General features: G+C 41.8%; 5 protein-coding genes across 8 annotated transcripts; 3 read left to right on the forward strand and 2 right to left on the reverse strand.

Moving 5' to 3' along the window:
- Positions 1 to 209: 209 nt before the first annotated feature.
- On the forward strand, positions 210 to 16838 carry LOC134062426 (TSC22 domain family protein 2-like). 3 transcript variants are annotated; one of them, XM_062518432.1, is made up of 4 exons: positions 210 to 2637; positions 6437 to 6508; positions 14925 to 14976; positions 15094 to 16838. In XM_062518432.1, the coding sequence occupies exons 1-4, from the start codon at positions 836 to 838 to the stop codon at positions 15403 to 15405; spliced, it is 2238 nt and encodes a 745-aa protein (XP_062374416.1). In that variant the 5' UTR covers positions 210 to 835; the 3' UTR covers positions 15406 to 16838. The 3 variants fall into 3 exon arrangements, with proteins under 3 accessions (XP_062374416.1, XP_062374408.1, XP_062374426.1); XM_062518424.1 differs by lacking the exon at positions 6437 to 6508 and adding an exon at positions 10302 to 10376; XM_062518442.1 differs by lacking the exon at positions 6437 to 6508 and having other exon boundaries at positions 212 to 2637.
- A 280-nt stretch (positions 16839 to 17118) lies between these two features.
- On the reverse strand, positions 17119 to 20848 carry LOC134062442 (UAP56-interacting factor-like). Its single transcript, XM_062518454.1, has 9 exons — positions 20682 to 20848; positions 20035 to 20169; positions 19656 to 19807; positions 19116 to 19249; positions 18719 to 18791; positions 18533 to 18588; positions 18336 to 18410; positions 17829 to 17967; positions 17119 to 17746 (listed from the first exon to the last, which is right to left on the reverse strand). The coding sequence occupies exons 1-9, from the start codon at positions 20743 to 20745 to the stop codon at positions 17645 to 17647; spliced, it is 930 nt and encodes a 309-aa protein (XP_062374438.1). The 5' UTR covers positions 20746 to 20848; the 3' UTR covers positions 17119 to 17644.
- Positions 20849 to 20989: 141 nt separating this feature from the next.
- Positions 20990 to 27278, forward strand: cpdp (CPD photolyase). Its single transcript, XM_062518464.1, has 10 exons — positions 20990 to 21142; positions 22014 to 22372; positions 22485 to 22630; positions 22778 to 22960; positions 23081 to 23239; positions 23383 to 23581; positions 24434 to 24586; positions 24797 to 24918; positions 26481 to 26640; positions 26874 to 27278. The coding sequence occupies exons 1-10, from the start codon at positions 21138 to 21140 to the stop codon at positions 27032 to 27034; spliced, it is 1647 nt and encodes a 548-aa protein (XP_062374448.1). The 5' UTR covers positions 20990 to 21137; the 3' UTR covers positions 27035 to 27278.
- A 7503-nt stretch (positions 27279 to 34781) lies between these two features.
- On the reverse strand, positions 34782 to 36966 carry nmur1b (neuromedin U receptor 1b). Its single transcript, XM_062530843.1, has 2 exons — positions 36030 to 36966; positions 34782 to 35056 (listed from the first exon to the last, which is right to left on the reverse strand). The coding sequence occupies exons 1-2, from the start codon at positions 36964 to 36966 to the stop codon at positions 34782 to 34784; spliced, it is 1212 nt and encodes a 403-aa protein (XP_062386827.1).
- A 5478-nt stretch (positions 36967 to 42444) lies between these two features.
- On the forward strand, positions 42445 to 55472 carry vps4b (vacuolar protein sorting 4 homolog B). Of its 2 annotated transcripts, XM_062518476.1 has the most exons (13): positions 42445 to 42582; positions 43995 to 44106; positions 44307 to 44407; positions 46938 to 47049; positions 47252 to 47399; positions 47737 to 47798; positions 48347 to 48466; positions 50124 to 50280; positions 50772 to 50920; positions 51118 to 51199; positions 52752 to 52971; positions 53157 to 53297; positions 53633 to 55472. In XM_062518476.1, exons 1-13 carry the CDS (start codon positions 42562 to 42564, stop codon positions 53732 to 53734), a joined length of 1527 nt encoding a protein of 508 aa, XP_062374460.1. In that variant the 5' UTR covers positions 42445 to 42561; the 3' UTR covers positions 53735 to 55472. The 2 variants fall into 2 exon arrangements, with proteins under 2 accessions (XP_062374460.1, XP_062374466.1); XM_062518482.1 differs by lacking the exons at positions 42445 to 42582; positions 43995 to 44106; positions 44307 to 44407 and adding an exon at positions 45646 to 45871 and having other exon boundaries at positions 53633 to 55471.
- Positions 55473 to 70427: the final 14955 nt, after the last annotated feature.

Raw genomic sequence — 70427 nt, forward strand, 5'->3', positions numbered from 1 at the left:
GCGCAGCTACCACCTCTGGACTTGATCTATGCAGTTTTGCCACAAATTGGTGAATTAGAGGAATAGAGGAATAACCTATTTGTTTAACCTCAAATCAGTCTGCCGAGCGAAATATAGACTAAACGCTATTTGTTTATTTTCCTAAAGGGGACGCTATCTAGTGTGCTTTGGCGAGCCGTAGAGCCTGTTGCGCTAACTTCCCGGCATGCAATGCGAACTTGCATAGCCATCTTGTAGGGGAGGCGATTTTTTGAGAAATTCAGACCCCGATTTTCGGAGGATAGTGAGTACCCTTGTCTACAACGGTGAATACCCCTTGTTTCAAATTGAGAAATACCTGTATGGTCGGGAATTGAAGTCGAAGACGAGAACAAGAATGAACGAGCTTTGTGGGAAAGTAGATTTTATGTATTTTTAAGTACTGAAGCTAGCTAGCTAAATGAGAGACACAGTGAACGGGCCCGCCTCAGTCTAAAGTAGCTGCTGCAGCTGCGCAGGTACATCTGCGACAGCGGCCCTCTGGCAACTACGGAGACGGGAAATTATTTTACGTAGCAGGCCGGTTCTGTTAGGCCAACGCTTTGGACTCTGTTTGGACGAATAATTTGAACATCCTATTGATCTGGAGGACCGTGTGATCTACCGTCGAACCTTATAACGGTAGCCGTAATGCAACAGGAGGAGAAAGGCAGAAAGATGACGCAGAATCTGGCTAACAGATAGAAACCGTTGCTTTGCTGCTGCTCTCACTATCGGGAATATACAAAAGACGCAAACTTATTTGTTTGATTTCCCTTTAGTGGTCGTGAGAGGGGGTGAAAAGTAAGTCTTCAAAATGTCTAAAATGCCTGCAAAAAAGAAGAGTTGTTTTCAGATCACAAGTGTGACACAAGCTCAGGTGGCAGCCAACAGCGTAGCGGACGACACCGAAAGCTTGGATGACCCAGACGAATCACGAACCGAGGATGTGACTTCTGAAATATTCGATGTGTCCCGAACTGATTTCGAACCTGAGGTATGTGACCGTAGCTCTTCGGAAGAAACACTGAACAATGTTGGAGAGACAGACGCTGCGAACACGCATGCAGCCAGACAGCTACCTTCAACCACGGGGACATTTAACAGTCCTTCTTTTCGAAATATAAAACCGAATTGTGTCACCAATGTAAGTCACCAGTCTCCTCTAACAGGTGTGTCGACGGTGCAAAATTCTGTATCCACTAGCGGGGTCGTGCACCAGCTAGCGCCTCTCCCCTGTGTTGGGGCGGGTAACGTGTCGGGAAGCACGTCTCAGTTGGCCTCGACTAGCTCGGTGAGTGCCTCTACAACGACTACTACCACCACCACCTGCAGTTCACGTTTTCGGGTCATTAAATTAGATCATGGTACTGGTGAACCTTTCAGGAGAGGCAGATGGACTTGTACAGAGTTTTATGAGAAGGATTCCGAGGGATCTGTTATAAGTAGAAATGTAGACACAATACGGCATAACAGCACATTGGACCCTGGAACTGATCGAGACAGTGGTCTTGGAGCCACCGGGGGATCCAGTGTGGCACCATCTGGTCTCTCTGGACAAGGTCCTGATTCCAGTGTGGAAACCGCTCTGTCTGCGGCCTCACATGTGATTCATTCAGATTTGCAGCAGCAACAAAACTATGGTGTAGGCCAGCACCATGTAATTTCAGGTTCTGTGACTCATGAGGTGCAGCAGATGCAGGGCTCTCCACATCCTGTCCAGCAGCAGAATCTCCTTATGACTGGCCTGAATGGCTCCCAACAGACGATGCACATACAGAAATCGCCTGGCGTGCCTCATGGCCCACAGGCCCAGCCGGTCATCTATCAGACCCAGCCACTGCAGCAGCCAGTCCCACCGCAGCAGCTGCAGTTGGGGCACCAGCTTGCGGCTCAGCCCTCTTTGCTACCTGGATCTCAGCTTGAGTACAGCCAGCAGCACCTGGCTGTCACTACTGTTCAGTCCAATTCAACAGCAAACCTCTCCATAGGACGGGCCATTAACCAGGGGCCCTCACCAGTGCCCACCCCAGCCAGTGGAGTTCAAGCTTTGGGGACGTCTGGGGAGATGCCTGGGGTTCTTGGAGGTGTGCCCATCAGCCAGCCAGCGCCTCAGTCCACATCTGCACATCTTCCGCAGCCTACAGGTGGGCCCATGATGGCAACAGGCTCTCTTCAACAGCAGCAGCAACCACAAATAGGACAGTACCTGACTTCGGGGGTGCCTCATGGGCTCCCCAATGCCCAGAATGTGCCTACGGCGCCAACCTCGGTTTCAATCTCCAGTGCGCCAGCCTCCAGTATCCCCACTTCTGTGCCTGTGGCTTCCAGCATGGTGACTCAGAACACAGCCCTCCCCTCTGCCGCCGGGCAGCAGCAGCAGCCTCAGATGCCCCGCAATGGCACAGCGGGGGTTATGGGAACATCAAATCACCCCACCGCTAGCTTGGGACAGACGGACGAGAATAGGAGGAAGTCGGATGTTATATCTCAGTTTCCTGCTGTCTCTGGGAAAGATCTTCCCATGAAGCCTTTGATTCCTGAGAGCCTGCAGCTGGCCCACCCTGCAGTCAACAGCCTGTTCGGAATACCCATCCAGATAGACGGGGATGAGGATAGGTAAGGAATGTCAAGACCAACAGATGGTGATGATAAATGATTACTTAGGTACACTTAATGTCCATGGCCAAATGTTCAAATAGAAGCCTTAAATGGCACACTTAGAGAAAGAACACAGATGAATGTATTGAGTGTAACCGGTGTGTGTTGTTTCTTCATAATGCAAAACTCAAGTTTTCCAATATGAAGGTAGTGTTAGTTATTATTCTAAAAGTATTTAATTTAAAATGAATGTTTGCCTCTGGCAAAAGAGAGAAAACATTTTCTCCTGTCTTTTTAAATGTAGTGTGCAGTTACATAGTTAAATTGTGTACTACAGTAACCCAAAAGGAGCACAGGAAGGAAATATAATGTTTGGTGCTTCTCATTAGGGGCCCAGCCAGCCTGGTGTTAAGTCCCAGTGGAGGAAAACAACTTCTAAACTGGCTGAAATAATGTCCTTTTGTATTCTCAATAGTTATACACAATGACTGTAACCTGAAATTTTCTCGTTAACCAGTTATTTCTCATTAGTTGATTTTTGATGGTAGTCTGTTTGCTCAGTCATAGACAGCTTAGTAGTTTTCATCACCAACCCAGTAACACCAGGTAATGGAAAAACAATTAAACATTATGAAATCACTCATAATAAAGCGCCACTATTCGATAAACTTTAGAATGCAGAAATGTACAAATGACTTACTTTAACAATATACTGTGTCTATATTTGTCTTCAGTCTTACTGGTGAAAGTCAACAGAGTGAGATTGCAACCTCTGTGTCGTCATCTATACAAACACCTCCACGTTGTTCTTGTTAGGTTTAGTATCGAGATTTAGTTCAATGTGGTGTGGATCCTCTGCATGAACTGTAACCCTAGTTATTGCAATATTAGTCTGTCAGCCCCTTGCAGTGAAGAAGAGTCGATTTATGTTTTGCCTGCATGCAGTCTTATTTGTACCAGCAATAGTCTTTCTGTTTTAGGGTATTATGCAGTCTTGTTTGCATAATTTATTTAGACCTCGTCTGTATAACTATATCATTAAGAAGTTCTCACAGTCATGCTAGAGATTGTTTAAAAATAGTTATGCTTAGAAGATCAACAGTTAATTATCACCATCGTCACAGTTTTGGTTGAAAGTGTTTCTCTTATTGCTCAGAAATGTTCAGCTTTCAGTTCCTGCATTGCAAGTTGCTTGCAGTATGTAAACTGGCTGGCAAGTGTGAAAGGAAATGGTAAACTGTCAGGTGCCTCAAATGGCTCTGTGGCTTCTCCGTGATGTATGACAAAGTGTAGTTCATAGCTAAGCTGTGGTCAGGCAGGCAGGCACACAGGCTTCTGTGCAGTGCTGCTTTTGCATAGCTCCGGCCTTTTGTGGTCCACGCTTGCCTTGGTTTCTCAAGTCACACTGTCAGTTTATTTTCCAAACTTGGGCCATACTGCCTTATACCATGATGTGTGAAAAGGATCGTCTCATCGCCTCTGACTGGTATGTGCACAGCAACCCCCAACCCCCCCGCCCCCCCCCCCCCTGACTGACATACATAACACCTTCCTTTGCTGATAGGGGAGCCTCTCTGATAAAAGGGTCCTATCGGATGCAGAACAGTAGTCATTCCACAGAACTCCATGTTAAGTGATAAGGCGAGTGTATACGCGTAGCACTCACGCACTGAAGATGCTGCTCTCCCATGCTGTAGGTTCAGTGTTTTTTGGTGTTGGAGGGAAATTGAGGTAGTTGTGGGCTTTTGGGCCTCTTTCAGCTCAAGCTTAGTGAAACTTTTGAAATGAGCCTCTGTACATTCTGTCCCTCTTTGTTTCAAAGGAACAAGCTTATGTGTCGAGTGTTACTGGACAAAAACTTTGCCTCACAGTTGTTCATGTAAGATAAAGTGTTGACTGATCTGCCTGAGACGGCATTCCTGTGCAGCAGCAATAACTGAAATATTTCCTGAATCCTTGGGACACCCAGACCCAGAGTCCTGTGTCCTTAAACGCTCAGCACAGGCATCTGAGAAATTCACTCTCTTTGGCAGCAGGAGGTCTGCCATGACACCATGGAAATATTTATGATGTATTTCACAACCCAAATTAGATTATGTCAGCATTTCATTTCAGGAGAATGACCTTGTTGTGTACATGTAGCAGTCATTAACGTGACATACATTTATGTGGTATTGTTTAGTCCAGTTCCCCATACCAAAGACTGTGCTTCCTCTGCTGTAGTGTTTAACTGTAGCAATCCTCTGCTCTGCCCCTCCCCTCTGTGTGTGCGTTGGCTTTAACCTAAACATGTGGCGAGGGTAGGGCATGAAGCAGGTTCAGTGCAGTGGAGATAACATTGCTCAACCCCTGGAAATGTTCCTGATTATGTTGCAAACATGTTCATGAGCTTTGTGTACATAGCAAACCATTTAGCCACCGGGCAATTCCTCTTGTCATTTCTGGAGCTTAGCATCCTGTTGTAGCATTGTAAACAGGAAGTATGCTCATCCTTAAGAAGAACAGCAAATTTATTATTCTCTCTAATAGGCCTGGAGGAGACGCACACAAACACACACGGCAGTGAAATAGCCTCACCCTCTCATTTTTGTGTTTTCCCTGATCTGTTGTGGGGGAAAGCCCCCACAATTGAATAGAGATGTTCATCTTGAAATGAGCAATGTGGCAGTGATGTGATTGTATCATGGCTGTATGGTGAGGTCCTGTGAGAAAGCAGGCAGCCTGTGCCCCATCTGGTGGTGTGAATGTTCAGCCAGTCATGCAGCTGGGTGACTGTAAGCACTGATAGGGGCTGGGCCACTTGTATGCCGTTAAAATTAGGTCAAAGGTCATACACAAAACTTGTTGGCTAATTTGCGAGTTCCCATGTGTAATATTTTAGTGATTACACACAATTTAAAAAAAGAGCAATTTGAAGTAATTTTGTACAGCTGCACTGTCATATTTGGATAATTTAAAATGAACCAGCGTAGCATTTAGACTGTAGAAATGGATAAAAAGCCCCAATCCAGCTGAAACAAAATATTAAGGGAGGTTTTCAGTTGGTATGAACTATCTGCTGGAGTAGAGAGTCAGTGTTGTAGGCTGCTTTTCAAGTGGCTTTAATTGCAATACCTTACTTTAGACAGGCACGTCCTTCAAGAGTCGTTCTCTGTGGCTGAACTGATGTTGTTTAGCTGTCTTATTCAGCTTGAGTTGTGCTTCAGACTCATTCAGCACTCCTTTGTCTGGGTAGGCTTTCTGTCTCACCTAGCTGTGAGATGTTTTTTCCTAAATTATTTGTACCACTGTACTGTTATTTGTACCATCCTCTGGTGGCATTTGACAAGCTTGTCTACTGTAACTTGCCACATGAGAACACAATTGTAATGCTGGCGTAATGTGTTATTTGTCATAGGATGAAGTTGGTTGGAATATGGTAAACCATGTCGAACTGCATTGTTGTAGTTTTTCATCTCCAACCTGAGTATCTGCTAAACAAAAAACACAAAATCTGTGTTTTTGCCCAGTTGAACTAGTTTCCTCTGCAGTCAGTCTATGCCCCACAGCACGATTCCAAAGGATCGGATGATGTGGAGCCGGTTCCCAATTGCAATAGTCATACTGGTGTCTCACATTCCTTGTCGTGAACCACAATAGGACAACAAACTATATGTGTTTATGATGAAAGTCTCTGTTTTACTTTATTTGTTTCTGCATGCATATTCAAGAAGGGTTCTTTGTTTGAGTTGAATTCGGCAAATTCTCTCCCTTCAGAAATCTCTCTCTCAGCACCTCTACCCAGGTCTGAACTGAAGGCAGCTTTTTGTTTCCACAGAAAGACGAACATCAAGCCTCTGTGGATGTCAAACCTGTTGGGAAAGATTAGACTTCAGTCTTGCACATCTTAGTAAGACTTCTTTCTGTTTTTTTTTATGGGTTGATGTAGGGAATTATGTTGTCAGCAAAACAAGTGTAAACAAATCAAAATGTGTTGCATTTTAGATTCTTCAAAGTGGTTGCATTTTGCATTATCTGCACCCACTTTTGCCATCCTGTTAATCAGGTTGAGGACGACACCTAGAATGGGTTTCCAACAGTTTTGGAGGAGTTTCCATACATGTTGTGCTCTTGCTGGCTTTTCTTTCCCTCATATTTGTTGAAAAGCAATCGAGGTGATTTTTATGAAGCTGGTTGTGATAATGGCATAACAAGTCATAATTTTGTGTAGAAAATTGTAAACATGAAAACAAACATATGAATGACTTGACATGCCCAAACGTTTGACTGGTACCTTACATTGAGGGCCAGATGTACTAACGTTTTGCGCCCATTTCAGGCGTAACGTGCGCGTATAAACATGGGGATGGTATGTACAAACACGCCGCAATGAGAGAAACGCGCAAACTGCCTGCCATGGGAGCTGAGAATGGCTATTAGCGCTTTTCCGTGTCATGCATATTAATTCCTGGGCGGATCAGCTGAAAATGGGTGTAACGCGCAAGTACAGGGGAGGAGAGGTGCTGATAGCGATTGATTAAGTATTCCGCCTTATGTATGAAAACAGCGCACGTCTACTTTGCGTTGAAAAACGTCCGCCTTCTGAAAGCAGGTGTAATCCAAATTGCGGTTAAATGCGTCTATTAGAAAAACGTTTAGAGTCAGCTGAATCAATATTCAGAGCATCAGTTTTCTTCATTACACTATGTCAAAAGCAACCTTAACTTTTGTTTGACTCTCTAAAATCGTATTTTCTCTTTCACGACATAGCCTACACTTCCCAATCTGTTAGACAGGCATTACTGTAAGTCATATCCGTATAGTCTACCTGCATTAAATAGTTCACAAGTATTTTTTTAAGTGGATTAGTAGAACTTCTAGGCCTACTCTGTCTGTCGCTGCTCATTGACATCTCTTTGTATCATGTATGATCGCTAAACTTGGATTCTTTTTAGTATTGCAATATTCAACTGCGCTTGTGGTTCACGCAACTAGCGCTGTAGAGGGGGCGGGAACGGGCGGGGATGACCGCAGTTAACGTAATGAAGTGACAGCTTAGTAAATTCCACGCAATATAGCCAAGCACAGCGTTCGCATTCTGCGTTTACAAAAACTCGCTGTTAGCGCTGTGTTAGTACATCTGGCCCTGAGTGTACTAAGTCTGAGTAACATTTTTGAAGTAAGGATCTTACAGATGTAATTCTGAGATGGTCATGCAAGAGACTCCATCAAGACTACAGTCCTAATTACTCATACACTGAACTTTTTCTCCGACGCTACCCCAGAAAGGCAAAGGCCTGGCATACCTAGAGCATTAGCATTCCCTAGCCGTAACATTGGTTTGATAGGTGTGTGTGTGTGTGTGTGTGTGTGTGTGTGTGTGTGTGTGTGTGTGTGTGTGTGTGTGTGTGTCCATGCATGTGTTGACTGCATGAATGCACTTTGTAGTCATTTAGGTGCCTGCTTTGTAGTGAAAGGACGTATGACATGCAGACCAGCCCTGCGCAATGCAATGCAAGGCACCCCTTCTGCGCCTGGTCCAGCGCAATGATTTATGTGGATATGTTTTGCCTGCTCCTTCCACAATCTGTTTCCACTCGCTGGGTGAGCAAATAGTACTTTCCAAAGCAAACAGCTTTGACTCCTCATTTGGAAATGTGGGAAACTTTAAGTCTTGAAAGCCATATTTTTTTACTAGAGGTGGGGGTTAGATAAGGCAAACCTTTTCCAGATCCATGTGTATTCACAATCCACACATAAAACTGACATATCTGCACATTGCATTTGCATGTCATGAAATATGTCAGCAGACAAAACATGAAATATGTCAGCAGACAAAACACACAGCATAAATATTTCCGTGCAAGCTAGCAGTAAGGGTTTGAGTGTGCTGAACCATTATTATTAGTCACTCTTTTGCATTTTTTTTGCATTGCATTTACAATTTAGTCCATTGAGACTTGAGACCTTTTTCTCCTTGGGCCTGGTGTGTTTTAGCCTGCGTGTCCTTGTGTAGTTTCAGTGAGCCCCACAGGTTCCTGAAACTGAGAGTTACTGTGGGAAGGGGCCTAGTTAAGGTGGTGTCTGTGGTCTGTTCTTTAGAAGCTTCTTGGCAGTCTGGGACATACAGGCATTGCAGGGTTTACTGGTGATTCAGTGGTCCATTACATTACTTAGGCACAGCTATAAGCATTCAGAACACCTTATACCTTATCTATGTTACATTTACAATTAAACTAGTCTTACACTGGTTAGATTGTTACTTTGATTTTGACAGACGTCTCAGACATAGCGTACCGCTCTAGAGTTGGATTGGAACAGGCCGAGACCTCTAGGTGTTCTCGGTCCGTTTGTTTTGGTCTGTGTGTGATTGCTGTTCATATACAATCTTTGGGGGACAACTTCCACATTTCAGTTCAAAAGCACCCTTATCACCATATATTAACTGTCTTTGGTTTGAAAGCAGTATAAAAATGGCAGTCTAGCTCCTGCGACCATTTTGCATATTTCACATCAGTATCCTGGCCTTTGGTCCAGGGCTGATTACTTTGACTGCTTAATCAGTTGTCCCTTTGTCCGCTATATTGCATATTTGTATTGTTGTATATTGTCACGGGTTGTCATCTTGAGGGGGTGACGTACACTCATTGAAACCATCAAACATCTCTGAAGATGACCTTTCTTGTGCTGGCCCCAAGCTGTGAAATGAAACAAAGTTTTTATTTATGGCACAGGTTCCTGTTCGGCCCCCGAGTTTCCCTTCAGGCCACAGAAGCTGACGAAGAACGTGAGATTGTGCAATCGTCCGAAATCATTTCAAAGGACTTCCTTTCTCCTCGCTACCCAGTCTTGATTAGGGCTCAACCCGATGGCGTTTGGTGTTGGTGTTGGTAGTGTTGATGTTATGTGATGTCGGTTGTGATGTCGGTTGTGGTGGTGGTGGTGGTGGTGATGGTGGTGGTTGTAGTTGTCGGGGGCAATGTGCGTTCCCCCATCCCTCCATCTGGGTCAGAAGGACCTGGAGGAATGGAGCAGGACTGGAAATTCGTGACCGTGCAGGGTGAGGTAATGCCGCGCTGCTGGTGATGTAACAAATGTTTTGTACACTGAATTCTGGGAAAAACCAGCGCCCTCCAAGTGGAGATGTTCGCACACATGCTGGTCCCTCCTCCTCAACCCCCCTGCTCAGCGCACAGACAAAGCTGTAATGGATATGAGTGGGTGGGGGTGCAGAGGAAGAGCAGGGAGGGGGTCCGGGGGTCTGCGCACGAGGCTGGCCACTGATATAGTACACACTGTTCTTGGCCTGAAAGTCCCTATAGACTGAGGGCATAGAAGGTAACGTTGCCTTATGTGCTCCCATAAAACTTTGTCCAGAATTTATGGATAGTTTGCAGTAAAAGAATGTAAATCATCTGGTTCATTCAGGGTTGTGGGACTGCTAAAAGCCCTCCCCCTTTAGTTTTCCCCTACTGATTTGTGAACTTTGGTAAGTATTCAGAGCTCTAACATGATATGTAGCTTATGTGAAATATCATGTCCAGTGATCATTTTCCTATGTCAGGGAGTCTCTTTTGTTAATGTCTGCTAACACTACCAGATGTTTGTCTTTGCCAGTTGTCCCTTGCACTGCCCTGTTTCCACATACGACGCATTCACTTCCTCTCCTTCTTTTTTACTGCACTGTGTGGTCGGTGGTGCAGGAACCCATCCACGGCTTTCTATCAAGCCTTCCAGCCTGGCGGCAAGCTGCGGAACTGGAAGGCGCTCAGCGATAGGTACAGTAACCATGCTGGGTCTGGTGTGAGCCTACTGTAGCCGCAATGAGCTTTTCAAACGTGCATGTTGGCACAGCATTGCTAATAATATGCATGAGCCAGGAGAAGTAGTCACTTTTGCTTGGCCTCCAGTAATGGGTCAGAGCTTTGGCATGCCAAAGTAAAGAGAAGGTGTAGATTAGAAGGATCAGCTCTATTTGCCATGGTACTGACCAAGGTGAATGTGATTGATTGTCAAGAGGTTGAGGTCTTGCTTATTGCTCTACTGGCGGTGTTTCGTGGCAGTGATACTTTAAGAAAGGCTTATGACTTGAGGATCCTGCATCAAGATAAACAAGACTTGGCAACCTCTCTGTTTTCACTGATAGATTCAGTGCTCACAAGCTGCAGTCTTGTATTCAAGATGGGCCTATACTCATACATCATGTCAGTGATTTTAATCCTGTAAATATGAGTAATTAACAAAGTTACTAACAAAGCCAATGGCATGATTCGCATGTCTTGTAATTGTACAGCTATATCTTGAGAATGTCTGGTGTGGTTACCTGAAGTATTTTTTTGGTGATTTATCTAAACTCAATTTGTTAAGATTTTTTTGTGCTGTATGTCTGTGGAAAATCTGTCAGCCAGCAGTATATCAACATAATAAGCAATTACGGAAGGTGTAGAGATTAAGATGGTTCTTCTGAAGAAGTTACTAAGACTGCTGACAGTGACCATTGCTCTTACTCATTGAGTTTTACTACAGAATGTTACTGCTTTCTCTTTTGTTTCCTAGATATTGCCAGTAATCATCCAGTTTTAGTTCTTCTGTTATCCTGACAATCCACCCAAAGAAATCAGGATATTTCGTAACTTGTATATGTTCTGGTTTGTCATCCGTCATCTAGACAGAACTAGATTCTAATTTGCCTTTCTGGAGTTTAATGACTTTTTAGGGATTTGTAGACATGTCTTAAAGGTGCTCAGTAAATCAATTTCAAAGACTAAACAATAAAACTACAGACGTGTCCATCTCTGCTCTGGTTTACCCAGTTCAGCTCAGCCTGTGCACAATAAACAGTGGAAATTCACTGCGGCCCATGTGTCCATGGCTTCAACTAGGGATGTTAACCGGTGACTGTTTGACCGATGGTTGACCGTATCCACGTTAGCCGATCAAAGTTGTCGCTAGTCGGTTAAAAAAAAAAAAAAAAACCGATCTCTAAATTAGGCTATTATTATAGACAGTGGACTAAACGCTACTACAGCTAGCCATCTCATTCCAAGGTCTTTTTTGCGTGAAGTTAACAAATTATCCCTCACACTCAATTTGTAATAACTCGCCTGCGTGTAGGCTACTTAATAAACCAATAAAAACATTCGCACGCATGCCTTGGCCGGTGCGTCTTTTGCAATTTGGAGGTGCCCGTTTTATCCATTGTTTTTTTTATCGTGTTGCAGCAACTTTCCGCATAAGATGGGCTTAGATTTGGAAACACATTACATCTACATTTCAGGAAGGGTCAGGAAGGGTCAGCAATGATAACAGATAAGGTAATGATGATCATCTTTCTTTATTATTGTTAGTAGGCCTACTTCCTCAAACTATAGCGGCGTCTCCTCGGAGCTGTCATTTTCTTAAGTGAGCCGCGGCAATTTCAGTTTCAAATGAGCTTCTAACGCTAGACAAACGCCTTTATTTGCAACGCGATCACCTTGTACCCAAACCATTTCGAAACGAAGGAGCCATTTGTCCTCCACTTATTTACAAGCTCCTTGGTTTGCGGGACTCATGTTTCGCGCTCTAGGGGATTTTAAAAACAGTGACGTGAGTGAAAGTGCGGCGCCGCCGCCGGGGCTGTGTGTGTGAGCGGGGGACAGAGAGATGCGACAGAGTTGCAAAACTGCGTGGCTGTTATTTCAAATAGCGTAGAATATTTTAAACGAATCGGTTAACCGGTTTCAACCGGCTAATGAGGCTCGGTGGTCGGTCAAGAAAATTAGTAGTTTTCGCCATCCCTAGCTTCAACGCATTATGAAGAACCCTAATCATTCTTAGCGTCCAGGGGGAAAAACATGACACAGGGCTTGCCTTGCATACAGGTTGGTGTCTGCTTGTGCCTTTGAGTAATCCCTTGAGCAACGTCCCAGATGATTTAGGTTCAGGTGAAGGTACCTCTTATCTCTCAGGAACATTTGGACAGCACTCACCTGTCATCTTGTTGTACATGATGTACGAGCAGCTCACTGCTGAAACAGGCTATGTGCTGTTTATGATGTTCCTGAGGCTGGTGATGCAGCAACAGTTGTACCCTAGAGGGCAGAGATGAGAAGTATTCAGTAATTTGGTGGCTTCCCTTGTTTGACTTATCATTTCAGTCTTTCCCCCCCCTCACCCCTCCTTATTTCTCTGCTCCTCGTTACTGTTGACAGTAACGTTCAACACCAACTCGACATGTACTTCTTTAGTCCCTGGAAGTCTATATTATCATTTCACAGACATTAGCCAAAAATGTCAATGTTCCTGTCATATCCTGTAGGTTAAGGGTCAAAGAAGTCCTTTGAACCATGTTTGCATCTGCTCATGGTGAGACCACTTCTGTTCCAGGGGACAGGCCTCTTTTGAGCTGCCTTGCTTTATAAGTTCCGACATAGATGTATCCTGGCATTGAAATAGGCTGGTTGTGATAAGACAGCCATCACTTGGACTTGTTTTTTCAGTTGGTATGTGGTTCCCTAATTATCAATGTGTGTATCTCCCAGTGTCCCTGTCTTCCAGATAATTATGTACATCTGTCTACTGAAGGATGTACTAATCTAGCAGTTTTCCAGTGATGTGCAGGGGGCAGTCAAGCAGTGTATGGTTTAGGGATCTGTGATGTGATTACATCTGTACGGATGCCTCTCTTATGCAAGTTGATTTGTTTCATTATTGTAGCCTGTGTATGAAATGAGTTATACATGCCTCTCCCTCTCTAGTAAATGATAGCGGTCTGGCTTCTCCTTCCAATATTTTCTCCCCCTTCAATTCAGGACAAGTTCTGACTTTAGCTAGTCCTACATGGACTCAAGACAGAATTCATATGACTGCACTGTACATCTTAAATCTCCTGCTAGTAAAAAGAGATTTGGGCAAGCTCTTCTCTGTTAAGGGCAAAAGCCAAGGGTAAATAACTGAGTTTGGCTTTGATTATATATTTTCTAAGCCACCCCCACCCCCACTTGTTTGCCTAAGAATGCCCAGGAGGCTCTTTTCGTCATTCTTAGTGCGTGTGTTCCTATTGTACTTTCAACATATCTACATGGGGCCTGTGTTGTAACCCCAAAGGCTATTCATGGGTTTCATCAGGTCCCTTTCCACAGGTGAATAAAATCAAGCACCTTGATTATCAATGCAGACTGCATGGTGCTTGATTAATACACCTGTGGAAAGGGACCTGATGAAACCCATGAATAGGCGTGTGGACGATGTACCTTTAGGTTTTTGCGCCACAAGTTCAAAGAGATGAAAGACAACAGGTCGGGTGTCGTGTCACTATGAACGCATTCCAGTTGTAAGAAGACCATTATTCTCGATGCTTATCTCCGTTTTCTTGCTCTCTTATTGTACACGTAAACTGACTGGTGAGATCGGAATGTACCGTCAGTGAGGTTCGAGATGATCTAGGTGCGAAAGGATGGTGGCCTACAGTGACTCTGGCGTGCAGTCAGGTCGGAGAATATGTAGGCTAATACATGACTTCATAAGCCCCTAACGTTGAAGCTGGCTTAATACAGGCAGCAAATATTGTCAATGTCAGTGGCAATCTATTTGTATAGTAAAAAACAACAACAGTTGACCAAAGTGCTGTAAAACTGACTTTATTAATATTATGTATTTTAGCCAGCTTGGTTAACTTTTCACAGAGAATGTAAAAGGGCTCTACTTTTCAGTATTCCGAATACGAGGCACGCGACATGAAGTACATCAGCCATATTGATAAATCATAGGTTGTAAAGCTTTCATAATTTACTGAAAATAATTTGACAAAAACCTGACTACACTGTTTCACTGGTCAGGCTGGTGCCAGTTCCTCTTGCGTGGTAATCATGGAAAGCGGAGGTACCGCCCACTTGTTTTTTCATACCCAGTGCTCGGGAAAATTCCGTTCAAAAGAGCACGGAGGAGTCTGAAAGCTGCAGTTCATTATCCGTCCGACAAGACTCCGTGGCAAGGGGTATCTAGCTGAACCAAAGATCCTTGATTATTGACGGCTTCAACCCTCTCTGGCCGAAGTCGTTTGGTGTTATGCGGAAGACGTTATCCACTAGGTCAGCTCGCGCGTTGCGCTGTGCAGCTGTGCTTTTTATGCGCCACAACAGGTAATTCAGTGAACAAACAGGCTTACTTTAGCAAAGACTCATCAACCGTCTCTGGCAGCAGCAGTGTCCTGGGATGCGTTTCGCGATACTTGGTTTGAAACGCATTTATTCTGTTTGCAGTGAAATTAAGACGTGCAGTTACCTGGTAAGTAAAATTCACGTTAAATTCATGTATTAATGGTGTGATTCTTCTCTTTGTTTCAGTGCCTCTGGTGCCAGTGTTGTTGCCATTGACAACAAAATAGAGCAAGCAATGGTAAGAGTTTGTCTATTTATGCACAGTGGCCAAATTCAACATTTTTTATGCAAAGTCATTGAGAAAATGATATGCGTATTTGAACAGTTTATAATTCAGTACTTTTTATTGTCAAAGGACTTGGTCAAGAGCCATTTGATGTATGCCGTGCGTGAGGAGGTAGAAGTGCTTAAAGAACAGATCAAGGAGCTGTATGAGAGGAACTCTGTTCTGGAGCGGGAGAATGCCGTGCTCAAGTCCCTTGCCAACAGTGACCAGCTCTCCCAGCTGTCCGTCCAGCCGGCCACGGCCACCTCGAACAGCACTCCACCACAGCTGACCGGAGGTCAGGCCCCAGGGACAAAGATCCTCTCCCAGCCGGCTCATCCCCTGGAGGTCAGCAAACCCATCGCCACGCCTCCACTCCAGCCCAACGTCACATCTGCCTGAAAAATGCATCCTTCTCTTCTGTACTGGGGAGAGGAGCTGGACTAATATGCTTAAACAGATACGTCCTTAAGTTATTGAGAGAAAAAAAGAAAAAAAAAAAGTCTTGTCCCTCCATCGGCTTGTGATCAGCAAATGAGCAGTGCTTCAATGTTTGTGCTGTCTGCCTTCCCAGTGTTTTAGACAAAGGCGGTCTTGGATTGGGATATGGCTTTCTTGCTAGGCACTGTGTGGACAGGCCTGAGGACGAACACCACGAGGGGGACAGGTGAGCACCTGGCTCTGGACCAGGGGGCGGGCCGGGTCCCCAGAGGGAGTGGCCAAAGAGTATTGACAGAGCTATTTTTTTAAAGAGAATCCAGCCAGGAATAAAGGGGGTTTATTTTGTAGCTTTTGCTGTGTCATGCCATAAGAAGCAAGAGTCTATTTTTCAGAGCCACCATACTTCACACCATACATCAGCACAGTTGTCCAGTTATGTTATTTATTGTAGGGCTGCTAATTTTTTTTTTTTATTACCATTTGTATTTGTTTTAAAGCAAGAACAGTATCTGCCATCTGATTCCGTTCTGTAAGATGAGGGCCTTTGGAAACTTGATTGGTTTGAATTGATTTGGCAATTGCAGCAAGGTTCAGTCCTTTACCAGAAGTATATTCAAACACTTTGCAGACAAAACATGGAGGACTAGCTCAAACACTAAAGTCAGTTTAACTTGTGGATTGTATCTTTATAATGGTCATGACTCAGTATGAATGTACATTTGTATAGAGTGTAAAGTATTAAGTGCATAGAAAGTTTGTACAGGTTCTTGGGATGAGATCTTAACAGAATCTAAAGTACTTGTTTATGAAGAAACGTCAGTTCTCTTGGTAGTTTGTTTTAAGTCGATTGCCATACTCTCTTCCCTAACCTCAGAGTCTCACGCATAAGGTTTGGGGGCAAGGGAGAAAAGAAGCTGTGAAATTGTTCAACCTCCTTTGTAACCAAAGATGCAAAGCTGTGTCATCTTTATTTCTTTTTTTTGTTTGTTTGTTTTGCTCTTATAATTTGCTTTCTGTACTATTGTCATTACTTTCTCCACCACACTTTCCTCTATCTTCACCCTTTCCACTCTATTGTTTCTTTTTTTTTTTTTTTTTTTTTTTTTTGCTGTTTAGCATGTTCTGCATGATTTGTACTTGTCAAACCACTTTCTTACCTCATATTTGTATTCAGCACTCTTATTGTAAGATAGTAGTCTGTGAACATTGTAAATTTGGGGGAGGACAGAGCGAATAACTCATGTCGATGGAGGAGCGGAAGCTAGTGTTACACTAGTCTCAGACAATGAAGTGAGCCATGTTTTGTTCATTGAAATGTTTGGATTACATATGCCAATAGTTTTGTTACATTGCAAATTTTAATGTATTTAAATAAATGCAATATTCAGATCCAATTTGGATTAATGGCCTTTGATTTAAGGAAAAGTTCTCACCTTACACAATGATTACCATTTTCTGCATTCAATGCCTGGAACTGTAACTTCAAACAGACTGAATTAATACCACTTGCATCTTCTGGGCTGTTGAGCCTACCCCAAAGTCTGCTCCATATATTGGAACAAGTTATTGGAAATCGAGGACAGTAATCATGAATAACTACACCACTGTCAAATACGTTGTTGCCATGGTATTTCTAGTAAATTTGCTATTGAGGCCACATTCACATACCAAAGAAACATTTAACAAAAGTTTATTTGAAATATAAAACAAACTGCTCATTAAAAAAACATGTTTCAAACAAACATCTGACTATTCCACTGCATTCCACTGCATCATGTTTTTTTTCACAAAGGGAAAGTTAAAATGTTGGGCTATGATTTCACAGTTAACCCTCAGCTGCTAACATGATCTGAAATCAAACGATCAATGCATTGAAACAAACTGAACTCCTCTCAAACATAGACACTGCAAGAACAATGGCAGTTTCAAATAAAATTTAAAAAAGGAACTTGCAATCATATTCCCGAAAATCAAGTCTTCTTGGGCTGACGGAATAGCACACAGTACCATCAGCCATCATTGTTTTCTCCAAGTGACCACGTCTGTAAATCATGATAAATTCATGACTGCCCCCGGTTCCATGAGTGCATGTTCCCCTCTCTCATGTACAGTGAGTGTGGGTCAGAAGGCTGGTCTGTGATAGGGGCAGGAAACCATGTAACCTAGGATAAGCTTCACCGATTGGCTCCAGAAGGTGTCACTAGCCTACAGTGACATATCGGCTCCCCTTGGTGCTTTGGGCTGCTGCTGTTGTACGCCGCTCCTTCAGAATGCGGAACCGCTCGTTGAGAGTCATGGCAGTCTGCAGGAAGAGAGGTATAGTGAGCTCCTAATAAGTAAGTAAGTAAGCCATTACTTGATCAGTAGAAAACAAGAGGAATCACCTGTTTCCCAACGCTGTTGATATCGAACTGCAGAGAAACTCCTTTGGGGGGCTTTCTCTCCGGCTCCTTCTCCTTCTCCTTCTCCACCTTCACAGGAGCAGGCGAGGACTGAGGATGCAGAGACCATGCTCTGGCTGGTCTGAAGAGAGGATAGACAAATGTATTGATTAACTGCTAGTAAAAACACAGCTGAGAAAACTTTAAAACTGAGAAAACTTTATATATATATATATATATATATATATATATATATATATATATATATATATATATATATTCTCAATCCATCTTAATTTAAATTGTGCAAAATACAGCTATTTTATAATCTAGCAATGCGTAGCAATACACCTTAATCATACAAATTATTTGAAATTTGCAACGCTCTCGAACTGAGACTTCCCAGGATTAGAGATTTTTAATACAATTTTAGATTCCTAAGGAAAAGCCATTCATCCATGACAAAAGTTATTTAGTTATTATGTGTTGAAAGAGAAGCAAGACACTCACTCAGGTTGTGTCCTTGCAGAGGGATTGTCAATGCACACGGTCAAGATTCCACTGTTCGTTGTTGATGTGCGCCACCTTGTGGAAACAAAAGATATTACATCAGATAAACCCAGGATAATTATGTCTCAGAATCAACTGCAAATTCAGTAAGGTCAACATATATTCCAGAATTCTAGCAAAAATGTGATTTTACATACGGACGTGTTCTGTGCACAACAGGAGCTGCGTCACTCTTCTGAACTGAAGCTTGAACCTCAAATATCAAGGCATAAACAAGCAGATGCTAAGTATAGAACCACTTTTAGTTGTTCACTGCAATGCAATAAATCTTTTTTACAGCATCCCTTTATAACTGAATGAAAGACCCAGACAGTAGTATTCACCTTTAGACCTCTTCGGTGGAGGAATGTAGCTTGACGGGCTTCTCTCTGGGCTTGATGAATAGGCAGCGCCGTCCTGAAAGGTGGGTAATAAATAAATCACAGTCAGCTACTGAGCATATGACCGTGCCATTCCCACCATTGCTCAATCAGCTCATCAGTCCGAGTTTTCATTTTGCTTGTTCCCTTCCCCAGAGGACAGCGGCAGCATAGTATTTTTGGCATCATTTACATTTATTAAATTAGCATACACCTTTATCCAAAGTTTACTTACAAGTAAAGAGCAGTCAAGCCACTATGCAATAAGAGACAGCTACAGTTTACAATAGTATAGGGATGACCAAAGGAGAAAAGTTTAGGTGACAACAAATAAGGTACACTGTGTAAAGATAACCATCACCTGCGCTGCTGGATGGGTCTGCGTGGCAGTGTGTGTGGGGGCTTTGGGGCGTCGGTCTGCCTGTATGGCCGCCTCTGTGTGTTCATGCGCCTGCGCTGCCCTTCGTAAACAAACGGCCGGGATTTCTGAGGAAGCTAATGCATGAGGAAAATGTGGATTTATTTCTTCACAGACCAAACTCTATTACAGCAAGACATTACTTAAAACGATGTATGCCCCTTAATAGTTAAAACCCTTTAACTCTTTTTTACCATACTCAAAATGTGGCTAGCTTATATAAGAGTAGATGCACCTGGGAGGTATTCCAAGTACGTGGTTTATTGACAAACCCGGTAAGTTAACTCAGAGTAAGTAGTAAACCTCCTAATAGCACAGCGGTACGGCTTTATTCTCCTTACAAATCCATGCCATTGGGTTCTTGTAAGAGGTTTACCTACTCTGAGTTAACCAGGTTTGTCACATGGTGCTTACATGCATGGTTACATTACAAATGATCATGACAGACCATTTTACTATAACAGCAATCACATGCCAGGTTACCTGGTCTGCAGCGGCTCTGTTTAGTGGACTGATCCCCTTGAAGAGAGTGGCCGACTTCCGAGCGGCCAGGCCAGTGATCACCCCTTGACCACGCCGACGCTTTACCGGTAGTGGAACTTTATTTCCACGAATGCCGAATTTAGCCACACCCCCTAACCAGAACAGAACAAGTGTTGATATTTACCTATGTTATTACCTTTTCCCAGGAAAATAACTGACATTCTGTTTCTCTCACTTAAAAAAACATCTTTAAACAAAACAATGTTGGCAGTCGTTGTTAACCATGCATCATTGTCGTCTGTGGTTCGGTAGACACATGTCGGTATGTCGGTGGGTCGGTACTACATTCACTTTCAAAGAAAGATGATGAATCCTCAACCTCTTTGATTTGGGCCAACTGGTAATGATCCCGTCCTCCTTCCTTGTGAGAGACGACCCTTGGCTGGAACTTTGTGTTTAGTGGCCCCTTTTCTCGACGTCTGTCTTTGTTTTTTGTTCAGCCGGATAATGTCATCTGCAAAAATGAATAGATGCCTTATTGTCCACTTCATCCAAACTGACATCCTTGACCATATCACTGTGGCGGTACCGTAACGTAAGACCCAAATTAGGTTAAACTAAAAGTAAATGATTGCTAATGTCTTCAGAGTAGACTGAAAGTGTCTTAAGTAATGGTCGCAACGTCAGTCATACCGTAAAAGGTGCAAACTATGACATGTACAGTACATGCACATGTGCAGCAATATTTACATGACTTGACTGGGGCAATAAAGTTAGCTTTACATCCAGGTAGTAGTATCAAGACATAGGACGCTATGATTGCAACTGTTGTGATGTTAAGACGGGCACTGCACGAGTTTCCAAAAAAGAAAAAACTCGTACAAATAATTTAGTACTAGTCGAAGCTCGTATTTTTCTGAGCATCATGTGCATCATTGATCTACCTGACTACCTGGAGCACTACGATAGGGACTGAGTGGATTAGCTAGTTTACTGTTAGCTAGATTTTGCATCATACAGCCTTACCTAAGGACATGTCAATTTTATCAGGTTCCTCTGAAAAACCACCGGATCTAGCTTTGAAGTCCATTTTGTTGATATCTATATGAATATTTGAGCTACGATATATTTAACCGAAGACTATACGTTTGTCGGGCTGAAACCGTCTTCTCCTCCCCCACGCAGACATACAATATCAAATCCAGTGCATTGTGGGTAATATATCCTTCTTCGGGTTGATTACCCGCAGAGCAACATTTTACCGCCACCTAACGTACTGGAGGTGGTGTGGAAATTAGGGGGAGGATTCTGGGTTGCGGGCGTGAATTCAGCCAATTGCATTCGGGGATGTTCGGGTATGTTGTGCTTACAAAACCTCGTTTTCTGTTCACGTGGAATCGATCGTGCAAGAAACATATCACAAGGAACCGCTGAAAACAGTCTCTTAACATCCTTTCTTTTCTATTTCTATTCGCTTGGTGCATGCGGTAAGTTAACAACATGTAGGCTAGTCCTTTCGACATTAAGAAGCAAGATATCTGATATGAGTAAAGTAGTAGGCTATATTAATTCATTTCGTGTTTTCTTGTGAATGCAGAATAGTTGATTAATGAGCAATCCCGATAAACAGGTATCAATGTGCATTGAGCCAATTGCATTCGGGGATGTTTGGGTAGGCTATGTTGTGCTTACAAAACCTCGTTGGAATCGTGCAAGAAACACATCACAAGGAACCGCTGAAAATAGTCCCACATCCTTTCTTAACCTAGCTTTCTATTTAGTATCGCTGGGTACATGCATGCGGTAAGTTAACAAAAGGTAGGCTAGTTGTTTCGACACTAAAAAGCAAGATAGCTGATATGAGTAAATATAGGCTTAATTAATTTCGTGTTTTCGTGTGAAAGCAGAATTGTTAATTAGTGAGCAATCCCGATAAACAGGTATTTGCTTTGCTGCGTGTTTCAGGCGCAGACAGTACAGGCATTACATTAATAAGGATACAATGAAACAAGGATACAAGGAGTTTTATTTGTCACATGCATATCATTACTAAAGTAAAGAATGCAGCGAAAGTTGTCAGTTCCTTCGCCTGTTGTGCATATGGAAGGGGCGGGGGGTTGTAGAGGGCCAGGAGAAGTTCGAAAAGCATATTGGTGTGTGTGTGTGTGTGTTTGGGGGGGGGGGGGGGGTAACGAGGGATAACGAAATAAAGTTTTGCTATTCAAATAATGACGAAAGGGCCTGTGCTCTTAAGCTATCTTTCAGTTTCACCTTTTCAAATAATTACCCACAGAGACATTTGTTGTAATTTCTTGGCCTATTTAATTTTGGTAACATCTGTTTTGATTTGACATATAGGTTACTGGTCCTGTCTGCCTTTAGACACTTTGTCAAATTCAGACCTGCTGAAGCTGAGCTGCTGAGCCAGGCCTTCCCCAGACCCTGTTTAAGGATTTATTCCACATCGGACACCATCATGGCCCCCAAAAAAGCAGACCTCAAGCGCAATGCACAGTCACCGAATACAAGCAAGGCAAAACAACAGAAAGTTGACAGAGTGGAAGGATGGCTAGAAAGTGAAGTGGCTGAGCTACGAAGAGGGACTCGGGATATGAAGTTCAACAACAAGCGTCTCAGATATTTGTCTGATACCAAAACAGTTCAGCAAGGATCAGAAGGGGTGCTGTACTGGATGGGAAGGGATCAGCGAGTTCAAGGTAATGTAATTTGATTGATATCAAGAAATGGAAATGTTAGCATATTGACATTTTTGTTGAAGCTACTTAAACCAGTTTAATCTTTTTCTTTTTCTCTCTGTTGCTTGTGTAGATAATTGGGCGTTGATCTATGCCCAACAATTGGCCATCACAGAGAAACTACCCCTGCACATTTGCTTCTGCCTCATGCCAACATTTTTAGAGGCAACGTTTAGACACTATTCCTTCATGTTAAAAGGACTACAGGAGGTGGCCAAGGTATGGTCTTTTCAGTTCTGTCGCGCCATACATTCTCTGTGTGTTTGAGATGGATTGGATAGAGTATGTTTGTTAGCACTGATCAATACAAATCAAAATGGGAGAGTAAATGGTTTATAACACTTAAATAACAATGACTTTTTTTAGGAAAGCAGTGTTCTGGATATTCAATTCCATCTTCTCAGTGGCTTCCCTGGAGATACCCTTCCTGGCTTTATAAAGGAGTGGAACATGGGGGCTGTCGTAACTGATTTTTGGCCTCTCAGGGATCCAACTCAGTGGGTAGAAGATGTCAAAAAAACAATCAGCCCAGACATCCCTATCATTCAGGTAAACATGTCTTTTCACTTGATATTAACCAAAAAACGGTGAAAAGTATTTTTTTCACATCAAAGTCCCATTATTCAAAGGATCCAATTGGCTGCTTCTTGCCCTCATCACATTTTGCAGGTGGATGCTCATAATGTGGTGCCTTGCTGGGAGGCATCTGGAAAACTTGAGTATTCAGCCAGGACCATCCGTGCCAAGATTACTAAACTGCTGCCTACGTTTCTCACTGAATTTCCTGTTGTTGACAAGCATCCACACACAACCTCAAGAACCGCCAAGGTAAAACAAAATAGTTCTTTGACTTCAAAATCAAAATGCTTTTTGTTCCTTTCCACTGATGTAACGAGGCAAGGCTGATATGAGGCATTCACAAATGAGAAATAAAAGCAATCATCTTCATAGAATTTTTTTCTTCCCTTCAGGCAATAGATTGGAGTGAGACTCTGTCATCTCTGGAGGTGGATCGGTGTGTTGGTGAGGTAGACTGGGCGAAGCCTGGAACTTCAGGGGGCATGGCCACGCTGGAGTCTTTCATTGATCAGCGCTTGCGTGACTTTGCCCCTCTCCGGAACAACCCCAACGTGGCTGCCCTCAGCCAGCTGTCTCCGTGGATCCACTCTGGTCAGTGGCAACACCAGCAACTGGAGTACAATGCGGTCACATGAAAGCCCCAAATTTTCAGAATTAAAACAATCTTAATGATATATCAGTCAGCTAGGGCTGCACGAATTGGGGAAAATATTCTGCTGCGACTTTTCTGACAGATGTTGTAATTGTAATTAACAACATCATTTTTGAATGTCAGTGATTGATTTAGTTCAATATTCCAAATGCCTCTTTAAAGGGATATTCCACCATTTGGGGAATTAAGCACATTTTCCACCTCCCCTCGAGCAAAACAATTGACACCTGAAAATAGTCCCCATAGGCAACAAGCAGTAGTGCGTGATATCACTGCGCAAAATATCAACTGTTTTGCTCGAGGAGAGGTGGAAAATGAGCTTAATTCCCCAAATGGTGGAATATCCCTTTAAGCTGTGCAACTTCTAATTGGTGGGGATGCTGATGCATGATAAGTGCAGCACTCCAGATGACTGTGAAGCTCACCAATCAGAAGTGCTGTTTTTTTTCTGATGCACTAGTAGGCACGCTGCTCACCAATCTGTGGCACAGTCAAGGAGGATGATGTGAATACAAATATCACAAATGTGACAAGATTAACTGCGATTAGATATTTGGATTGGTACATATCGCGACTGTGCCCTACACTCTGCATTATGGAAGTCCCAGGAGCTGAACTGAGAAATGGTCTGCCAAATCAATAGCCATCCAGCTTGTTTTAAAGTATTGTTTTCTATATTCCATTTGCTTACATGTTGCTTACAATGTTAAAAATGGCACAGCACAGCTATGTCATATGTGATAGGATCATCTTGCATTACGCTCGTCTTAACTAACTGTACTTCCTCACAGGTAATCTCTCAGCCCAGCGCGTGGTCCGCCAGGTCCAAAAGAATGGCAAGAAATTCAGCGAATCGGTGGCCTCCTTTACAGAGGAGTTGGTGGTGCGCAGGGAACTTGCAGACAATTTCTGCTTTTACAACAAGAACTATGACAACATTGAGGGTGAGTGTTAACTATGATACTGGACTGGAGGTAAAAAAGATCAAAATGCCTAGCTCTTTGTCAGGTAGTCGGTGGAGTATTGGTTCATAAGCTGATGGAAAAATATGGATATGGTCTCTAACAAATGTTGGACTTACTTGGTTGCAAGTGTTGTGACCTGCCCCTGAGATTGTCGTTGTGTGTCATGAAGCCCACTCCCTGCTTTATTAGGTGCATATGAGTGGGCCCGGAAGACCCTGAAGGATCATGCAAAAGACGAAAGGACTCACGTCTACACTCGGGAGCAACTGGAACAAGCGAAGACCCATGACCAACTTTGGAATGCAGCCCAGGTATCAATACAGGAGCTTTTTCTGGTTAACACCAATATGTTATCATCAAACATATCAGAATCTGGCCTAAACTGGACACCCACAGTCTGAAAAAAACATTTTAACAACAATAGTGAAAGACCTGAATTATTCTGAACTAACCAGTGTCTATACCTAAATACAAAATACAGTTTAGAAAACAAGTTAATAAACATGTTACATTAAATATTCTAAAAGGATTAGATGTAAGGGCAGTGAAAACAGAATGGGTACATTTAATTAGATTTGCCATATGGTGGCTCTCCATATGGTGGAGGGATTCAAACGTCACCAGTTCAGAGATGTGTTACTTAAAGCTATATACAGTATGTAGGCTTACTTATAAACATATTATGCATTGTTAGATGTGGGACAATGTAATATGTTAACATTAATTTCAAAAGAATGGGACATTCCAAAGGAAATATGATCTAGATAAATTACGTTATTCATGTCCAAAGGGGAATTATGGTGTTTTGCAACATCCTTCTCTCAGCAACCAACTGTAGGAGCTCAAGTGTACTTCCAAGCACAAGGCCAGCTCTTTTAATTCTTGTAATCAACTTATTGTTGAGTGTTTTGGTGCCATTTGCTCTGATGCTTATGCCCGAACAGATGGCTGCGAAGAATGCAGTGACACTAGAAACAACAGACTGGTGAAAGATGGCCAACATCCTGCTGCACACATTAAAAGACCTAAAAAAAAAGCTTCCTCAAGAAGTATGGTCTGTTCCGTCCCTTGTTACAAATATAGAGTATGTGCTCATTAGCATTCCTTCATTACTTTATGGGGAGAAGCTATACAGTAATCTGCTTCAAAGCTAGACCCAGTGCTTGTGAAAATTGCTGTCACCACCAGCGGGAGCTTGCTTTGTTCTCCAGTGCTGGATGTAAATGAACATTTTGTTTTAGGGCTCCAATGTGATTCCACACAAGAACAACTCAGTTGAGTAATTAGTAGGTTGACTTCAAATGTCAACAAATAAAGTTTGGCGCTTTAGGCCCTATATAAGTCCAAGTTATCGTTATTATTATTATCATTATTATGAACAAGTTCATGCACAACGGTAACGCTTAGTTGCATTTTAGCCACTTTCCCACATGACTTCTAGAAGTCACCCGGACATACTTACCCGGGTAGAGGCACGACACGGACGGTTCCCACATGAGCCTTATGTCCGAGCGAGATACGGGTAATTGTGTTCAAACTATACCCGAGTAGGTGCTGAGAGGGGTAGGGCAATGTCAGCACTTGCAGGGGGTGGGAGATGACGCTAGATAAATGCATTGTTGTGCTGTGTTGCCTTGATGATGCAAACTTTACATCAGATCCAAAACATGTGTCATATAGATTGTGTGCAGGCTTGCCATGCACTGGTATCCTTTCATAGAGGAATAACCTGCCTCACTCAATGAATAAATATTATGGGAATTGGTTTTGTATAAGCTAGAAGATGCATGAGATGAGAGGTAATACATTATAAAAAATATTTGTGACATATTTTTTTATTTATCTAATGATCACATTTTTATTTTGAATGTAGATTCAGGTGTTGACTGAAGGGAAGATGCATGGATTCATGAGAATGTACTGGGCCAAAAAGATCCTGGAATGGACCTCCTCTCCGGAAGAAGCACTTGCTATCGCTATTTATCTTAATGACCGCTATTCTTTAGATGGATGTGACCCTAATGGATATGTTGGTAAGTCACTTTGCTTTTAGACTTAATGTAAACCTTGCACTTATTTGAAGATGATCCCAGCTCTCATAAGAGACATACCCAACAGGGTTTGAGATTGTTTATGAGATTCTTTGAGTGTGTTTTTTTCTGTTTAGGCTGCATGCGGCCCATTTATGGGATGCGAATCAGAGACGTACTCAACAGGGCTTGAGGTTGTCTGTAAGCCTACTCATGAACATGTTTTCTCTGTTTAGGCTGCATGTGGTCCATTTGTGGCATACATGACCAGGGTTGGGCTGAAAGACCTGTCTTTGGAAAAATTCGCTACATGAACTATGCTGGATGCAAACGCAAGTTTGATGTTGAGCGCTATGAGAAGATGTACAGCAAGAAGGTACCTAATTTCGAAAAATAAGCCTTGCATTATTGTTTCTGCATAACGTTCTGTGTTTCCGTTCTGCCACATTGTTGGATAGAAATGATGATTTCAGGCCAGAGGTCTTCATACTGTAGACAAGACTCAGAGCTCTGTGACTAAGAGGAGGGCTTTTTTTTTAAACTCAGGAACCTTTCTTACATGTTTTCTTGTTAACAGTTTGTTCATTTTAAAGATGTCATGGTGACATTACAAATAAAGTAAAAACGTTTTGGAAAGTAAATGATGTTTGTGACGTGTAATTAAGGTTTTCATGCATTATTAACCAAGGACCATGAACTTATGTCAGCACATTGATATTTCCATCTCCAAGTCTGTTCTTATGATATAACAGGAAGTAAAGGTAAATATTGCATGTTGTTATCATGTAGAGGATCCATCAATGCTCAGAACACAATGCTTTACCCACCACCAACCAGGGGAACTGGACAAATAGAGTTCCTGTTTTTATCATCAACCTTTTTGATGATATTGAATGATTGACGGGTTTATCTTAATTGTCTTGTGCATACCCTTAACATATGTATTTGTTCATAATTTCATAAATCATGATTACTTGGTGCATTCGTATATCGTCCCCTTATGGAACACGACTCTAGATATAATGTCCAAAAATGCATAATACAACTTCAAGAAACACCTCACCTTGCCTTATGAACAAAAATGTCAGATAGAACCATATACAGTAATTCTGAGGGGAAGAATAAATCTTTTAATTTTGTTTTCTGTGGACTGTGGACTGTGGACACCTCTGCAAGGGACATTTAGCACTGGGTCTTCATGCATGAAATACAGCAATACTTTTAAATAATGACAGGTTTAAAGTAAGGATGCAGAACATATAGAAGTATAGAGTTCCTGTAGAAAGTGTTCATCCCCTTAGGTATTTCCCCATTAACTCCCTAAGCGCCACCCCTACACTCTGTGCACCCTGCAGGACACAGAAACAGGCAACACATAGAATGGAGGGACGGAGCCCCAACAAAAGTCAACAGGGTTGCGAGACTACCGACTCCATTTGGCTGGACTGCTATTCATGTCAGTCACTTTAAGGGAGGGTGAATATTTGTACAACCACTTATCATAGATTATATATTCGTAATTGATTAACATTGCTTTGTAGGAATATCTACTTTCAGTTTGACATTAAAGAGAGTTTCGTAAATTATTATTAAAAGAAGGTTGGTTAAATTGATCAAGATAAAAGCAAAGGGGGGTGAATATTTTATTCTCACATCAGCACAGGGCTCTGCTGGCAACACTTCTGGGAAAGACCATGAGAGTACAAATCACAACACTACATATGGATAGAAATATAGCATTGCACAGTGATATAGCCTATTTCATTACATATCAGAACCATACCAAACCTTTTTTTCATGCAAGACTCACTCACAATTTCTTAAATCCACACACAGCTGTGGTAAATCCAAAGTGTCTGTTTTTTAGGGTTAACACATCTAAACATCCAGACTATTTAGTGTGTCCAGTTAGCAAATGTATTCAAGGCCAGATTGGGAGAGGAGGATTGTGGAGTATTTTGCACTTGGTCGTCAGAGTGGTTTCATACAAAGACTGAATGCATCTGGCCTCAGAAGTAAGCAGCAGATGTGTTCCATTGTAAAAGTAATACAAAAGGCACTTCACAATGTAGCTCCACAAATATAAACACACAATAACACATTAAAATAACAGTGATATCATATTTACAACTATGCCTTAAGTAACCATGTAGTGAGTATGCTATAAAGAGAGACATTTGAAGTTTGCAGAGGATTCACAATGTGGGAAGGGGTTCCTAAAGCTTCAGGGCAAGGTTAAAGATGCTCTTTCAGCTGTGGTAGGTCCATGTCTGGTATTCTGAGTTGACCTGCTGAGGAGGACTTCAGGGAATGAGCAGGCATAGTCACCAGACTTCAGTGAGGTATGTGGAACATGATTGTATAAAACCTCAAATGTGAGGAGCAGGATTTGGATTTAAGCAACATGCAACCAGTGAAGCCAAATGAGTATACGTTTTTGGCTAGTGGATTTGGAGCTTGTGATGATGCTCCCTGCAACGTCTCTGACTAATTGGAGCCAGTAGAGTATCTTATTTGAGCTTCTAGACTGGATGGAGATGTTCAAGTCAATACGGGATGTGACTTAATCATAGGACCTCCATATTGTGCAGGGGACCCTATGGTGATAGCTGAGCTCTCAGACGTCCAGTTCCTCATCTGGACAAACTGTCCTATCAGTGAGGTATGATACGAGCCACTGATGTACACAGCCTGGACTTCAGTGTTGGCTTGGCATTGTAGCTGGTGAGAAATGGTGTCGGCTGCACTGAGGTTCAGGAAGATGAGGTGGTGGCACTGCTTTTGGGAAAATGACCCTTGTAATATAATTGACATACAGTATGTAGTATCTGCTAGAACATGTATAAATGTAGAAATAAGGACAGAAACACAAAAGGGGTCATAGGTTACAGTCAGTGAGATCCAAGTTCCAAAATGTGTCTCCGCTGGGAGACTGAATTTCATTCATTTTTTGATGATCCACAGTAATTTTAGAGTTGGAAATGCAGCATTCAATAGAACTGTATACGAGTTTAGTACTGAAGAACATCACATTGCAAAACAAAGTTATATTTCTGTATTTTCATCCCTGAGATAAGTATAACTTTCTTGTTTTTCTTATTTCTTTTCCTTGTTTATAGAAACTAATTGCTTGCCTGAAGGCAATTTGCTTTCAAAGTGGTCTGTTCCCACCAGGAGTTCTGATATGTACACCATGGAAGAGCTTTGAGGTTTATGCATTGTTCCAATTAGTTAAGTCTTTCATATGATTATGTTTCGTGTAATAGAATTTGTAATTAGGACTCCCCACAAAGAGGATGAAAGAAGAGTACAATTCTCTTTGTTATATTTTGCAATTACTTTATTTTTCAAGTCTGTAACTTGCGTTTACACAGAAGTTCTGGAATGTCCTGTCCTGTGTTTCCTTTGAGAATGTCGTCATTACACTGTGGACCAGCGTCATTATGTTCAGTGTCAGCGTTGTCACTTTCACTCTCAGGACTTTATGTAAACCAAAATTATGTCATCATTGATGGTATCAACATTTTTTGTCCTTTAAAGGACTTTGTTCAAGTGGTCAGATATTTCTGGACTCTAGGTGTTTGTTATAGCAGTTTACCTGAGATGGACATGGAACATTTTTGTTTCTGCTAGCAGTTTCAGTTGAACCCTTTAACCTTTGAAAAGTGTGATACGTATTCACATTAGTATTCAGAATGCAAGCAGGCACAAGGCACAGAATCCTGTACCGTTGGGAGTCAACCTAAAAACCTTTTGTGGGAAGTTTTTGAAAGGGAATGCTTAAGTATCACATTTTGCCATATTAACCATACAGTGATTCTGGACCTCTGGAGAATTCAGTCCTTCTACTGAACCGGTCCACTTACTTCATAGTGTTAGAAAAGCAAGCGATGCAGGCCCAAACTATCTGGCATCTTCTGTTCACCACTGTGCGAGCAGGGTGCACTGACATCCACAGTAAGTGGAAGATGCCTTACTTGAAGCCTCACAATAGTTTCCACTGTTTCTACTACGGTATCTTTACTAAACTTATCTTTTGCATTCAGTAAACTGTCCTCAGCAACGAGCAGCTATATAAAATAAATTCAACACAGGCATACCAGTGGGACGTGTCCTGTTTGTCACTGCTCTTCCATGGCCTCAACTCTACTGGGCCCAATTGAAGCAGTACTTTTGATCTGGTCCTGACAATAACACAAATATTTGGTCCTTAATCCTTAGTTTTCACAACAGCAACATCTTCATAAGAAGAAGTTTGTAACTCTACAAAGAGAGGGTATAAACAGTCTTACAAAACACTCTACACAGTATGTGTTCGTAAATGTTTACATTGCTGAAACAGAACATTTTCACCACCATCATTGTCAAGTCAAGTTTATTTATATAGCGCATTTTATCTACATAGAGTTCATTTAATGTGCTTTACAAGAAGTAGCCTAATAGCTAAAAGCAGAAGGGCAATGGTCGAAGGACAGTTCAAAAAGTAAAGAATTAAAAAAAACATGTAACACATAAAGTAATCGTACTGTACAGAAGCATAAAAGGGCAAAGTTTAAAAGGGTTTAAAAAGTACTACCAAACACCCAGTGAACAGCATAGATTCTTGAAGTAGTCCCAAACTGTGTGTGCACATATATATTTCCTTTCATAGTCAAAATGCCTAACCACAGGGCTCGATAGTTCCTCTCTTGGAGTTAACACTCGCAGTTGAGAACGTCGTGGCTCGTCTCGTCTCGTCGGAAATCTTTGGTCTGAACCATACTTTAGAATGAGGAAACTACTTCACAGAATCCCCCTTTGCCCAACTTGGACAGCATACAGTAGTACTACAAGGAACAATAGTACTCACCCTTTGTCACTATTACCAATGCACATTTAAACAAGAGGACAAAAACAACCACAATGACTTAAATTAGACCCCATTATAGACAGCCAATAACCATAGTGACTGGGTCTGCATGGTCTCCCTATTGGAAATCCTATTTTCATCTTATAATGTTACTTTTGTGTTTGGTATGTACTGGGAGCATATTTCCACAAAGGGAGGAAACGGTAGCTTGTCTGTATGCATTGAAGGTGCTTGATCTTAAGGATCTGATGCGACACTACAGCCCACTCCCATATGTGAAATTGCATTTCTGGTAAAAAGGAATTAAAAGACTGATACATTTAGGCTGTTGTGTGAATCTAGCAGGATGGTCTAATGGCAGATCTTGTGACATGAGCTTATTCAGTGAAGCAATAATTAAACAACGCCTCTTCCCATCTCCGTCCCATTATGTGCTCATGGCCGTGTTGATGTTTAGGAAGGGGCATAAATTATTCTCTTTGTTTAACTACATCACTGTGCCCACTCTTTCGAGCTCAGTCTAGCTGGCTATGTTTGTGCACAATGCTATAAACAGTACCGTCTCCAAGGCATGACATTGCAGATGTGGGTCGTCATACAGATTTCTCTCTCACAGACACAGAACATAAACAATACATTCATTTACACCGCTGTCCATGTTGTATTAGATAAACAGAAGTCAATCCTACACTGTTACCTCGCCATGAGGGAAAAAAACAAGTCATTAATCTACATAAGATAATTAGGAGTTGTCAAAAAAAAATTGCAACTTGGTGTGCATGTAGCCCCAAACTGAGGCGTAGGTTTAGGATATTAAGTAGTTTATTTATTCATGTTGACACACATGTCACACACAGAGAGAAAAAGAGAGAGAGAGAGAGAGAGAGAGAGACGCAAAAGCAAACACATAGAATGAGTTGCAGGGGATGGAGACAAATTGATAACTTGATGTATTTCTTTTCGAGGGAATGAGCAGGTCTGAGCTACAGTCATGTTTTGTACCATAATGCTTTAAATGCTTAAAAGTACATCTAGTTCATATTTTAAGGCAGATTTTCCAATGACAAAACACACATTGCTTAAAGGAACACGACAACATTTTGGGAAATTGATTTGCCGTCTACCGCCGAGATAAAAGGAAACATATGGTTCTCTTCTGCTTGCGATAACACAGGCTGACACCCACCAAGGGGGAGCTCTGCTCATTTTCAATAGAGCCATGTTGTTCAGGTCACCGGGTACTGTCTGTTGGTAGGGTGGAAAAAGAAAAGAGATAGATGCTAGCTTGAGTACAAGGACTTTGCAAGAAGTGATCAAGGGAAGTGAGTAGAGTTATGTGACTGACCACATGTAAACACTGGATTTATACCAGTAGAACAGAGTTGTCTGCTCTTTTGCAAAACCACAACAATCCGGCGCAACCAGGGCAGGACAAGACAGTGTAGGGTAAAAAGAGTGCCGGTGATGTAACCTTCCTTTGAAATGTTAGAGTCCTTGAAGAGAATGGGCAATGAAGCCCTTGATAAGAATCATCAGGTGTGATTGTGCGTAAACGGGGCATTGGCATACCTGAAGATACACCCATATCAACCAAGGTGCTACACTCATTACGTCAGTAATTAAAGGGCAAACGGCCAAACAGGTCAAAGGTGATTAAAAACATGTTTGTAGACAAGCATAAAGGCTTCAATGTCAAGGTCAAGGTAAACTTTTGATATCCCCTCAGGGAAATGCATGTGGTCGACCTTGCATGTTCACAATACAATGAGAAGAAAGGTATGTTCATCTTAAATACTATATTTTTACATTAGAGAAAGCAAGTTAAATCTAATACTTCATTTTAGAGGTTCTAAAGTGATATGTATCCAAAATGCTATTCTACATAGTAGGGAGGTTTTTTAAAAATAATAATATCACCACCCCCGTGTGAGGGTGTGATTTTCTCGATTTCCCAAAACTTTAGTGATGCAGGGGAGCCACGATTGGCCTGCTTGTAATGCCTAACCATGGCATATGTTAAATGGGTACGAATTGCTGTGTCTTATGATCAGCAACTTTGTTTAAGTTGACGTTAAGCCAGTCCACAGGGACACTTTAGAAGGGCTGCACTGTGTGTAGGCTACTGCTGCAGTTAATAAATGAAGAGATGGGGTATTTCTTGCCAGATTGGGGATGTGAGAAGTATTTTGCATTGGTCAATTGGAGCATTGCGCACAATTTTCACATTTATAGAAACCCAGAGGTAGACTGGGAAGCCAAGTGGTCAGGGATGGGGTGGTCGTGTCTGAGTGGACCTATCGGTCACATTTGCATAAATAACAAAAAGAGTTTTCTTGGCATGCCTTTGAAATAATCTGTTAGCATGTAGGTCATATCTGAAGTTCTTTGTCTTTGGAGACTTGATAAACCCAGGATTTTTTTTTTGGTAATTTTCCAACAGTGCTTATTAAATGTTTTGCTTCTTACCATCCTACTCACTGTTGGTTAGGGCAAGATGAAATGGGTCCAGGAAAGATTGTCATATAGAACCAGTTTTATTTTTAAACTTCTTAATTATTGTTTTAATTGATTATATGGGCATTTTCAGGTGAGTCTATTTATTTGTATACCCAGTTTTATATTGTTTTGATTTTAAGGCCAAGATCAGTTGCCATTTAGTCAACATTACCAGGGGTGCCAACAAATGGTGGGCGGGCCCTGTATTTTAATTTGTGTGATTAATGCACAAATTTATATATATATATATATATATATAAAGCATGAAACCAACATTTTGCACATCTAGCATTTGATTTACAACTGCCCCTTTCACATAGGCTACATAAAGTAAAAAAGATATTTTATTATCTTGTATTTAACATTCCCAACCAGTTTTATTTCCTCAAATGTGAGTCAAAACAGCAAAGCTTTCCTGTTGTAGAATTACAGCAATATGGACATGATTCATTGTAATTGTCTATTCATTTAAACATGACATTTACGGTATATTCACCATTAGTAATTAATACAACTAAACATGCATTTATTTTTGCCAAATATACACCACCAAAACATATTAAGTATTACAGTGCACTAAACACAAATACATGCTAATAGCTCATTTGTATAGTAAAGTAAGCATTTTGTGTCAGGTTTTCATTCTAAATTATACTGTATGTGCTCATATAGTAATGCATCATAGACCAAGATTTTATGAGCTGATTTAAAATGATTGAGATTGTGAAAAGCTGTCTATTAGAAGTGATGATGAAGTGGATAATCTCTGTTATGACGGCAGGCCAAAACAGACACCTTTCTAATAGGTTGTGCTCCGGGAGGTGACAGAGTATCGGCGATGGAGGGACTGACACATCACTTCCTTGAACATCTCTCTGAAGCGCGTGGACAAGAGGTTGTAGAGGACGGGGTTCACGGCTGAGCTCAGGTAGAAGAAAACCCCAGAAAGAACATGGACCCATTCAAAGATCATGTACCTCTCCTTGGTCCAGCTGTCAGACTCCATGTAACTCCACAGTACACGATCAATGTGGAAAGGGGCCCAGAATATGGCAAACACCACCACCAACACACCTGTGGCACAGAAGATTAGTTAAATCACACTTTTGTCTTTCCTGGGAGAACATTAAGGTTAAACAATTTTTCCAATCTCATTTCAGTTTGTAACATTTGACAGAAAGAGGACAAAACAGATATGTTTATGTATATATTCAGACAAAGTTATTTTAGTAGGCTATGGCCATGTCCACATTACTCTAGTAGTAAGTAGTAGAATCTTGTCTGAACACAGGTTAGTACAATGCAGCACATTTGAATTCCTTTAAACTGTAACTCCTGAGTTGAAACAACCGAGGATCTATTAAGATTGTTGACAAGTTTAAACTTTTGATTGAGAGCAATATTACGTAAAATCCGTTGGGATTTGAGCAAGTTTTTGCATTATCCCTGAATGGGCTTATATAATGAGCTCAAATATAACCACACTACACTTCTGAGGCCGCACGAAGAGGGTCTTTACAGACAAATTGAAGTATTGAAAGTATACAGAGAGGTTATAACAAGACCTGTATACCGTCAAATCTGCGGGCAGTTCTGTCTTGCAGCACTGCACAGATTTGGCTGAACGTAAGGCATGTTTGTATTGATAAATTCAGCCAGATCTGCACAGCATTGTAAGATTGAACGTGCCCACTGGTTGGACCAGGAAGGAAATGTTCTTCCCACAAATACAGGTCTTGTTATTACCTCAAAGTACATTTTCAAGTTTACAATACTTTGATTTGTCTGTAGCAACCCTCACCACACTAACATTTTGAGCATTATCAGTGATTTCAAATGTGTTCGTTTTTTAACATGCTAGCTGCCCCCTTAGCTTTCAAGCCCATTCAGTAAAAATGCAAAATATAAAGTATAGCTCAAAACTCCTCCAATTCCAAAACTCCAAAATGTTGCTCGATCAAAAGTTTGAGCCTGTTAACTACTGTAAATAGACCCATATGTTGTTTTTACTCTGTAGTTACTCTTTAAATAATAAAAAAAGACGTACAGAGCATTTTGGTAATTTGTTGATGGCGTCTGTTTTGCTGAGTTTTCTGTTGACGGTCCAAGCCCAGGTTTGTCTCAAGGCTGACCTCAGTGACCTGCTGTATGAACACCTTCTCCCTGTGCAGCTGCAGCCCAATCAGCAGGTACAGCACACCCATAGTGATCATGGGCATCAAGAAGAACACGAGCGCAGTCACCTGGACCAGCAGCTTATAGATCCAGGCAGGTTTGACCAGGCTACAGATGGCTGACTCAGGGAAGTGCTGGCCAAACTTGGGGGGAAGGTATCTCATGCCGTGCAGACTTGTGTTGGGCACCGCACACATGACGGAGAGCCCCCAGAGTGTGAGGATGACCCGCTTGGCGTGGGCCTTTGTGGCAATGTGCCTGACACTCAGAGGATGCACCACTGCCAGATATCGCTCGGCGCTGAGGGCAGTCACGTTGAGCACAGACGCGAAGCACACCGTCTCAAAGAGGAAGGTCTTGAAGTAGCAGCCTCCCAGGCCCAGGAGGAAAGGGTAGTTATTCCACAGCTCATAGAGCTCAAGGGGCATGCCCAGCAGCAGCACCAGCAGATCGGACACCGCCAGGCTGAAGAGGTAGTAGTTGGTCGGCGTCTGCATGACCTTGTGGCGGGCGATGACCGTGCAGGTGAGCGAGTTGCCCAAGGCGCCCACCACAAAGATGACCAGGTAGACGACACACACTGGCAAGAAGACCGGAGAGCGGCGTGGTCCCATGTACTTCTCCAGGTAGTCGTTGTGGCTTAGACACAGGTCTGGTAGGTCTTCAGCACTGATGTTCCAGTCACAGTGCTGGCCATCTGCATCCACACACCAGGCTGAGTTATGGTGGAGGAAGTGGGAGGAAGAACAATTGAACTGCAGCATCTGGGTGATGGATTCAGCAACCTCCTGAAAGTGACAGTAAGGCATCGTAAAGTGGCACTGTTACTAGTGAAGACCATGCAGAAATGTTCTTTGAAACCTGATTAAAACAATAGCCTAATTAGGTTATTACATTTATGGAAATTAATTGAAGGTTGTGCAGCACCAAAGAAAATGTAATTTGGCACCTCAAATAATAATAATAATAATAATAATAATAATAATAATATATTTTATCTGTATTGCTCATGACATTCACAGGGAATTACCACACAGTGCAATGATAATAATAAATTAAAAAGCAAATGGCATTAAAACAGAAAAAGACAGAAATTTGAATAAAAAATGGCGTGGTGTATGAAAGCCAGCTGGGTGAGAAGATAATGATTTTGATGTTTTTGTATTTGGCACTCTCATCAGGATCCTAGCAGCAGAGTTTTGATTGTATAAGACAATGAGAAGTGCGTCCATGTGGCAGGACAGACAGTCGGCATATCACAGACTCTGGTCTACTATTGCATTCTATTGGAAGCATATTGATTACGTTTGCCTTCGATCCTCAACCTCAAAACAGATGACAATGAATGGAGACAAAAAAACAAGTTCTCCCTCTCTGTGCATCTATCAATCTATCTTTCTATCTATCTATCTATCTACCTATCTATCTATCTAGAGAGAAAAAAATCACTGAAACCTTTCTATCAAGATAATGATCGTTGATGATCGAATGATTTCTCCTACACATTCATAGGACTAGACATGCACGTCCACATTATATATAATACAAATGCTTTACTGATATGCAACATCTCAGACATTATGATTATATGCTGAATACTCAACACAATGAATGAAATGTTTAGCTATGTGACATTATCTTGACTTACCTCTGGGACTTCTTCTGTCGTGACGTTCTTGTTCATGTTTCAGGAGCTGAGCAACAGCTTCAAAATCGTACAAATCCTGGCTGCTGCGTTTCTCTGGTATTCCAGCAATTTCTCCTGACTTCTGTCCAGTTCTATCTCTAAATGCTGGCCCCACACTGACTAAGAATTCAGTTCAGTTCCACAGGGACTGAGGTTTGTTTCTAAAGCTTACTGTTATTAGGTGCCTCCCCATTCACTGTCCTCCTCTCTCTCTCTCTCTCTCTCTCTCTCTCTCTCTCTCTCTCTCTCTCTCTCTCTCATATTGCCCTCCTCCCATTTCTTACGTCTGATTCCCCTACCCTCCCAGTATGCCTCTTGACATGTTTTGGTGACATGTTTTTGCTCTGTAGTACTTTGTTCGTGGAGCAGGCTACAGTACTTGGCAATGCTCGCCATTTCTTTATGCAGTTACATGATACGACAACTGCTGATTTTGTCCAGGTGTTGCGTGACTGGATAAGGCAATTGTAGTAAATAGTTATAAGTAGACTTATCAGAGCAGAAAAATAATCATTCTATCTTTTTATACAGCCACTATGGAAAGGCCTTTGTTACCAGAAGAAGCTTCATTGTCAAATATCTTTTCTCATACATCGCATTCAACAAATTTGTAAGAATTCTCACTGTAGGTCAACAGATCCTCTTCAAAAAATATCTTGTATACTGATTACTTGACCTTTCAGAAATGTTTATAAATGTTATATGATTTTTTCCCAAATGTTTATATGCTCTGTACTAAAGGCACTATTAAAAGAGCTTACACTGCCACCTGCCCGTGTTATGAAAATCCAGGCCTCCTTGGAAGTCAAGTGCTGCCCAGCAATTCTGTTCTCTGTGTTGACATTTCCTTGCTGCCAGTGTTGACATTCGCTTTCCACAATTGTATCATTTCATTTCTCATTTCATCTGCTTACTTTCCATGCATCCTTCTGTTTTGTGTCCACTGATCACAATCATTTGTCTCATTTGTTGCTGTAAGGGAGAATAATTGAAGAACCAAATCACAATTTGCATCCTTGCATTCTTTTTGGTAAAAACGGACATTTAGCATTATGCTGTTTAGTACTTTGTACTTTGCATATGATTGATAGAGCGGTAGTAGAGGGGACACTCTAGAAATGTTGATGAGCCACCGTAACTGTAAAAAGAGAGCACTTAATGGAAGTGCTTGTTCAACAACACTTGAAATGTAAGAATGACATCCATTGAATCCCATCCTTCTTCGTGTTCTTACTCGTTATGGGGCCTACAGATCCTGGACGTTAGAAGTCTATAGAGCCAGGCCATGAGAAGATCTCGCTGAGCTTGCCATATGAGCCCATAATCAGTTCTGTCAGGGCCCAACGGCCCACACATTACAAGCATTATATTAAGCAGCATTTCATGAAGGTGCATTATGATCAGGAATCAGTAGTCTACAGCTACTGTCATGCAGTTAGCGTTTATAGGCCATATCTCACAGTATGAATTCTGTCTTGTTTAACATGTCACAGCAGACTTCCGCTGTACTGCGGAAAAAGAAAAACATTTACCGAAAAGGCTAATTGAACACATATTCATCAAGCACTTAAGACTCATTATAAAGCACTCTGGCTGAGATGTGTTTGTGTGTGTGTGTGTGTGTGTGTGTGCGTGTGCGTGTGCGTGTGCGTGTGCGTGTGCGTGTGCGTGTGCGTGTGCGTGTTTGCACAAACAATACAAATCATTGACCAAATCAAATCTACAAAATAGTTTAACAACTAGCATATCATGTCTGGTATCACATTAAAGCTCTTTTAGAAATTAATATGGCTATGGAAAAGCAGGCTACTCTGTGAGTCAGATGTGTCATATTCATGTAGCCTACTTCACAGATAAAGGCGATTCATTGCTTGTGCAATCAATTATAACACTTTATCTAATGGTGTTTCCCCTGGAAATAAAAAAATGAATAGTCACTAAGAACTGGTCTTGCATTATTCAGATTATGCTTAAATTCCAATAACTTTTCTTGAATGAAACTCAAGGGACACATAACACAAGTCCTTATTCACAATACCATAATGCAGTTTTAGGCTACTGGTAGCCTAAGGCTGATTTTTATTTATTTAATTATTAATTAAATATTTTAATATCTTAATTATTTTAAGAATACAACAACCTCTTTACATGTAACATCTAAAACACATCTTCATCCTTTTGAATGTATATTCATGGGTTTCATCAGGTCCCTTACCACAGGTGTGAAATCAAGCACTTTGATTATCAATGTACTGTAGACTGGTGCTTGATTAATACACCTGTAGAAAGGGACCTGATGAAACCCACGAACAAGATTCCTTTTGATGTGGCATGTGTTCTACTAGAAATTGGAATTAGCATGATATAAGTGAAATAGGGTGCAGATTCTATAGATTACATCTGACTGCAATTTACAGCAAGAGTTTTGGCTCTATCCAATATTCAGGTTACTGTTTTAGAAATTTGGTAAATCTTTGCTTATTCAATTATTTATTGAAACCTAGGCCGCAGTATGTGAGACTGAGTTGGATGTGTTAGTCTGCAGCACAGGGGCCCCACAAGGTACAGTAGACTCTCTCTTCGCCCTGTACACATTTGACTTGCAGACAACTGTCTCCGATGGCACAGCCAATGTTGGCTCTGTAAGAAAGGGGAATGATCTGAAAGAAGGTCATTGCCAATGTTGTTAATTGGTGTGGAGGAAACTGTTTGGATGAGTGCCAGTAAGACTAAAGAGATGGCAATTGACTTTCACAGCAAGGCACCATCATTTACACATTGAGCATTCAGGGAGCAGCAACAGAACTGCTTAGTAAAGGCTAATGCCTGGGTGTTCACGTTAACAGCAGACTGGACTGGACAAAAAGGGCCAAAGTCGCCTCCATCTGCTTAGAAAACTGAAGTCCTTTGGTGTGTGCAGGTCACATAAGGACCTTTTCAGGGTAAAGTAGCATCTGCAATTATATACGCAGTGGCCTGTTGAGGAAATGGTAGCTGAGAGGGACAGAAAGAGGCTAAATAATCTGGTTTGGAGTGTTGGCTCTGTCATTGGCTGCTATCTGGACTCCATTGTGGTGGTGGGTGAGAGGAGGAGTGCTATGGGAGCATAAGTATTTGACCCCTATGTTAAAATTCCCATAGGAGTAAGAGGATTTTAAAAAAAAATGTATTTACTATTTGGATCCAGGATATTATGCATCCTGATAAAGTTCCCTTGGCCGCATTTTAATTCCCTTTGGAATTAAAATAGCCCCACATCATCACATACCCTTCACCACAGCTAGAGATTGGCATGGTGTTTTTTTCCAGTTGGTCAATTAGTGTGGAGTTACACTTGCTGCAGACAACGCTTTCGTGTACGCATCATGTATTTTGCGGTCGTTTGGTGCGTCGATCGTGCACGTCGTCGCAAGCGAACATGACACGTCCGCGAGATGCAATACAAGAAAGTAGGGGGCCATGGCAAAAAAGTGACTGCAAGATGCATTATCGACATCAAAGCTGGGGGCAATCATGAGAGTAAACAATGGCACATGGCCACATCCACATCTGATATTAGGCTATATAGTCTCCCTATAGCGAAGACCTCCAGGGCGATGCTGCAGTGAATCTGTACACAGGACACAGGTCGCATGCGGGCGCATGCTTGGTCTAACAGCAAGTATAACTCCACACTTAGCCTGTTTGAGGCGCTCAATGCAAATATATAAATATTAAAAAGGAAAAAATAGCCTACTTAAGTGTGCCTGTTTTTAAAATTACTTCTGTACTTTAACTTTATTAACATCTGACTTTGCAACTTTCACTTGTTTTGGAGTAATAGGCAAGTTGGTGTTTTCACAAAAGTAAAGGTTTGTGTTTGTCCACTCAGCAGTTTCTATCTGCTAGTCATTAGGATGCTGAACCGTCCTTGGAAATCCCCATATGATGGCACATAGTGTTTTTTGTTTGTTTGTTTGTTTGTTTTTACCCTCTTCCTCCTTCTCTCCATCTATTCATTCTCTCCATTTATTTATTTATTTTTTCTTTTTTATTTATTCTTGAAGTTGAATGGACACTTACGCACAAGGCATGCTTAGGCCTAAATGCTATTTATGATGACAATAAACTTTGAACTGAACTTTTTTCCTTAAAAAAAAAAAAAAAAAAAACTAACTAAAAACTCACTAAACCACATACTTGGAATATCTGGTGCTGTGTGACAGTGGGAGTGGCTACAGTATAGAGCGGCGAAAGTCAAAGTATGCTTACCGATATAATCCTAAACAGCGTCAAATTTGGAACTGCACTCAGGCCTAACTTGTGCCCGTAGACAAGGGCGGTGGTGAGGGAGTGAATTCGGATGATGTCATTTTTGGGACGGGCTCAAGTAGTGTGTCAAAGCGATACCCATCAAATTATGAAACATTTCATCTAGGCAACATTTTTCAACAATCTTTAAGTAACACCAAAATCTATGTTACTGGAACTTGGTTTACAGTAGGCCTAGCCTATGTACGTAAGCCCACTGCATAGAAGAGCAGAGTCAAGGTATGACTCACTCACCTAGCCTACATTCACGACTGCTAGCAAGAGGCGTATACTAGTTGCACTTCCTGATGGTTCTGAACGTGATAGGCAAGAATGAGGGCAACACTCAAATGAAACAGAATCTCATGGCTAGACTTACGTAGCCTATGCGTTTGGAGTAGACTGCTAGAACACAAACTGCCAGCCTATGGAGCCAACAAGTTTACAGGTAGGGTAATAGAAGTATATTAGAAAAACTTTACTATTACAACAGACGGCAACTTGTTCGTAGGGTAGCTAGACGTGTTGTGGTCGTCTGTGGAGTGCTAATAACATTCGCTACCATCTGATCAGATCAGGATATTAATCAAACTACAGTGAACAATGTAATCCGATAAGCATTTGTGATCACCTGTAGACTTGAACTGGATGCTTTGCCAGTAAGGGCCTTTAGTAGCCTATTTGCTTATGCTGAGTTTTTAATTTTCTTACCCTGAAAAGTCTTTAGTGATTTTGTACAAATATGAAATGTTAATGAAATTAGTAGCTTAACCTATCCTCTGAAGCTTTCTACTTCAGAGGTGCAGTAACTACTTCATTTAGGCCTAGGCTACTTAATTACTGTACTTAAGTATGATTTTTGAGTAGGCCTATCTGCACTTCACTTGAGTATTGATATGTTTTGGAAACTTGTGACTTTTACTCCACTGCATTTAAAGGACAATTATTGTATTTTTCACTCCACTAGACTTACATTTGAAATATGCATTAAGTATTTGTTACTTTTAAACCCTATTTGATTATTTAAATGCAATAATGTGATAGACTATCTTAATTTTTCAATAGTTCAATTTGAAATTCGCTGAATTGGCTATGGTAATGATGACCGCAGATTATTCATCAGAACATCCTCCATGTAGCCTAGGAGAATCAAGACAAACCTGTTAGCAACTGAGAATTTGAGAGGTGGTCTGGTGTCAACCAGGCTGTCCTCTATGATCATTGCAAAATCGAAATGAAATAACCAAACCAAATCACCTGACCTTCACCATAGCTAGATCTTTAGCCCACATTATTAAATGATAAATAATCTATTCATAATTGAGTTATTAGATTATTGCATCCATTTGAACAGTTGCAAAGTTATGAAAATAGGTAAGAAGTTTTTGTTGGATAAGGAACTAAAGGTCTCTTCAAGTCCTACAGACCAAAGGATACACATGACCAAATAAACTTTACATTTCAATACATTAAAAAGGAAAAATACTTGTACTTCTGAATAGGCCTACTTAAGTATTTTTAACTTTCACTTGTATTGGAGTAATATTTGACATAATGTATCTATACTTTCATTTAAGTAAAGGAATTGTGTTCTTCGTCCACCTCTGTTCTACTTGCACTGTAGGTTAAGTTGGTAAAGACGGACAACATTATTTAGATACAAATCATGATGCTTGACAAAAGCATATTTGTTTTAATTTGACCAATAATTACTCTCAATATGGTCATGCTTTTGGGCCCTGCATTTATTAGGTGTTCTTATCACCAGATAAGCTGTAATAATGGGCTACTACATTACTAAATATATATTTACAAGAGTATTGTATTAATATTGTTATATCAAAACAACTCTTATTTAAGAAAGCCATAGCTGTGGCAAACAAGGCCTCCCAGGAGGATGAGGCAGGGAACTTTGAAGAGGCTATTAAATCTTACCAGCATGCAGTGCGGTATTTACTGCATATAGTGAAACGTAAGTCATCATTTATTTACCATCTAATATACTCACTGTAAAATATGCAGTATTCCACATTTTCTGCCTCTCTCACACACTCTCACACTTATACTGTATACACACACACACACACACACACACACACACACACACACACACACACACACACACACACACAGACACTGCCTACCTATCCATCTGTGTTTCTCTCTCTGCAGGTGAGCCACAGGGTAAAGAGGGTAACCAGAAGATAAGAGACAAGTGCAAGCAGTATCTGGATAGAGTGGAGGAACTCCAAGAATGTCTAGATAACAAACAGGTCTTCACAGCAATAGTAGTGTTATATGCTGTATCATGCAACTATTTTTATGTTTATGACACTTTTGATCAAAGCAACGTACTGTATGCAATAACAATAACTTTCATAATAATTGTCATGATGGCAATAACCTTAAACATACAAACCATGACTCTGAGACAGAGTCAGTTAATCAGTTAAATAGATGCAAGGTGAACAGGTGAGATTTTAAATGATTCGTGAAAATCTCCAAACTATTGCTAGAATTCATTCACTCATTCCACTAAAAAGGAATCACAGACACATACACTAAATGACTGTGACGTTTTAGTATTAATGGAAGGCTGCCGAGGCTCAGAAGAAGAATAGGCCTACATTGGTGAAGGGGGCTGCTATCACAGAATTCAGATAGAAAGGGGCAGATCCAGTCAGTGTCCAGGCCAGAGTGGGGCTTTGCATTTAAGCCGATGAAGAGAAGCTAATGATTGTATCCTCTTTGGCTGATTAAATACCAGATGCACCGTTGCATTCTCAATAACCTGTATTGATCTCACTACACAGGTAGGCAAGCTAACACTGCATCACAGTGGGCCGGTTAGGAGTTAACCATGACCTGCACAAGAAGTTGTGAAACGTACCGTGCGGGACAGGGTCGGATCATCTAAATATTGTATAATTATGAGGTTGACAATTATTGAAATTAAATTAATTGGGTAGATACTATGCTCAATTATCAATCTAACCAAACGGCTACATTTAAGCCATGTTTTACCCATGACATGGATAATGTTGCCATTGTTTATTCTTTTCAGCATTGAGCTCTGTTATCTTCTAAACCGTGACGATTTGCTCAGATAGGCCTTGAATTTCTGTTTGATATCTGATAGATAGGAATAGAATAGAGTCATGTCCGATAGATGAATTGATTGTTTTACTGCATGCATACCTTTTCTGTTTTTAGGCTACTTGTTTTGAGTCATAAGATGACCTTGGTGAGAGATCCTGTTTGTGTTAAAACACAAAAACACAGTAATCCAAAAACACAAAACACTGCTTCTCAAATCTCGGGTCTGGGGACCCTTCATTCACTTCTGATTTTTAAGGGGCATAACCAACAGTGACCAGTATGACACTGCACGGATTCTATAGATCTTTTAGCCTATACTTATTTAAACAATGCCTGGAAGCAAAGTCTTTGCTAAAAGAATGTAGTATGGTTTGTTCGTGACGTCACCATTTGTCTCACATGAACACTGCAGGCGGAAGTGACATTCGACATTTTAATGCGGAAGTTTTCACTGCACTGTTATCCAACCCAACGACTTCAGAAGAAACTTAAAAACATACACTTAGCGTTGGATTGGGCTGTCCTCGGACGGACTCGTTGATAAAAGTGCATTTTCAAGTAGTGACTATCATATTGACTTCAATATTGTAAGTTTTCTTCAGTAATCAGCCCTCATGGCTGCCAACAATAATTTACAGGTAAGTTGTAAGATAGCATAGAAGTGCTAGCTAGAAAGATAGCTTATTAGCTAGTTTGTCAGGGAGGCGGCGACTAACTTGGCTGAAGTTATTTGGTTATTTAACTCTTATTAAAGAATGATGCAAAGTTTGAGATAGAAGAACATGATAAATGTGTCATGTTAATTGCGCTGTATAGCCAGCCAAAGTCAAGTACCAGCTATTTTGGCAACCAACATGCTAGTCATTAGCTGTCCTAAGTGATTAGCTAGCTAGAAGCTATTGACAGCTAACTCTACTAGCAGACTCAATTTGTAGTCAATGCAAATGACACTTGCATAGCACGTTTGGTCACTGGTCGGTCAAACTACTTATAACAGTTAACCGGTTACGTTTTCAACTCATAATGATAGGATTTAAGAGAAATTGGGCTACATATCGTGTCAAAGCTAAGACTGTTAGCTAGCTAGTTGACGTTTGACTGGTTAATCTGCGAACGTAACTTAACACGGCCTACACAGTCAATTTGTCCTCGGTTCTACATAATTGCTGTCTTTGTCAATACTTCTAGATGCCTGTAATGTATCTGCATAAGTGTAAGACGAGTTCTGGTGAAATGGATGACATACGTAGTGAACTTCTAAATAGGCAGCTAACGTTAGCCAATAACGAGTTAGGCCTACTTCAAGAGAAATCTCTCCCTAAGAGATCAGTAATTAAACATTAATCATCCTTACATTGCTAGTAAACATGACAGATTTAGATACTTCCTCTCAACGGAAAATGTTTACTGTTTATGCATCAGAGCAAAGTGATTTGTCACTGTTGACATAATTGACATCTCTCCTACCAACCAGACCTATCTTGGAATAGTGAACTTCTTTCAGTTTCTAGCAGATTTTGGACTGAGCAGATTTATTATACCTAGTCAGATAACCTCCTGTTCTATGCTTACAACTGTTTGTGAAGACAATATGATAACTGCTCTACTGGAATTAAAGTGACTACACTGAGAGAGTTTTCCCAGAACAAAATGTTTGCAGCTAGCCACCGTTTGTAATGCTTTACCTGTACTTGTTGTTTCCAGAAAGCAATAGATCTGGCCAGCAAAGCAGCTCAGGAGGACAAGGCCCAGAATTATGAGGAGGCTTTGCGTCTCTACCAGCATGCAGTTCAGTACTTCCTGCATGTGGTCAAATGTAAGTCTGTATGGACCTTTGTATGTTGTCATTTCCTATATTCTCTCCTTTACATCTTAAGTGAAATGTTTTCATTTCCCTTTATTCGTTGTGACAGTTGCCTAGCTGTGACCAGACTTTGTCTTCATTTTGACATGTCGTCAGAAAAAGGTGCTGCCATTATTTCTGTGGGCTGTTATTGTGATTGTGATCCTTTCTTCAGATGAGGCTCAGGGAGATAAAGCCAAACAGAGCATCAGGGCAAAGTGCGCTGAGTACCTGGACAGAGCGGAGAAACTGAAAGAGTATCTCAAGAAGAAAGAGAAAGCCCCAGCCAAGCCAGTGAAAGAATCTCAGTCGGAGGACAAAGGGTGAGAGAGAAAGAGAGAGAGAGAGGGTGTGTGTACGTATGTATGTATGTATGTATGTATGTATGTCTCTGTCTGTCTGTCTGTCTGTCTGTCTGTCTGTCTGTCTGTCTGTCTGTCTGTGTGTCTGTGTGTGTGTGTGTGTCCACTTTGGCTGGTTGGCTATGTTTGTATTCTTGATATTATTGGAGGGGTTTGTGTATTCTTACCAAAACGGTTCCTTGTAAAGGTGCTGAAAGTAGCATTAATGTATCAAATTCAGGCCTTGCTGTGTTCCGTGACTGAGTTATGTGCCAAAGCTGGATGTGATTACTCACTATGGTTTATTGTAATGCTTTAGCAATGACAGTGATGAAGGAGGTGAGGACCCGGAGAAGAAGAAATTTCAAAACCAGCTGCAGGGTAAGTCACTGACTGCCCACATTCACATGTCTTTACAGCTATGGTGCTGACAGCTTGGTGTGGCATTTCTCAGCTATCTAATTAGATTTACATTAGACCAATGTAGCTACAGGTCTTTCAGGTCTCTCGTAGGTTATTGGCCATTAGTCTTCATTGAATGTGTTGAAATTAACAGGAGAGGTTACATGTTTATAATTCTGATGTCCACTTATGTCTTTTTTTGCTGGGATGAACTATGCCTACATTTAATTAAAGCAAAAATATATATTTTGGTATGAAATGTAGTCTACCTCTGTTATTAGACAGATGGGTATATATACAGTACAATTGCCCTGGGTTCAGAACAGCCACACCTCAATAACCATGAAGGTACAACATGTGCTGTGGAGAACAGGTTGCAGAATTCTATATTTGACTAGATGTTTGTTCTGTATTAGTATGCAAGGTTAATGTTTTGGTGGAGAAAGATGCCATATTTGTGCTCCGGGAAGGTCTGCGCTCAGATTTAATGTAATGGAGAATAGTCTAAGTTTTGGTTTCTCACACAGGTGCCATTGTCATGGAGAAGCCAAATGTCAAGTGGAATGATGTGGCTGGACTAGAAGGAGCAAAAGAGGCCCTGAAGGAAGCGGTCATTTTGCCAATCAAATTCCCTCACCTCTTCACAGGTAGAGAAGCTAATAACTGTTTGATTTATGTCAATGCAGACGGGATGGGGATAGTGGCACTACAAATCAATACAAATTAATACAAATGACTGATGTTAGATATCAAAATAGAGTAAAAAAAAAAAAAAAGTGGATTTAGTTATGTTATGAAAATATGTCCATTGTAGTTCCATATGTGAAGTCATGTAGTTAAAAGTGAAGTTGTTTTGTTAAAGTGAAGTTGGCTGCACAGGTGGAAGTTAGCTACTGTGGCGCTTACCAGGTAAACAAGTCCAGCCTCTCCCTTCAGTGTCCTGCCCAGAGTCCCTCCCTGTGCACATGCACTGCTCCTGTGGCCACTCACACCTGAGCCGCACACGGATCATTGTTTGTATTTGCTGGGTATTCCCAAGGGGTTTTCTAAGTACATTGTTTATTAATTGCGCCAAATAAATGAACTGGGGAAGTAGTAATCCTCTTCAGAGAATAGCCCAATGGCTCTGAGCTTAGGGCTCTTCTGTTAGGAGGTTTACCACTTAATGACAGATTATCTTATCTTTCACAGATATGTCATTAAATAGGTGAACTAAAATTGGTTCTTTGAAATGTTGAGAATTTAAAAAAAAGGGAGAGAGAGAACTGATCAATTCTCCCCGTGCCAAAAAATGTATTTCTTGATGTTATTATTATTTTCATTGGTGTTATTTGATATTGTTATTATTATTGAAATAAGGCTCGGGATCATGACGTGAAAACCTTGCGGGCACAGCCATATTGGCAGCCTCACTCCTTAGTTTACTATGGATTACTATGGATTTACTCCCGCTTGTTAGTGTGTTCCTGTTACTTAGTTTTTGCCTTCTTGGTCGTATGTTGCTGTGTAGTGGGGTGTAACAGCGCAACCCATGATCGCAAGAGGAAAAGAATCGCTAATATTCTATTTCTGCTTCTTGTCTTCTGCATCTGAATGAATGGATATTACGTTTGGTGCGCTACCAAGATGGCGGCTATATTCCTAGAATGCAAGGCGTGTGCCCGAGCCCTATTGATGTCATTTTGACTATCATTGATAGACTTAATTAGGCTTTTCAACTTTATTTGAAGCTATTCTTTTTAGTTACTGCTCTTAAACTGTAAGTGGCTTTGGGCAAAAGTGTCATAAACACAAGTGTCAGTTTTTTCTCCCCTCTGTTGTACAGAGTGCATACTTGAAAATGTAATAGCCTACAGCTGTATAAACTTTGCACCACTTAGTTTGATTTGATTACGGCACCTGGTTAGGTTTGACTGGAGCAGAGCGGTAGATAAAACAGAGTGGCGGCACTCCCGTAAGAGGCCGTGGAGAAAAAAAATGTCAGCGCTTTCCCATGCCAGTTTCCGGCTTATGGGACTTTTGGAACTATTAACAGCCAATCTCTTGGTCAGCAGTCAGTGAGTTAATTGATCACACTCTCCAGCATCCGGAAATACATCCCACCCTCTTGCGATTCAGCCATTCAGCACAGGTTTTTTTTTTACTTTTGAACGCGTGGCAGCGACATCAGAGAGACCCAACTCTCTCTTTCTATGGCTCTGGACTTAAGCAGTGTCACAGTAGCCATTGTTATGGGCCATGTGGTTTATACCAAACAAAGCTTTCTCATCTGATGTAAGGCGTCCTCTTCCCGTTTCTCAACAGGAAAAAGAACTCCATGGAGGGGCATCCTTCTGTTTGGTCCCCCTGGCACAGGGAAGTCATACCTGGCCAAAGCTGTGGCTACGGAGGCCAACAACTCCACGTTCTTCTCCATCTCCTCCTCAGACCTGGTGTCCAAGTGGCTAGGGGAGAGCGAAAAGTGAGTGGTTTATCAATCTAGTCTATCTCATTGGCCAAAGCTTCTGACATTTGTTTGTGAAAATCTGTGATTGAAATGATGAAACAGATCTCTGAAGATTGCTGCGTTGTTTTTTGCTGAATACAACCCATGCACCATTATATAGCAATTACAGAGCCCAGCACATACCTCTTATTACCGGCTCATCAACAGCTGATCTGTATCTTTTTCAGTCCAGTCTGTTTCCTTCTCTGAATGCTAACGTAAGCCTGCACAAGCTCCCTACTTTGCAATAGCCATGAGGCTTACATAAAATGACCATCCACCGGCGGTTAGCTCACACGTGGTGCCAGAAATAGTGCAGCAATACTTTTAGCTCCTGGAACAAGATTATCTGGAGTTTTCTTTCTTATTCCGTATTGGCAGTGCTTTTGGTTCCTCCAGCCTGAATTAATTGCTTGAGACCAGCAATAATGCCCAATGTCCCCTTTCTCCCCCCTGTTTGCGTGCAGGTTGGTGAAGAGCCTGTTCAGTATGGCCCGGGAGCACAAGCCCTCCATCATCTTCATCGACGAGATCGACTCGCTGTGCGGCTCCAGGAGTGAGAATGAGAGCGAGGCGGCCCGCAGGATTAAGACTGAGTTCCTGGTCCAGATGCAGGGTGAGGACCAGGGACTCAGACGAGTTGTTTGTTTGTTTGTTCGTTTGTTTGTGTGACTCCAAATCCAACTTTTATTAGTGTGTGTGTGTGAGTGTGTGAGTGTGTGAGTGTATGTGTGTCGATGTGTACAGGTAGTTAATGTATGTGCTCATGAAGTGTGTGGTCTGATGAGCTGAAATGGGATGTTGTGTGTGCAGGAGTCGGGAATGACAATGAGGGAATCCTTGTGCTGGGAGCCACCAACATCCCCTGGACTCTGGACTCGGCCATCAGGAGACGGTAAGACTCTGAGGAGTCCTTCATCAAGGCAGATTGAGAGTTGTTCAGGCTTTGCATCATGCATATGTGTTTCAAACGATGTGTTTGCAGTCACATGCAGGCACGAGTTGGTGTTCTCTGACATTAATGTGATAATGATGACATGATTGTTTTGATGACATCTGACTGGATGTCTGTAATTTGTATTCAAATCATTTTTGATACACTCCAGCTACCGTAGTTAGTAGAGGAAATGCAGTGCTCGTCTGTCCGTCTTGGTTCCTGTTCCCCTTATAGCTCATGTGTCTCTTCCCATATAAAGCCGACTGGACGCTACAACAGGAAACCAGTGATCGCTGTATTTGCGTAGTGATTTGGATGCGTTTGCATCTTAGATCAGGGTGTCACCAGCGTTGTCCTGTGTCTTAACTTTGTAGTAAAGCGGTGCTATTCCTGCATTTTTTGCATATGCCCCGGACACCACTTTGATACCGTGTCCCCCTCCCCCAACTATCAGCTTCATCCAGTGCTGGGTGCTTGTATGTTGTGTATGATAATTCAGAGCGGTGCTCCCCCCACTATAATGTCACTTAACAATGAATGCAATTAGCTTTGAATGAAGGCCTTCCCTTCCACTAATGACCCCGGCCAGGCAGCAGTGTTAGTCAGTCCGTCATTCCTCCGCAGACTGCGTAGTCTGCCCAGAGCAGCCATACATTTTCATGAGCCCCCTGAACTGTTTTCCGAGCGGCTGTCAGATGATCTCACTGATATCTGAAATAATGAAAGGAAAGACCGGATTTTCTGCTTTCCTTCAGGGGACTGACTGCTTAGGTGCTTTTCTCTTAAGTGGGAGTGGAGCTTCTGAACGACTGTGTTTACATGCTCTTCAGTGACCCAGTTAGAGGCTTATCTTGATTTTGATCATACTCTGGAAATGGTGTTTACATGAACCTGCTTATTTATATCCCTGTACATGATGAATGCTAGTATCCTGGTTACCAGAAATGAAGTTCTGTTAGCACAGTCGTGCACATTGGGATAAGGTATATACATGGAACAGTATCCCAGTTTCTGTCGGAGTATTCTGGATTCCTTATCTGGGGTTCTGAAATTGGCATTTGATGTTTTCATGCACAAACAAAACTAGGATACTTCATAATCTCAAACCAGAACTGGGATCCTAACGTTCATGTCAGTCAATGAGTTCTACTGGGGGTGTACCGTGGAGATCTTAATGTGTAGCTCAAATGAACTCTGTGAGTTCAAAGGTCAGATAGCACTCAAACCTCTTCAATACTTGTAGGTATTTATGCATATGATCAACCTCAATCAAGCCTGATCAACCTAAAAGCCCGTTATATTTTTGTTTCTACTTTCTGATAGAAAGTGATTATTTTTCGATGCATTGAGAAATCAATCATTGTCTCGGTGACTTAGAATACTGATGGATTTGACACACAAAGCAGTAAAACAGTAACCACAAATGTTGTAGTAGTGTGTCACAGTCTTTGTGCGACATTATTATTATTGTTGTTGTTATTGAGTCCCGCTTTCCCTTGGTTGGTTTCAGCTTTGAGAAGAGGATCTACATCCCCCTGCCCGAGGAGCACGCGCGCTCCTTCATGTTCAAGCTGCACCTGGGCACCACGGCCACCAGTCTCACCGAAGGCGACTTTTCCGGGCTGGGCAAGAAGACGGACGGCTACTCGGGTGCCGACATCAGCATCATCGTGCGGGATGCCCTCATGCAGCCGGTGCGGAAGGTCCAGTCAGCCACACACTTCAAACGGGTAGGTACCTGGGAGACCACTGGGGTTCTCTTGAGTTTGAACCATTTTGCAGAAGAGTGAGACTTTGACATTGAGCCAGGGCACCCTGTGCTCTGTAATATGCTTGCGCCTATATCCATTCATATATGATACAATGTGTTGAAAATGAAGGTTTTCAGGTGTATTGAATTGCTGTCTTTCTGAAGGTACGGGGGCCTTCAAGGGACAATCCCAACGTGCTTATTGATGACCTCCTGACCCCATGCTCCCCTGGTGACCCGCAAGCCGTAGAGATGACCTGGATGGACGTGCCAGGGGAGAAGCTGCTGGAGCCGATCGTTTCCATGGTGAGTTCTAGAGCACATACAGTGCGTCCTGACTTTCATCTGTTGCTTGCTGCTGTGACTATAAAAGGTGGGGCCAGGTACACTAATATGATCAATACTCTAGCTTGAATGGTAGCTTTGTAGCTTAACTGTTATTCTATTGCTGTAAGTCGCTTTGGATAAAAGTGCCAGCCCTATGAATAAATGTAATACAGTGATAAAAATATCAAACGTGTTGTGGTTAGAAACTGTATAGACCACACCTATGTATATGTTATTGTTGCTAAGAAAGACATGATTATGTAACGTACGGTTAAAGCCAACCGGGTGTTAAAATGTGCTCCTGTTGTCTGCAGCCGGACATGCTGAGGTCCCTGTCCAACACAAAGCCCACAGTAAACGAGCAGGATCTGGAAAAGCTGAAGAAGTTCACAGAGGACTTTGGCCAGGAGGGTTAAGGAGCACCGTTTTTGCCAAAACCAAAGCAAACAGATCAGGATTGTAAAGCCCCCCCCCCCCCATCCCTCTTTCTGTCTTGCTCTCTCTATCACACACATTCTTTCTCTCAGTTTGTCTTTTTTCCTCCTTCAACCTCTCACTGTTCACCTGTTCGACGTGTTCCAGGGCCCTGTCTGTTAATAAGACCTCATGGTGATGCATTCTGTAGGCCGTTTTGGGAATAAGACTATACTATGTATAATTAAGTTAAAAAGCCCTGTAACCTTGCCTTTGTGGGTTGCAAACTAGGAGGAAAGGCCCACAGGCCCACTTGGTTTCTGATGTTGGTGCAGCTGGTTTTGTCCAGTCCCCTGTGCCCATGCTTCTCTCTGGGGCGAATGTCTCTTCTCTGAGCTGCTTTTTCTGAATGCTCAGACTAGGATTGCCTTAAACTACAGCAAGAAAACAATTCACGTGATTCGGACATGAATTTTCTCCTACTTTACCATAAAAGGGTCATTGATGAAGAGAGTCATTGATGCTGACCTTATGGAAAGGCAGATGTCTAAGAGAGACTGATGGTCATGCATCAGTAGGACTCCAATTCAATGCTGATAACAGCTCTGGATCGACTCTCAGAATGGGAAAACGAGTGTAGTTGTTTGCCTTTATTTGGCATACCTTTCATTCGGAAGATTGGTTTAGTCCTGCATGCGGTTGCATCTGGCATGCAGAGATGTATTTAACAGCTCCTGTGTGTACGTGGGATGTAATGTAGTTATTTGGTTTTGATTTTAAAGATTAGTGAATATTATGATGTTGACTGGAGAATCAGAAGGTGTAGACATTTGGGGGCTTTTGTCAGTAAATATTTGATAGAAAAGAAATTTGGAATCAGCATTTGGGAATCAATAATTTGTGGCCAAGGACCACCTCTGCTCACTGAAACAATCCCACAAAGGTTTGTAAGAGACACTGGCTTGCTCTTCCATATCTGTTCAGGTATCAAATAATTCTTGTTTTTTTTTTTTTTTTTTTTTTTTGGTAAAAAAAATGAATAAATAAATAAAAAAGAATCAGAATGACCCACATCATGAATGCGCAATGAGGCCTTTCCGCGTTCGAGACTACAGGGCTGATGTGGAGATAGTTCCAAAGCCACAGGGAGCCTCACCTCTGGGCCCTGGCTACCTCGGATCCCGCGCTTTCGGGCGAGCAGTGGAACTGGCCTTAGACTAGCGGTCTGCTGGCCAGCACACAATGTGCCTTCTACAAATCTGTTTTCTGTATGTGTTTTTTTTTTGTTTTTGTAATCAATTACTTTTGGTTTATATGTCTCTTTCATTCATTAAACGTGGATACCTGCCTACATAATGTGCAGTTAAGTAGACATAGAAGTAAACGTATAAGGTATGGAACAGTTCAGAGAGTTATTTGCACATTTCATTTTAAAAACATTACTCTATAAACAATTGTATACAACTGTACTCCTATGCACTTAGGGTGTTGGGGTTTTTCAGAAACTGAAAGCTTTATTAAAAATGTAGATCTGCCAGTGGATGTGGATCGATCTTTTATAAAGGAACTGGTGTACTGTTTGAGTAATAAGAATATTCATTATATAGATATGTGTTATTGTTTAATGATAAAAAAAGATCCTCCACATCAGAACAGTAAGGATTTTTGGTTTGCTTGTCTTTTATCTTACTCGTGTAAATAAAATAATAAGACTGAAAACTGCTTCAAGTTCTTTTAAACGTCTTGCAGTAGTCAATGTACAACATACTGTACAAGCACTAATATCTTGTCATAAGGGGTCTGAATGATCTGTGTGTCTGAAGCCAGGATCGTGATGAACCCGCTATGCTACAGAATTGTAGGGATTAGTTAAATCTACCCAAACAATAGTAAAGCAAGGCTTTATGTGCATACTGTTTTGATTAAAATACGTATTTCAATGGTTAAAACTTTGGGTTGAGTATTCGATGATATTGGCTGACAGACTAGAAAAAATAAGGGACAACATTTTTACTCATAGTTATAAAAGATTGTTTTTGTTTTATATGAAAATGTTACATTTGAGTTTTAATTTCTGTTGTCAAGCTCACATTTGTTTACATTTGTGTGAAATCTGAGGTGGACGTCCATTCCCATTCTCTGCTGCACTCTAGTGGCTGTAAGGGGAAACAACATCATGTCCTTTTGGATATTTTATACACTCACACACAAAAGTTCTTGGGGTGCTATGTAGAACCATGTAGGCTTTAAAGAACCCTGAGGGATTCCTTCAATTAGCTCTTCATAATGGTTTAGAGAACCATTTAGAGGTGCCATATGAAGCATGCAAGTATAGATGTAGACAGGGATGGGGACTATTTATGATGCTTATTTCAAATACTATTTTTTATTGGGATGAAGAAAATGGCTGTGTATTTTATACAGTAGATGTGTGTTTATGTAGTTTAATTCTGTAAAATATTTTTTGTTAAACCAATACTTGTGATGAGATGAAAACATTGAAGCCTCTGGCTGGCCCAGACTTCAATCAGAGTATTGAGATTCAGGAAGATGATCCAGTGCAGTATGAGTAACGTGTGTGTTGCTCACACCACCCTTCTCACTCAACCACATGGTTACTTGCTCACTCACACTTATTACACTTGCACTTACCATCACACTTAAGACAGTTATTTGGTTGCCCTACAACATTGCTCAAAAAGATGCCCCATGTATCACCTAAAGAAACATAATGAAAGCAAAAACCATATTTTGGTGTCAGTGTAACACCATTCAGCGCTTGAATATTACCCAGTTAGTTACAGTTTTTCACAATTGCTAGAACACCTTTTTCAGAACTCTTTACCTTTTTCTCAAAACTGTGAACACAAAACTCATTTCTCAAACTACATTCTCGAAACCCTTCAATCTTGTTGCAAAACTGAACAATCACCTCAAAACACTTTTAACTTTGCTCAAAACTAACTAATGGTCTCAAATCATTGAACACATCAGGCAAAATTAGACTCCTGCAGAGCAGCGATAAGACAATACACCAAACAATGGAAGACACAGTTTTCAGGGCTGGGTGTATGGCTCCAGGAGGAATGTTTATTCATTCTAATTTGAAAACAAAATATCACAATGAAAATAAAGAATAAGGGCTTATATCACTCTCTACTCATACCCTCTATGAAGATATAAATCAATAGTTTTGTACGTGAACAGAAAGACAGGCCAATACTGTACTGAATATGATTTGTACTGTGATGCCACAGACTCTGATAGTACTGTAAGTATGCAATACTCTAATATTGTGTTGTGTCTGAATTTACACTTACTTGGACATACTGATAACTCAGCTCTTTCACTCTCTCAGAGTTGAGCTCAAAAGGTAGTAAGTGTGCAGTAACATTGGACGTTCAGTGATTGCTGTACTGTATGATAATGGACATCTATGCTATTCCTGTTCTGTAATCTGAATCTTTGGATTATTGAAGCCACAGAGATACTGCTGATGTTGGGTTGGACCATGAAGTCCTGCTTCTCTCATTGGCATTCCATGAACCATAACATGGTGAATGATTGTTGCCCAAATTTCATCATTTACAGTATTGCAACTCTCGGGACTCTTTGTCTTTCTCTTCATTCTCTTCCTCCTATACCTGCACCCTCCTCTTCCTTGTACCCCACCTCTACTGTAACAGGCACTTGTTCCCTGCGTCTCTGTCAACTCTGAACTGACTTACATGTATATTGGTTGTCACATCATTAGACAGAAGTGTTATCAATTTTGAGTGGTAGTGTTCAAATGGAGACAACTGTGCTTTAATTGTGTTCAACTTCCGCCTTATTTGGTTATCACTATAATTAAGAAGTGCATCAGAATGCGCAATGTGTTCAGAGTTTTGCAAAAAGAGTTAATGAGTTTGATAAAATGGGTGAAAGTGGGTGAAAGTAGTCTATGGTTTTGCCAATAAAGGGAGTAATTTAACAATTGTGTTCAGGCATTTGAGAATTTGATTCAGAGAATGGGGTTTAGTGTTTGAGCAACTGTGAAAAACTGTAATAACCAACTAAGAAGAAGGTTATGATCCTGACTAACAGTGTTAGGGCAATATCAAGCATGGGCAGGCATTGGAAATGTCAGAGACATCATTCTCCATATGTATCAGTGTATCACAAGTTTGAAGCCGTTATTTTTTAAGGTAGCAGAACTGCATTGAGTTGCTTTAAGCCGGCATGTGGCTCTCAATAGGTTCGGTGGCGAGTTTGTACCTCGTGACAAGTTTAGTTGTGACTTTTTGAGTACATCTCTGATATAATATTTAGACTATGAGATATAACAGGCATGTCAGCATAGCTGATCTGTTGACACTTCGCAGATGAATGGCATGTCTTGTAGGCAGAGAAAAGTTGTTGCTCTCAGAGTTGTTGATGGAGAGATTGATTAGATAGACAGATCTGGAAGGTTTGCAAAGTGATTTCATGCTCCCTTTAAAGAGTAGGCTACTGATAGTATTTTGAAAATACAAATATACAATATTTTATTTTGATACATGGCATGGCTACTGTATTTTGAAGTTTATTTTGATACACATAAATTAGGATATATGATATTTTGATGTATAGGCTATTTTGCCCATCCCTGAATGTAGATAGAAATGTATATTGATACCTGAACAGACCCTTATCAATCCCAAAGGAAATTTTGGCTTTGAATATGATGTTTTTGCTTTGGCAAAATGTATAGAAAAGACCTGGTACTTGAGGCAAAGTATTCTGTACCCAGTCTGATAAGTTGTCTTTCTCTGTATTATTCTAATTTGTTTGTGGTTTAGTTATGTTATGTTGGGTATCGCTGTGTACGTGGCTATATGGAGATATTGTATAATTATTGATTCAGTGTCTAATAAGCCCATGTGGGCTGGGCACCAAAAAAGGTGTTTGACACTTAAATAACGACGCCTTATTAAACTTATCGCCTAAGTCATTTTTTTTCAAATTTCATTTTTTTTCATAAATCTTATCCTCTTTATGCCTGCCACCTCTGGTGAAATTGATAAAATCTTAAATTACTTAGAACATGTATTTTTTCCCAATAATTACAATTGCCTAAATCAATAGGTCTTGATAGTGTGACTTAGGCAATATTCATTTCGCCTAAGTCAAAGTTAATTTGACTTAGGCAATTTGTCTTAAAATGGCAACAAGGAGAAAGAAATTGTTCTCTGAAGATGAAGTTATTGACATGATCCAGGGGTCATACCCAACTGGTAAGTATACTGAGAATTTGTATAACATAGGTCAGGCTATAGGCTGAATAGTGATCAGTTATGTTTTGTTTTTATTATATTAAGTCAGCCTTGGGCTACTATAAGTGAAATAGCAAGCCCATGAAGCTATCATTCAGAATGGAGCGGCTACACAATCTGTAGCTACTAAACTTTGTCTTTTCAAAATGTTTCATCTAGCCTACATGGTTTTCTTCTAATATTTCCTTGTTTCTTTTCAAACGAATCATTGACTTGTAGGATCATCTAGCAGCTAGATCATATTATCCTTACCAGTTACTAACAAATTAATTGCCAGTCCATAAAGCTACAGTAGTGTTTTTCTTGCATTAATGTAGGCTACCTTTAGCTTAGCTTAACATTAGCACCTTTCTTACACTTGAGCTGTGAGAAATAGGGTACCTAACTGGAATTACATAAAGAATTCCTATAGTGTCTAAATGCAGCAAAGTCATTAAACTTTTCCTTTTTGAGTACACTCTTTCATGAAGACAAATACAAGTGACCAATAGACTAAATTGACCTAACCTAATTCACCTCTCCCCTTCTTCACTGCATCATAGGAAGCCACACTACTTACAGACAACATCAGCCCACCAAACCACTGTATCATCATACGACACTGCCCCATATACACAGCACACTGCCTCCCCCCCCATATACACAGCACACTGCCCCCCCCCATATACACAGCACACTGCCCCCCCCCCACCCCCCATCACACACACACACACTGCCCCTTACCAGCGTCTTATTAAGCTACATACAGTACATACAACATACTGCCCGCCACCCTCTGGATCATCAGTATGCCACTGCCCCCCATCACACACACACACACACACACACACACACACACACACACACACACACACACACACACACACACACACACACACACAGCCCCTTACCAGCGTCTTATTAAGCTACATACAACATACTGCCCACTACCCTCTGGATCATCAGTATGCCACTGCCCCACACACACAGCACACTGCAACACACACACACACACATACATCATTCACCCCCTGCAGCTTACTCCCCCCCCTTGCACTTAAATGCTTTTGCACTTATCCTGCCCCTCTACAACCCCCCCCTACCCCCCCTCCATATGCACAACAGGCGTAGGGACAAATTTCACTGCATTCTTTACTTTAGTAATGATATGCATGTGACAAATAAAACTCCTTGTATCCTTGTATCCTAAATTGAAATCTTTTCAATTGTGTATCCTAACTGTGCGTTCACACCGCCGGCGACTTGAGCTTCCAAAGATTCCGGAGGTCATTCATTTTCAATGGAAGCCGGCTTCTCTCAGCTGCCAGCAGCGACCAATCCGTCGGCGTCGCGTTTTGGGCGTCTTGAGCGACTAGAGAAAGTTGAAAATGGTTTAACTTTATGGTAATGAGCTATGACGCGGTTCAGCGACCAAACGACCAGCAACAAACATAGAATGCTACTATGTCAGAGCTGCCAAAGAATCCAAGCTGATCCCAGCTTCCCACAGCGTCCTTTACAGGGCGTCCTGAGCGATTTTGGAAGCTCAAGTCGCCGGCGGTGTGAACACACAGTAACTCCTGTCTCCCCTCTCCCATCATCTTGATTGGCAAAGCAGAAGGAGACATGTTGGCTCATTTGGGACCTGTACTCGCCGTGGCAGTTACAGTGCCTTCTGTAAAGGACACCTTGAAATAAACCTTGCCTTCACGGCTGTATTGAAGAGCCCACAAGTCATGTACAGTTGGATCTCCAGCCTTTTTTAGTGGTCTGATGCTTGGGAAGTAAGTTCCAGTCATTTTCAGGAAATCTCACAAGCATGATGATTTCCTGAAAATGACTTGAACTTACTTCCCATGACTTGCGGGCACTTCAATACAGCCGTGAAGGCAAGGTTTATTTCAAGGTCTCTTTACAGAAGGCACTCTATGGGTGAACTGCCACAGCGAGTACAGGTCCCAAATTAGCCTAGATTTCTTTGCCAATAAAGCAAAGGAAGTTCTAGGACCTCCAGTCAATGAAACCCATCATGCCTGTTGAGTTTCATCACTTATTTTACCATTTGCCTCATCAAGGCATCTGCTAAATAACCATAACCAATAAGCAAGAGCCCAAAGAAGAGAAAGAGAAATGAAGATGATGGGAGAGGGGAGACAGGAGTTGGGATATATAATTGAAAAGATTTCATCTTTAGTGTATTGATATTTTAAGATGTACATGCATTCATAGTATGTTTAGTTTGTCTATTATTGCATTATTCTTGACAGAGTTGAAGTTATGGAATTGCCTAAGTCAACATGGACATGTTCATGAAATTGCCTAAGTCATTTTGTATCTGTTATGATACATAATTTATTAAAATTATTATTACTATGTCAACAGTCATCAATTTGTATGGCCTTTTCAAAAAAAAGTGTCAATAAATATCATTCAGTTAGTTTTTGGTGAAGTTTTTTGTGTCTCCTGAAAAGTTGGAAAAAATTACTTAGGCGATTAGTTTAATAAGGCGTCGATAAACAGTATCAATCAATCAATCAATCAATCAATCAATCAAAAAAAAATGTAGCTTTCCATACAAAACAAGGACATATATTCACAAAAAATAGTTATGAATTGGAATTGCAGCTTTGAAATGACCACCCACCTGATATCTACAGAGAACTGTCACTACACTGTAGCCTATAGTGCCAAAAGAAGGTACCTGTACTGGTAAAGAAGTGAGATGCTGGCATGTCCATGGAGAGTAGTGCAAATGCTGAGCAGTTCAACGGTAATAATTGCTATGTGAAATATACCAGAGTAGACTTACAGACGCCGATACAATAAATGAATCCAAACTAAACTATACAACTTGCTGATATTAAACAGAATTAAATTGATCAGTTGTAACTTGATTTTTATGATTTGTTACGGAATTAATGGACTTGGTGGAGGAAACCAAACCTCCTCTTCATGTTGTGGAGGCACCTAGTCCATTATTTCTGTATATTTGGACACCTCAGCAGCCATTATCCCTTAAGCTACAGTACATAATTTCCACTCATTCAGATGGGTTTTTCACAAATCTGCCTCTATTCCCCCCCCCCTTTGAGTCACATATATCTTGTTTGAATCTGAAATGACTATTTTTCATCTATTCCACCAAAACCCCTATGATTTTATTCAAACCTATCTATAGGCTACATTTCATCCTAATTCAGACATATCATCATAGGTGCTTTTGCTGAACATACCCCGGACACACTCGTGGGCTGTGGTCAGTAAGACCTATAGTGTGCTTATAGCTTCTGTGGACGGTCTCTGAACGTTAGTGGATGAGAGTGCCGTGGACCCTTTGACCCTGAAAGTCAGGTCTGTGATCACACTTATCGGACCCAAGGCCAAAGGTGGAGGAATAGCTTTGACAAGCTGCCGAACGCCTGACCTGGCATCCACATTAAACTGATCAAGTAGAAAATGCTAATCTCCAAAAACAATGATCTCTTTCAAACATCTCACCGTTCTCCACCTCAGACTCTTCAGGCAGAGATAATGAAGATGCTAAACTCTCTTCAGTCCAAAAACAATCGCGGGAATATAATCATTGCACGATGACCACCAAGTCTTGAGCGGAAGAAAAGAACCCTCACAGTCGAGTGCTTTAAATGTGCAAATAATTGGCGCTTCTTTGTGCATCTACTACTTTTAAGGAGGCATCTGGGACAATAATTAGCTGGATTTCCCAAAGAATGAGGGATTAGCCTCCTATTAACTCTGAGATGCAAAACACCTCATTATGAAGCAGGGACGCCCATCTGACATGAAGGCTGAGACATTCTTTCATAAGGAACCTTCATCAAAGATAAAGAAGGGTGTGAGGCCCCTTCAGGTCACAAAAGGGCCTAGTAATGAATAAGTGAAAGACTGAGTTGATGAATAAACAACAACAAATATTTGTAGGAAATATAATCAAGGGTTTATTTAGTCGAGGTCTTCATCCACAGCGTCTTTGGAATGTCCCCTATGAAAAAGGATATGATGTGGATGATGCCAACATCAGTAGCCTAGCTTGAAGTTTGAAGTTGTAGTTTACTGTCTATGTTTGTGATAGCACAGATGAGCAAACCACCCAAAACGGAAAACCTCTTTGTGAGGTGACTACACGGGTCTTTCATTTGAAGGCTGCACTGGAGGAATGGGGCTAGACCACCACTGCTGTCCATCACAGCCCTCTAGCCATCTGTAGTTTGGCACCCTGACTGGTCTTGCCAAGAGCCTTTATGTTCAGTCTGACAGAATGGTGGCGAGAACCAGCCAAGATTTCATGGAGTGCCAGCTTGTGTTACCTTATGTGGAAGACTTTGTAGTCTGTTAATCTCATTAAATCTAATTTAAAAACGAATAAAGCAAGTATTCTCTCACCAAGTAGTTACTTGGGCAAGTAGTGTCCCTTTGCCCAAGTAACATGTAGAGATATGCCAAGCAGACTGAAGAGAGAGAGAGAGAGAGAGAGAGACGTCAGAGAGAGAGAGAGAGAGAGAGGTCACTTGTGCAAATGGGACAGTGTTGAGTGTATTGATTCATTTCACTGCATATGTCACACTGCATGAATGTCACTGTATGTGTTGGGATGTCACACATGTGTATGTAGGCCTACAGTGTTGGGAGGTAACGGAATACATGTAATGGGACATATTCAAAATACAAAATTTAAGTAACTGTATTTAAATATAGTTTCTGCCTTTCTGGTCTTCTTCTCAGCCACTCAGCCATTTCTTCCTCTCAGTGTCCCTGACCTTCCAATATTTCATGCAGATTGTTGCATTAATTATTGGATTGCTGATAGCTGATGCCTTTCATTGTTGCTTCAAGGCAACGAGAGTCGCTCCGCTCCCCTTTCCAGTCACACTCTTCCCCTCTTCGTATTCAAGTTCAATGATGAAACGTAGCCTAAGCCAATAGTTTGGGGAGGAGAATAATTGTCTCTCTTATTCAAACCACCATAGCCCAGCCATAAGAGATAAGACATAAATCATGGAATGTTCTCCATCTGCTTTGAAATGATTTAATCAATGACGGTATGAAACAATTTAAATTTAGCCTATTCCCTGGAAACAAATTAATTGATAATAAAAAAAAAAGACAGAGGAAAATGAGAGAGATGCAGCCTAAATCACTTGAGGTAAAAGGGTCTATGGAATTATTGATTAATTACTGAAATCCATGTTTGTATTATTCACAGAGAAATGAGTATAGGTAGAAGGGATGCTCAGTTAAACTGGTCTTTGGCTTGAAAGACCAACCCCTCGAGTTTGCAACTGCCATTATGTGAGGATATGCATAGAAATACTATAAGAATCCTCATAGTAAAGCAGGTTGTGGGTTGTTGGTGATAGCTGTGGGTCTTACAACTTCACATAACCTCACATAACTTCTGGATATACAGCAGGAGCGTTGCTAAATATAGCAGTGAAACACCATGGTCATGATCCACTGTAGTCTCGACCCATATCTAGGATGGAGCTCTGGTGCAGTTCAGTTATTATAGCTGGGACATCTCACCCTGTTTCCCTGGGACATCCCAACCTGTTTCCCTGAGATATCCCAACCTGTTTCCCTGGGACATCCCAACCTGTTTCCCTGAGATATCCCAACCTGTTTCTCAGTGTCTTATTCTCTCTCCCAGAATCTTACTCGGTGTCACTGGAGCTTACATCGTTGCAGATTAATAAGTCATTAAGCAGGTGCCTGGCTGACACCATCTCCCACGTCATCACTTGTGACTCTTCTCCAGCACTTCTCTGCTGGTTGGAGGTGCTTTGTGTATGAGGCCTGATGAGGCATGAGAGACTGATTGCTGTCAGTAATGGGTACCTTCCGTGTAGCTCCCCAATTCTGCCTCTAGATGTGGTCATAAAAAGACGGCCTAGTATTCTTACTCCACATCAGATAGTGTTCAATAGATAGGGACCTTAGGGATACCAGATGCAACAGTGAATTCCTGATGGGCCAAGCAAGCTCTTGTTGAACACTGGTGTCTTGTCTGGTGTATTCTCAATTGTGCGGCAGTAAAACATTTCAGTTATAGTCCAACAAATAGTTTTTCTTGTGACATTTCAGTTATCGTCCTTTTTTCAGTGTATCTTTTAAAAAGGTTTTAGATGAGAAATATTTAAATGATGCAGCAGCAGACTTGCAGAGCTCTAATTCCTTTTCCGTGAGAATTTCTGTGAGATTGCAGGCTCTTGTTTCACTCTCCTCACTTGCGATTAGCCTCCAGCTTCTGATGAGCCCTGGCTTGACATCTGTCCCTCAGCCCAGAAGCCACCTTCTAACATTCTGATGGACGTTCCCTCATGATTAATGACCCTTTCAGCATTGCGCAGGTTACCTGCACAGCAGGGAGTCCCCAGTGCTTTGAGGGCTCGGAGCAGAACTAACTTGATTCGGCTCCTCCGGCCTGCTTTGGAAGATATGGGAACGGTCCGCTATCAGCCTGGCTGTCACGGGACTGGGGGAGCGAGTGTGAGGAGATGAATCGGAGCGAGGGAGGCCGTGGCAGGAAGCGGTGGAGGGAGAGCGAGCGCTGAATGGAAGGGGCGGGACGGTGACTAAAGCATGGCTGCGCACGGCTCTGACATCTCCCTGGCTCCCTTTCAGAGCCGGACACCTCTCCACAGAGTGCCACGCCGCATTTGCCCATTGATTTGCCTTTGGCCCCATTGTGACGCGGTGGAGGGAGGGTGGGGTGGGGGGAGCGGGGTGGGGGTGCAGCTCTGCCATCAAGGGGACAAGGTGAGGTCTCGGGGGGTTGGAAGGGACCTGCTGAAGGGGGCTCAATGGCCCCTTTTCTTCTGTTTCTCCACGCCATTCACACTGAGTCAGCGCGGAGAAGTTTCAGCGTAGGCACCGGCCACCGCAGCACTGGGCTCAATGTGACGCCATTGTTCCTCCGCCGAGCCATTAAACCTCCTCCTGGACAAACAAGAGCAGCCCCTTCCACAGCGAGGGCACGGATGACCACAAAAGACAAAATGGAGTGGCTACGCCTTTGTTTGGGTTCTCTCTGAAGCTTTCCAAAGGCAGGGCTTGGGAGGGAGGATCTGTTTTGCTTTTTTAGTGTGCTCATACCATGCAACCAGGCTGATTTTCCAAACAGAGATGCTAACTTAAATGACAGCTTGTTTTGCCGGGGAATCCCATAAATAATTCAGCTGAATGGGCCCTTTGAACTGTACACAAAAGGTGCAGCTCTTTTTTTAGTTATTAAAATATTTTGATAACCGTGTGAAATTCAGTTACATCAGAAGAACTCCAAAAAGCGTTAAGCATTCTAAAAACCTAGACGAAGTGTATAGTCAAGTGTTTTCACTTACAATATTCACACAGAGTGATTTCCAATGACACATTTTAGTGTCCAATAAACTTTTCCATTTAGTTCAGCTGTTCCAAGAATGCTGTTTTGACCCTTCACACACACACTGATAGTTGAAATAATAATTCTGAGAATATTTAGATGTGTTTTTGCAGAACAAACACATAATCTATTAGAAAAGCCTAACAGCTGATTATCATGGTCATCACTGGCCGCTGCTGAGCCGGATGGGATGAAATGAGATGAGGGGTCTCAGGAACAGATGCCGAGGCACGAGGGGGAGATTAGCATGGAGCGGCGCCGTATATCACGGAGGGTCTCCTTGTTCCCGAGGTTGTTCTCTCAGCAGGTGGACCCGCGCGTCTCCTGCCGAGAGGTTACGGAGCAGGAGCGGATTCTCCCAGTGTGACTGTGACTGGGCTGCCGCTCGCTCCCCCTCCTGGGGTCTAATCGAGTTATCGCGTCTACAAATCTCTCATCAGGGGCCCGTGCTGACACTCGCCCCCCAAAAAAGAAAGCCACAAGGCAACAAATTTACACCAGCAGGGAGCTGGAGCACGACAGTCCAGTGGGGCTGGATGAAAAGCTCCGCTAACCTCTGGTCACATTCCCCCTCCACACCCCACTGACAGTGCCCTCACAACGGGCAACAGGTCCCCTCCATGAGAATATGCCTTATTACAACTTGGATCCATTTCTGCTTACTTAAAAAGAGAAAATTTGTTTGGCATAGAGTTCTATAATACTTTGAGGCAGCTCATCCATTTGTTCTCCATACACACACACACACACACACACACACACACACACACACACATATATATATATATACATGTATAAAATCCAGATTCCCCCAAATGTATGTCTACATGTTCAATCTCCTCTCTCAATGTCCATTCTCCATTGGAGACACTTGGTTAGGCTAATAACAATTATAGATTAGAACAATCCCTGAATAGTCGCCTATCTCCCCATAGCCAATCTAAGTTTGCGGTCTAATTTCTGAAATTGACTTGCCATGCCATATTATAAAGTTGACTCATTGTGCCCAATGTCTTAAAAGAGAAGTGTCAGCATGCTCTCCACTCTCCCTTTTGTAGGCAAATGCCCAAGAGCCCAGCTGACCTACAATGAATGCGCTACCTGCTGCTAGGGACAATGGCCCCCATGACCAGGGCTCATCAGATCTAATGGCTTCAGACGCCTACGGGAATGACCACAAGCATCACTGCCGCTACGTTTACTGTGAGAACGGAGGGCATAGGTAGTAACAACTGTGTGCTTCTGCTATGTTTTTTTTTTTTTTTTATCAATTTAGGTTTTCAGTGATGAACCATTGGCGTTATCATCCAGTTGGTGTTATGTGGCCTGCAGTAAAATTGAAAAGAAGATATACGGGGTGATGGTGAAAACCTCACGACTTTACACTACATCACTGTTGGGCTTTTGCTTCAGATGTCTGTTTGATAATTCATTTTTTTTGGCTTCATGAATAACGACTGACCAATTTTATGAAATTATTTCCGATGTTATTCAAAGCACAGAAAGATTGTCCTTAACAGAAGAGTTACAACATGAAACCAAAACCCAGTAAAAATAATCATCAGAAAGGAGCCTTTGGGAAGCTGAGAATCATGAGGGTTAATGACAACTCCCCGTTTTAGACACTATTCACCCTGTGAACTTCAGTCACCATCACGACTTGGCTCCCATCACTACTTCTACTAGAACAAGCTGCACTGGTGGTCTTCAGAAGAGGTCATTCGCTTGGCCGTTCACTTGGCAGTGGTTGTTAAGCTCACCGACACTCATCTTAGATTTGCCTCCAAATAAACAATCCGACGGCCAGGCCAAGCAGGCTCGAGGCCAAACAGCAAAAACAAAGAGCCTGACAACAAATGATCAAAGACACTTAAACAGGGATCGTACCGGGGCTTCGAGCACCACAGGCCCTCGCAGACTCCAATGCTCTTCGGGTCTTCTGTCCATTCACTGTGCCGGGCAGTGGACGCACTGTCTGTCAGGACCACTTCAAAGACAGGCAGTGTTTTCTTTTTTTAAAGAGAAAAGCTGAGAGGAGTTTTCTCAGAGAGATCCAATGCCTCTTGAGAGTGTGAGGATTTTAAGGATCTCAAAGACCCCAAAGGATTGTCAATGACAGCAAGTGGAGGCCCACTCTGCTCAGGCCCTTGGCTACCCTTCCCAGCTTTTGTTCAGCACCATAAAGAGAATGAAGCTTAAAAAAACACACATTAGCCTGTCATTTAATTTATTGGCTGGATTGGCCTCATTGAGAAATGATTCCCTTGTTAAATTCCCCCTTCTAATATTAATGTTTATTAATGTTTACGTATTGTATAGAACAGTGTGAAGAAATGTGTGATTTCTTTATCACTGAATGCTGTTATGTTTTGCATGATAGGAAAAGATGCAGGCATTCTTGAATATTAGGTGATTTGTAGGATGTGAGAATCGAGCATTTTTGAAAATGAGACATGCTGTACCCTTTCCTGTCAGAACTGCATGAGGGATCTGTTGTACCACTATGTATTGACTGAAAGGACTAGGTCAGTGTTGCTGCTCCTGAAATGTCAGAATGGGAAGAACAGTACTGTTGCTTTTATATGGTACTATAGTACTGTTGCTTTGCTTTTACATCAGAATGGCTCCCCACAGCACACATCAAGGTTCATCCATCTCATCAAAGAGGAATTGAGAACCACAACCAACTTGTTCTCTCCATCACTTTGCCCTGCAGCATATGTACACTGTATGTGCATAGGCAGTGATGTGATGAGCAGTCTGCATGCCTGAAGCTGAGCTCAGAGAAATCAATACACGCACACAGGATGAGCAGGACCCACTGCCCCCCCCCCCCCCCCCCCCCCAACTGCCTCTCCGCCCCATCCTAGGCCCCTTGAGTCTGCTGACAGCCTGACACCTCTCAGCAAGCAGGCAGGCAGGCTAGCGTGTGTCAGGGGGACGCTCTAGCACAACCAACCCAGCCGCCAGGGGCTCGTCCTCCCTCCCTCTCTCACTCCCCCTCTCATCACCTCACCCGTTTATTACTGCATCTCGCCACAGCTCGTTTTATGTAGAGGAAACTGAAATTCCCTGCCCACAGCAACGCTGACTGTTAAGCGAAGATAGCCAGTCCAATAGAAATGGAATGGTCCAGATGACTGATGGATCATGTTGTGCATTCATGTGTATTCATGTGTAGGTTACAGGGCAGTTTGATTTGATTTCATGTGAAGGTGGTTCATGTGTAAGAGTAGTGGTACTCTGGCATTATGTACACTGTAACCTGAGATATGCAGTGTGATTTGATTTCTAACATGCGACTAGGTTCACTTAACACTACAGAAGCTACTGAACTTCACTTCACAAGTTAAAGGAGAAACCCAGCAGCTGATGCAGCTACAGCGCTACACTGTGGGGGCATGTCCGTGAGCGTTCATGCCCCACAGAGTGCATAGCTGTAGCTGATTATTAGTAACTCAAGTTAGGTAAAACCGATTGTTTTCATTTTGTTTCGTACCAACAGTACTCTTTAAAACAGTGTTTCCACCTACCCAAACTCATACCCTCATACACACACAAGACATTGTTTCGTTCAACAATCGGGTCCGGGGATGAATTACCAATGACTGGCCTGACCTGAAGGTTGCTTACGGAAGTTCAGAAGTTAGAGGTAATAAATAGCTACATGAATGTGGAACAAAAATATGTTTTAATTTGGATTATACAGAGTTTTGATTATCCAATTGAGTGTGTCATTATTGGGATTTTAGACATTTAATGTGCACAAATATAATTTTGGCAACCTCACAACTTCAGCCCAGTCAACACTGTGCGGACCCCCTGCAATCCCTGGTGGCCCCTAATAGGGTCCACGGACCCGGTTGGGAACCACTGCTTTAAACCATTTAGAATGGTTCATCAGACGAACCCCTAAGGGTTCTTTAAAGCCTGCATGGTTATATATAGCACTCCAAGAACCCTTAAAAATAAAATAAATACAAAATAAAAAAAAAAGTGAGATCTATGTGAAAACTTGCCGGATTT

Source organism: Sardina pilchardus, chromosome 2 (genome assembly GCF_963854185.1).
Source record: "Sardina pilchardus chromosome 2, fSarPil1.1, whole genome shotgun sequence".
NCBI lineage: Eukaryota > Metazoa > Chordata > Actinopteri > Clupeiformes > Clupeidae > Sardina > Sardina pilchardus.

What these genes read in the sequence shown, in the direction of transcription:
- nmur1b (XM_062530843.1), bottom strand. Translation starts at nt 36,966, where the DNA reads ATGCCTTACTGTCACTTTCAGGAGGTTGCTGAATCCATCACCCAGATG. An exon ending in ACAAATTACCAAAATGCTCT is followed by an intron (nt 35,057 to 36,029) that starts GTACGTCTTTTT and finishes TCTGTGCCACAG; the next exon opens with GTGTGTTGGTGGTGGTGTTT.
- cpdp (XM_062518464.1), top strand. An exon ending in GACTACAGGAGGTGGCCAAG is followed by an intron (nt 22,631 to 22,777) that starts GTATGGTCTTTT and finishes GACTTTTTTTAG; the next exon opens with GAAAGCAGTGTTCTGGATAT. An exon ending in AACTTTGGAATGCAGCCCAG is followed by an intron (nt 24,919 to 26,480) that starts GTATCAATACAG and finishes TTTTGAATGTAG; the next exon opens with ATTCAGGTGTTGACTGAAGG.
- LOC134062426 (XM_062518424.1), top strand. Translation starts at nt 836, where the DNA reads ATGTCTAAAATGCCTGCAAAAAAGAAGAGTTGTTTTCAGATCACAAGT. An exon ending in TGGAAGGCGCTCAGCGATAG is followed by an intron (nt 10,377 to 14,924) that starts GTACAGTAACCA and finishes TCTTTGTTTCAG; the next exon opens with TGCCTCTGGTGCCAGTGTTG. An exon ending in ACAAAATAGAGCAAGCAATG is followed by an intron (nt 14,977 to 15,093) that starts GTAAGAGTTTGT and finishes TTATTGTCAAAG; the next exon opens with GACTTGGTCAAGAGCCATTT.
- LOC134062442 (XM_062518454.1), bottom strand. Translation starts at nt 20,745, where the DNA reads ATGGACTTCAAAGCTAGATCCGGTGGTTTTTCAGAGGAACCTGATAAA. An exon ending in AGTTGGCCCAAATCAAAGAG is followed by an intron (nt 19,808 to 20,034) that starts GTTGAGGATTCA and finishes TGTTCTGGTTAG; the next exon opens with GGGGTGTGGCTAAATTCGGC. An exon ending in TCCACCGAAGAGGTCTAAAG is followed by an intron (nt 18,589 to 18,718) that starts GTGAATACTACT and finishes TTGATATTTGAG; the next exon opens with GTTCAAGCTTCAGTTCAGAA.
- vps4b (XM_062518476.1), top strand. Translation starts at nt 42,562, where the DNA reads ATGGAGCCAACAAGTTTACAG. An exon ending in GTTCCTGGTCCAGATGCAGG is followed by an intron (nt 50,921 to 51,117) that starts GTGAGGACCAGG and finishes TTGTGTGTGCAG; the next exon opens with GAGTCGGGAATGACAATGAG. An exon ending in CAGCCACACACTTCAAACGG is followed by an intron (nt 52,972 to 53,156) that starts GTAGGTACCTGG and finishes GTCTTTCTGAAG; the next exon opens with GTACGGGGGCCTTCAAGGGA.